Below are 54687 nucleotides of genomic sequence, written 5' to 3'. Positions count from 1 at the left end.
GCAGGGCCAGGGAACAGATGTGCTAGTTTGAAAGGAGGACTTTGTATTCTCCCTTACGGCTGCAGAAAGCAACGAATAAAACCTTGATATGTTGCTGGGCTAGGCCTGGCTACCCCAATATCCCCCAGCTACTCCATGGTATAGAGTGAACTCTCCCCTCCCACACAGGCGCCTACTGGCCTGGCATCCTGGGCATTTGCCCAGGCTTCTTGGAGGAGGTTGGCCAACCTTGGCTGGACAGTAGTATCCTGTGACATTCACAGATACTGGCAAGAAGCCCCAAGACTCCAGGCAAGAATGGATCAGTAGTTTCCAGTAAAGAGGCTTCTGTGGGAAGTAGAGCTACGGTGGCATTTCTGTGCCTCGGGAATCAGCCCTAAGGGAAGTAAGCCCTCTGGGAGCCAGAGAAGCTCACAATTGCTTTAGCAACACATCCCATCAGACCTGCCTTGCCTCCCCATCCTCAAAAGCAAATACTTAACCATCCGCAGTCTCCAGTAGACTGCCTGCTAAGCTCTTTTTCCCCCTTATTTGATGCAAAAATGTGTGGTCAGTGAACTGTCCTAAGGACAGGACAACACCTCCACCCGCTGGCACCACCAATGGACGTGGCCAAGGACACAGCGGGGTGATGCTTATGGGATGGGAGGCCTTGGGCAGAGTTGAAGGCAGAAAGGTCCTGTTAGTCACCCAGGGACTGGGAGTGCAAGACAGAGAAAGGGAAGGAGTGACATCCAGAAAAGGATGACTTGAGGCAAGCGTTCTGGAGATTCTTTGTAGGTGCTCTGTTATTGCTTCCAGTGACCTCCCTGGGACTTTGATAAATAAATGAAAACTTGTATGACCATAATGAGTTTTTAAACAAAGCACAGTGTTACAACACTCCAATGACTTTAGCCGCCATACCCTGTTGTGGCCACTGCCCTGTGGGCATCTCAGACAGGGGCTGTTGCTGCCTGCTATGGTTCGAATGTCCCCTCCAAAACTCATGTTGAAACTTAATCCCCAATGTGGCAGTATTGAGAGGAGGGGCTTTTAAAAGGTGATTGGATCATGAGAGCTCTGCCCTCATGAATGGGTTAATCCATTCATAGATTAATGGGTTAATGGACTAACGGGCTATCATGGGAGTGGAGCTGGTAGCTTTATAAGAAGAGGAAAAGGCTGGGCGTGATGGCTCAGGCTTGTAATCCCAGCACTTTGGGATGCTGAGGCAGGTGGATCACCTGAGGTCAGGAGTTTGAGACCAGCCTGGCCAACTTGGTGAAACCCCATCTCTACTAAAAATACAAAAATTAGCCAGGCATGGTGGCGGGTGCCTATAATCCCAGCTACTTAGGAGGCTGAGGCAGAAGAATTGCTTGAACCCAGGAGGAGGAGGCTGCAGTGAGTCGAAATGGCACTATTGCACTCCAGCCTGGGTGACAGAGTGAGACTCCATCTCAAAAAAAAAGAAAAAAAAAAAAGAGAGAGAGAAGAGGAAGAGAGACCTGAGCTAGCACATTAGCATGCTCACCCCCTCAGCATGTGATGCCCTGCACCACCTCAGGACTCTGCAGAGAGTTCCCACCAGCAAGAAGGCCCTCACCAGATGCACCCCCTGGACCTTGGACTTCTCAACTCAATAACAGTACAAAATAAATCCCTTTTCTTTATAAATTACCCAGTTTCAGATATTCTGTTATAAGCCACAAAACACGGACCAAGACACTGCCTGTAGGGTTTGGTGTTCTCTCTGCTGTCATCATTATTCCTTCTTCCCACCTCTATGCATGAACAGGTCTGTTACCTGAAACATTCTTTAGTCCTCCAAATGTTCTCATGGTCTGTGGTTTGCTTAGAGTCTAGTGGCTCTCGAACTTTAGTGTGGTTTCATAAACTGACCTTCTTGATAAAATGAATACTCCCAGGCTCCCATCAGCGATTCTTCTCTGATATAGACAGTCCTTCAGCCCCATTTTAAGAAACACTGATTTAGAAATCACTGTGCAAGTGGTTAGTTTCTGTTTTTTCTATTTGAATAATACTGCAACAAACACTTTGTAGAAATGACTTTGTTCTAACTGTTTTATTTAGCTACTTCCTTAGAATTAGGATTATGGAATCAAAGGATAGGAACTGTTTTGTAGGTTTTGCCAAATTAGTATCCAGGGAATTTGAACAATCAAACATTGTTTTATCATTTATATTAATTTTTATAACATTATAAAATTCACTGAAATTGCAAATTCAAGATACATGGTGGGGCTGCCTATTTTTCTATGTAAAGTATTGTGTGTAAACTCTCTGCTCATTTCCTTCGAGTACTTATCAAAAAGGAGCAGGATACTGGCCTTTTATAGTTAGATCTGTTCTTTAGCTATTTTGGATAGAAAGCTTAATTTGCCACATATATTTCTCCCCCATCTGTGGCTTTCATTTTTGTGTTTGCTTTATTACATTCTGTGGCACAAAAGACTTTTAAAAACACATTTAGATCCGTCCATCCTGTCTCTGATATCTAATTTCGTCAATAGTCAAAATGTTTTCTTCTCATCACAGTGGAAACACATTTGCTTTCCCATTTTCTCTGGCTTTTTATGACCCACTTAGACGATATTTGTTAAACAGTGATTCTTTCTTGTAGCATTGTGTTGATGCTTATTCATCTTATATCAAGTCTTTAAATAGCTTGAATTTGTTTCTGTAGAGTATGTCTCTTCTATTACCCTGGCCAACTTTTCTTGTCTTTACCCCAATGAAATATAGTGATGACTGCTTTTTTAAGTTTACCCTCCTCCTTCTTTTTCCCCCACAAAAATTTTTTTTGATATTTTGTCCATTCATACTCCCGATGAGTTTTAATGGGTTTGTTGTTGTTGTTGTTGTTGAATTATAGGATGCGTCTCATTTGTCTTTATATTCCATTTTAGTTTTAACTATTTAGACTTCACAATTAGGATCAAAGTACATCTCTGTATTCTTTCACGTTTTCCTCTATACCTCCAACTTTAAAATTTTCTTTGAAAAAAAAATCATTTATTCCAAGTTAAATTAATTCTGAACCACTAACTTTTTGTGTGTGAATAAGCCATCTTTCTCCCTCCCTTTTCTCTTCTCTCTGTCCCACTCTTACTCTCATTCTCATGCTCACTAAAATACAAGAATTTTGACACCAAACCATGTAGCTACCATGGTATATACTTCCACCCTCCAGGTCCAGCACCTGTTTCTGGGCATCTGCCAGCAGCCATCCATCAGCTCTGAGGATACCTCTGTGTGCCTTGTTCCCTTTTTCTGGCCCTCCTTGTAAGATGGGCATCAACTTCCTGAGTTGGGACATGGCTGGTTAAGGAAGAGTCAGAATGTTCTAAAAGTGCCCTCCCTATTTATTGAACAAAACAGAAAAACAGAGAGGACTACGTTGAATGGTGTCTCCTTAACATTCAAGCTCACCAAGAAGCTCAGAATGTGACCTTATGTGGAAACAGGGTCTCTGCAGACATAATTACTTAAAATGAGGTCATACCTAGATGAGGGTGGGCCCTAAATCAAATGACTGGGAACTTTATAAAAGAGAAAACAAAGACACACAGACAGGGAAAACACCACATGCGACCACCAAAACAGAGATTGGAGTGATGCCCCTACAAACCCAGGACCACCCAGGTTGCCGGCAACCACCATAAGGCAGCAGAGAAGCCCGAGATTCCCCCTCAAAGCTTCCAGAAAGAACCAACTCTGCCAACACCTTGGTTTCGGACTTCTGTCCTCCTGAACGTGAGAGAATACATTTCTGTTTATTTCAGCCCCACAGTTTGTGGCAATTTGTCATGGCAGCCCTAGAACACCAGGCTCTTCACATAGTCTGTCCTGAGAGCTTGCCCGCTGCTGACTTTTAAAGGTACGATGCTCTAAAACACAGAAGAGAGGTGTCCTTGTAAACGTGTCTCAGAGCAGAGAATGAACAGTCCATTCCGGAATGTAAATACTCAAGAAAGGAGATATTTTTCTGTTTCCTGACCAACCGCAAGTCTCTCTTTGTAGAAGGCGAACTATTTATGGCACATTCCAGGTTCTAAGAACCAGGGCTTGTTCGCCAAGGAAGGCAGTGTGGTGTAATTCAAAGTCTTCAGAAGTTGGGCTCTGACCACCAGGGTCTAAATCTTGGTCCTGCCATTCTTTAGATGCCTAACTCTGGGCAGATCATTTAACCTCTTGGAGCTGGATTTCCCATCTGTAAATGGAGACAATAATGATTTAGGGCCAACATATCTTAGGGAGTTGTTGCTGGGATCCGATGAGATAATTTATGAGCACACATTCTTTAAGCTGGAAAGCACTGGGCAGATGTTACCAATTCATAGTGGCTGCCTGTGGGGCAGGAGAGACACACTTCTCACTATATTCCATTTTGTTCTATGTGACATTTTCATGTACGTATTGAAAAGAATATGTTAAAAAATTTAAGGGTAATCACTGTGAGCGCAACATGAACACATTAAATAAAGATGTTTGCTTTTTATCCTATTAAAAAATTTTAATATGCAAAATGAAGAAGAAAAAGTAGATAAAATTGTGCTCCAGTTCCAAGCTCACCCAAAGATGACATCTAGAGTATGGGCACTGATTGCCCCCTGCGGAAACCTCTGTTCCCTTCCCCCACCCCAGTTTCCATGTGGGAGCTTCTGGGACACAACCCAGCTCACATTTCCCCAACCTTTTTTGCCGCTGTTTTGGTCTGCTGCTGCTGCTGCTGCTGCTGTTGCTGCTGCTGTTGTTGAGTTGGGGTCTCACTCTGTCACCCCAGCTGGAGTGCAATGGTGGCATCTCAGCTCACTGCAGCCTGGACCTCCTGGGCTCAAGCGATCCTCCCACCTCAGCCTCCAGAGTAGCTGGGACCACAGATGTGTGCCACAACACTGGGCTAATTTTTAAAATGTTTTGGGTAGGGATGGGGTCTCATAATGTTGCCCAGGCTGGTCTCAAACTCCTGGGCTCAAGCGATTCTCCTACTTTGGCCTCCCAAAATGCTGGGATTACACTAAACCGTTTTTTTTTGTTTTTTTTTTTGAGACGGAGTCTCACTCTGTCACCCAGGCTGGAGTGCAGTGGCGCGATCTCGGCTCACTGCAACCTCCGCCTCCCGGGTTCAAGCAATTCTCCTGCCTCAGCCTGCCGAGTAGCTGGGATCACAGGCAAGCGCCACCATGCCCAGCTAATTTTTGTATTTTTAGTAGAGATGGGGTTTCACTATGTTGGTCAGGCTGGTCTCGAACTCCTGACCTCGTGATCCACCCGCCTCGGCCTCCCAAAGTGCTGGGATTACAGGCGTGAGCCACCACGCCCAGCCTATGCTGAACCCTTTTTATCTGCTCTTGTTAGCCCAGATTTGGTGAACTAGAATTAGCTGTTCATGCCTGCCATGGATTTCCCATGGTTTGATTTGTCTTTCTGAAATCTAGAGAGAATAGGGACTCTCTTGCCAGGTTGTTGGGGCACCTATAGGATTGTATGTAAACACAAAGGCGTATTTGGGAAGCTGGTGCCCCGACACCCAGCCCTGCACACTTTGAGGCTTTATGCTCATACCAAAAGCACAGCAGGAAGGGACTGCTTTGATCACAGAATCCTCAGGGGATCAGAATGGGACGTTAAGCTTTGTGGTCCACTTAATGAGGAGCTCTCTGCCCCTTACTGATGAGCAGGCCCTCCAAAGTCCTGAGGTCTCTGGGCCTTTCATCAAGTCAATGTCCTGGGGCAGCGCCTGATATTGCACCGGTCACTCACTGCCCAGCCCCTCCACCAAGACTCCACTCCACAGGCCCCGTTGCCACCTGCCTCCTCCAGATCTTATCCCCGTGATGCCATTGACACCAGTTGATGTGACACTCCACTCGGTCACCACTCTGCCAGTTGAGAAAGCCCTCCTGCTTCTTCTTTCCTTAGGATGGAGGGCTTATAGCAGAGTCACGTGAGCCCACGTGGGAAGGCTCTTTCTGCTTTACCATACAGCCCTCCCCTTGAGAGCACCCAGGCATTCCAGGGGACCAGGCATGGGTCCGGCACAGGCTTGCACAGGAACAAGAGCCACCTTGTCCCCTAGGCCTGGATCCTTCCTCACTTACAGTGGGTATTTTTCCTCCCTGGGCCCGTATGTTATTCCCTATAATCTACCCTTCCCAGCCTGACTCTGTATAGATGAACCTGAGTATACAGGGTTCAAGCTCTGTCCCAGGGAAATCTGGGTCCATGTCATCCAAGCTCTGTGGTTTTGTGGAGGGGACTGGAATGTGTGATTGTGGCCTGTCTCCATGTCCCATCGTACCCGTGCCTCAGCTCCAACCAAGGCATAGCCAGGTTCGGGCTCCTCTCGCAGGAGTTTTATCAGAGTGCTTGTGATTCCCTTGTGTGCCTTAATCATTAAGAGCAGCGACTTTGGAGTCAAAGACAAACCTGGGTACCATCTGCTCCACAGTTTATGAGCCACATGATCTTGAGGAAGTTACTTAATCTCTTGGAATCTGTTTCTTCATTTGTAAAATGAGGAAGGTAACAGAGCTCTTAAAGCTGTTACTTGTAGCGCTGTTGAAAGAATTAACTGAGATAATGTATCTAAGTACCAGCTTGGTGCTGGTACTGTATCTGGCATGCGGTAAAACCTTAAGGAATGTTAGTTTTCATCATTTTTGTTGTTGTTGCTGTTTATTTGTTTGTTTTGAAACGCAGTCTTGCTCTGTCACCCAGGCTGGAGTGCAATGGCGCAATCTCAACTCACTGCAAACTTTGCCTCTCAGGTTCAAGCAATTCTCCTGCCTCAGCCTCCTGAGTAGCTGGGATTACAGGTGCCTGCTATCACACCTTGCCAATTTTTGTATTTTTAGTAGAGATGGGGTTTCACTATGTTGGCCAGGCTGGTCTCAAACTCCTGACCTCAAAAGATCCACCTGTGGCCATGAGCCACTTTAGGAGGCCGAGGTGGGCGAATCATGAGGTCAGGAGTTTGAGACCAGCCTGACCAACATGGTGAAACCCCATCTCTACTAAAAATACAAAAATTGGCTGGGCGTGGTGGTGGGTGCCTGTAATCCTAGCTACTCAGGAGGCTGAGACAGGAGAATCGCTTGAACCCGGGAGCTGGATGTTGCAGTGAGCCAAGATCACACCACTGAACGCCAGCCTGGGCGACAGTGTGAGACTCTGTCTCAAAAAAAAAAAAAAAAAAAAAAAAATTGTCCACTTGCCTCAGCCTCCCAAAGTGCTGGGATTACAGGCATGAGCCACCACACTGGGCCTCATCATTGTTATTGTTATTAACACAATGATCCCATTTTAGTCATGGCTTCAGCCCAGCTGAGCTTTGTGAACTTGAGCAAGTTATTTAATCTCTGTGGGCTCTTATTTTGTATAAAACAAGAGAATACGGGTCTTGAGCCTTCACATTCCTTCTAACTCTGTGATCCTGCTCTCATTTGACTCTAATGGGAAAATTCCATCTTTAAAGGAGACCAACACCAGCTAATCAGATGAGGTGGCTGGCTGCTTACAGAGCGTGATAAGAGAGGCTGCACAAAGTTCACCTGGCTCCTCCAAACCAACGCCTGCTTCTCTCTCCAGCAGGCCCCCTACAGCCCAGGGCAGCAGTGGCGAGAGCTTCAGGAGCAGCCGGCAGATGATAACTAATACTAAAGGAAGGAGGCCAGGCCCTCAAGCCTGAGGTTGGAAGGAAGGGGCAGCGTTGAGTAGGGTGAGGGTCTGGCCTTGAGTTCTGGTGAGGGAATAGCTGGTGAGGACAGACCAACAATGGAATTTCACCCGCTCTCTGCAGAGGCGGTGTGTGTGCTGGTGAGAAACCTGGCCGATGAGTCAGATGGCCTGAGTTGGAATCTTGGCTCTTCCACGTACCAGCTGTGTGACTTGGACAAAGTACTTAACTTCTCTGGGCCTCAAATTCCTCCTTTGTGAAACAAGGTAATGCAATAGTAAGAGTTCTCCCCTACTGTGTAGTGAAGATTAAATATGTACAAGCACTTGGAAAAGTGCTAGGCACATAAGTGCTCTAAGTGTTAGCTGTGAATATTATTCCAATCTTGGGGAGCAGGATAGAGCTTTGGGCTAGTGGACCGAGGGCGTCCTTGCATGTGGGTGTGGGTGGGTCCTCTGCTGCTGCACTGGAAGCAGTCAGAGGTGTGCCCAGCTGACCATGGGGGTCTGGGGCATAGGTGGAGGCTAAAAAGGCATTGTCAGCTGGGCACGGTAGCTCATGCTCGTAATTCCAGCACTTTGGGAGGCTGAGGCGGGTGGATCGCTTGAGGTCAGGTGTTTGACACCAGCCTGGCTAACATGGCAAAACCCCGTCTCTACTAAAATACAAAAATTAGCTGGGTGTGGTGGCGGGTGCCTAATCCCAGCTACTCAGGAGGCTGAGGCAGGAGAATCGCTTGAACCCGGGAAGCAGAGGTTGCAGTGAGCCAGAATCGTGCCACTGTACTCCAGCCTGGGCAGCAGAGTGAGACTTTGTCTCAAAAAAAAAAAAAAAAAAGGGCATTGTCGAGCTCCTGTAAAATATCCTGGGTGTCTCAGAAATGTGTGCGAGAGGCTTTTGGGGATGGTCTCATGACAGTGCCAGAACATGCTAGAAAAGCACGGTGCCTTACAGTTACTATCACCCCCAGTGCAGGGGGGCCTGAGGAGACTAAGCTTACACACCCTTAAAAGAAACCAAATCTCCTAAGTATGAGTGTCCCCGAAAGGGCTAAAAACTAAATCGTTGTCTGCCATTATTAGCTCCTTAGCGTAAATGAGTTTCTCAGAGTAGGTGGTATTTAGTAGAGCCCTGGGAATAAGAACTGAAAATGAATGGCGACGGTAAGTCTTAAGACGGAGCTCTCGTGGGAAGCCGGTGGGTAGAGCCCTGGGCCGCCGACCTGGGGTTCCACCTGAGTGTGTTCGCGGCAGGGTGTTGGGATTCCAGAGAACAACGACGGAAGCCCCTGACAAAGGTGGCCTGCTTCAACTTCGCGTTGGAACCCAGGGCCCGCCGAAGGCCGCATTTCCACGGCCACAGCCAGCCAGAGCTGCCCTCTCATACCCTCTCCGTTTGTAGACCAAGGGCCCTTCCCTGCCCGAGACCTTCTCAACTATGCGGGACTCGGCCGCCCTCTAGTGGCAACTGGGCAGAAGTTTTTCTCTTAAAATTGTCGACAACAGGATGATTTTATAATGGCATTTGGATAGTGCTTTACAGTTAACGGGACTGTCACAAATATTACAGTGTAGCTTTTCTACTGGAGTACGCCACCCACATCCCCATAGTCATCAGCCGCCTGAAGCATCCCTCCCTCCCCCGCGTGACACAATACACTCTGGCTACCTCCAATCCCTCCCTCCCCCGTGCGACACAATACACTCTAGCTACCTCCAACACTCCAGCTTTCCCATTGCTTTGGCTCATCTAGTTTTTCCCAGTGGGCAGAGGGAAGGGTCCTGGAGCCTGCGGAAGCCTGGGGAGGACTAGGTGACTTCTGACTCCTCTGCCCCCGAGCTATAAGCCCTAGGAATCTGCAGACGTTGTCTCTTAAAACTGGACATTAGGCCAGGCACCGTGGCTCATACCTGTAATCCCAGCACTTTGCAAGGCCGAGCTGAGTGGATCACCTGAGGTCAGGAGTTCGAAACCAGCCTGCCCAACATGGAGAAACCCCGTCTGCACTGAAAATACAAAATTAGCCGAGCATGGTGGCACATGCCTGTAGTCCCAGCTACTTGGAAGGCTAAGGCAGGAGAATCGCTTGAATCCAGGAGGCAGAGGTTGCGGTGAGCCAAGATCACGCCATTACACTCCAGCCTGGGCAACAAGAGTGAAACTCTGTCTCAAAAAAAACAAAACAAACCCAAAAAAATAGACATTATCCACACTGTCCCCCGAACCCGGCAGCCTACCGTTTCACAGTCTGCTGCTGCTGAAGGCAATCGCACCGGCCACTTGTGTTTTAAGGGGCACACACTGACTGTGCCAACAGCGAAGAGGCAGCAGATAGTGAAACTCCCACAGGGCACATGACAGCTGTTCTCCTACTTTCAAAGGTTTCACAGCCATGGTCCCAGGGCTTTGATTCTTAACTCCCTTGCTGAGATCACCATTGAAAACCCGAAGGGTGAAGCTCAAACCCTCTACCCTCCTCAGCAACTACCCAACTCAGCCCAGAGATCCTGTCGGACCACACAATAGTCTCCTTTGTGTGGGGAATCTTTTCGAGAGTGTTGTTCTGCTTGTCTCTCCGCAGGAAAAGGTAATCTGAGAGTCATACTGAATATTTTAAATGTTAGATACTGGGTGTGTTTTGGGTTTTGATGTGTTTAGTAAACCACTCAGAGATGTTTTGTTTCAGGCAGGATAAGCCGGTTATTAAATTTTATCATTGGCCAGGCATGGTGGCTCATGCCTGTAATCCCAGCACTTTGGGAGGCTGAGGCAGGAGGATCACTTGAGCCCAGGAGTTCCAGACCAATCAGCAACATAGCAAGACACTGTCTCCACCAAAAAAAAAAATTTTTTTTTTGAGACAAGATGTGGGGTGTGGGGCAGGGAGGGAGCCCACAGGATCAGGCTGGCTCTCAGGACACTATCAGATCAGCAGAGACACGCCCACTGCTGTGGTTCTACCCTGTGTCTGGAAGTGGGTTCTCCTGTGGTCCTATTCCAGCTCCTGTCCATCAGAGCAGGTCCAGTTCCCCTCTGTTGTTGCTCCCTGAGGCTGGTCCCTGGGAGGCAGGGCTCCCCTCTCATTGCCTTAATTCTTCCCAGTCCCCTTTCGAAAGGAAGGACATCATCCCAACTGGTTCACCTGCTTTGTCTTGCCGGGAGAAACAGTTTAGCTCATACTAAGAATTAAAACTTTTTGTTTGTTTGCTTTGTTTTTTGGTTTGGTTTTAGAGACTCTGTTGCCCAGGCTGGAATGCAGTGCTGGTATCTCAGCCCACTGCAACCTCCACCTTCTGGGCTCAAGCAATCCTCACACCTCAGCCTCTGGAGTAGCTGGGACTATAGGCGTGTGCCACCACACCGGGCTAATTTTTTGTAGAGATGGAGTTTCATCATGTTGCCCAGACTGGTCTTGAACTCCTGACCTCAAGCGATTCTCCCGCCTTGGCCTCCCAAAGTGTTGGGATTATAGGCATGAGCCACTGTACCTGGCCTACAAAAATTTTTAAAAATTAGGCAGGCATGGTGGTGTGTGCCTGTAGTCCTAGCTGCTCAGGAAGCTGAGGCAGGAGGATCACTTGAGCCCAGAGTTTGAGGCTATAGTGAGCTGTGATCACAGCACTGCATTCCAGCCTGGGCAACAGAGTAAGACCCTGTCTCTAAAACCAAACCAAAACAAAGCAAACAAACAAAAAATTTTCGTTCCTAGTATGAGCTAAACTTTGTTTCTCCCGGAAAGATAAAGCAGGTGAACCAGTTGGAATGATGTCCTTCCTATCCAAAGGGGACTGAGAAGAATTAAGACAATGAGAAGGGAGCCCTGCCTCCCAGGGACCAGCCTTGGGGAGGAAGGAACTGAGGGAAACTGGGTCTGCTCTGGTTGACAAGAGCTAGAATAGGACCACAAGAGAACCCACTTCCAGACACAGGGTAGAAGCATAGCCGTGGGCATGTCTGTGCTGATCTGAAGGGGCTCTGGGGACAGCCCAATCCTGTGGGCTTCCTCCCCACCCCACACCCAGTGGAAGTCTCAGCAGGACCCTGCTCAGACAGGTCATGACCCAAGACCAGGGAGAATGCCGGATGCTGAGACTGGGACCATAGGAAGGAAGACTAGGGGTGGGCAGGGGCTTGGATCTGCTTCCTTTTTTTTTTTTTTAAAACAGCGTCTTTTTCTGTCATCCAACCTGGAGTGCAGTGGCACAATCTTGGCTCACTGCAGCTTCAACTTTCCAGGCTCAAGCACTCCCCCAACCTCAGCCTCCCAAGTAGCTGGGACTACAAGCACACACCTGTATTTTTCATAGAGATGGGGTTTCATCATGTTGTCCAGGCTGGTCTTGAACTCTTGAGTTTAAGTGATCTGCGTGCCTCAGCTTCCCAGAGTGCTAGGACTGTAGGCTTGAATCACTGTGCCTGGCACACTTCATTCTTTCTTAATCACCCCCAATATTTTAGCTTCTCCTCTCCCCTTTTTATTTTTTATTTTATTTTATTTATTTATTTATTTTTGAGACAGAGTTTTTTGCTCTTGTTGCCCAGGCTGGAGTGCAATGGCATGATCTCAGCTCACCACAAACTCCGTCTCCCGGGTTCAAGTGATTCTCCTGCCTCAGCCTCCTGAGTAGCTGGGATTACAGGCAACTGCCACCAGGCTTGGCTAATTTTTTTGTATTTTTAGTAGAAATGGGGTTTCTCCATGTTGGTCAGGCTGGTCTTGAACTCCCGACCTCAGGTGATCTGCCTGCCTTGGCCTCCCAAAGTGCTGGGATTACAGGCATGAGCCACTGCACCCAGCCTCCTCCCTACTTTTTAAAAAAGTGCCTGGTGTTAAGCATTCAATTCCATTAGACCATATGGGTGGGAAAAAGGAAGTGGATTTAAAAGTCTTTCGTTCCTCCAACTATTCCAGGAGCCATCAGTAACACCCACCCCAGGGCTCACTTGCACTTGGACACTTCTGGATATTGTGACAGCCACACACTCACCTTGCTGGGAGGAAACAATGCCCAGTGAGATGGAAGAAATATTATGAAGCCTAAAGGAAGAAGCTGTGTTGGCATAAACCTCAGGCTCTACACCCTTCCTTTCCTCTCTGCAGTTCTCTCCAGACTGTGCCAAGTTTTGCCGCAACCCTCTCCCACCTTTTCTCAGACTTACCACTTCCCCTTTCCTATGCTATGAGCACCCTGATGCCCACTTTCCCTTTGAGTTCCCTGGTTCTAGCAAAGGACCCCTCCCCTCCCTCACCTGTGGTCCCTCCCCACCTTTCACTCTTGGCCCCCTTCAGAGCCCCCTCTTCTGTCAACACTGTGGGTGCCTAGACTGTGCCAGGGACTGGGGAAGCAGAGTCCTAAAATACAGTTTCTGTTCATGAAGAAGCTGGCTGTGGAGGGTGGAGGGGAGGCATGTTCACAGGTAAAAAATAATTACAAAATTATGTCATGAGTACTCTCTTAGAGGTCACTACAGACAGTCACTTAATTTTAAAAATTCAATCTTGCAAACAAATGCCCTCCCCCAACCCCTTTTTGGCCCTTTCTGCTGGAAACAGTTTTGAGAGAATGTTTGTTGCTGTAGCAGAAGACACTGATGATGACAGGGCAGAAAGGGGGAAAACCGGCTGGGAGCGGTGGCTCACCCCTGTAATCCCAGCACTTTGGGAGGCTGAGGCAGGTGGATCACCTAAGGATGGGAGTTTGAGACCAGCCTGAACAACATGAAGAAACCCATCTCTACTAAAAAAAATACAAAATTAGCCAGGCATGGTGGCGCATGCCTGTAATCCCAGCTACTCGGGAGGCTGAGGCAGGATAATCGCTTGAACCTGGGAGGCGGAGGTTGCAGTGAGCCAAGATCGCACCATTGTATTCCAGCCTGGGCAAAAAGAGCAAAACTCCATCTCAAAAAAAAAAAAAAAAAAGATGGGGAAAGCCTAGGTTTTGATGGCAGCACTGAGCCATTGAATCTACTCTGGAATCACCTACTCATTAAGTAACTAACAACATCTGTGTTGGGTTTAAGCCACTGCTGGTTGACTTTTCAGTTACTTGCAGCCCGAAGCATTCTAACTGATACACATTTTCTTCCATGTATGAGAGAAGAAGTTAGGGGTGAACTGGGATGCACAAATTACAGTTCTGCTGATCAGTCTGGGCAGGCCCAACTTCTTTGTGGAAAGGAATAGAAAGATCTGTGGTGGATAGGCCTCCTCTACCTTTATTCATTTAACTTATTCAGCCCATGTTTATGGCATAGCACCCATGTGCCAGGCATCACGGTGAGTTGCATGGCTAAAATCAAGAGCAAATTCACACAGAGTGTATTACACTCACAGGTCCTCGGCCATATGCTAGCTGTGTAAGACATGGCATACCACACGGGGGAAGACACCAGGGTGGTCAGGGGGCAGAAGACAGGAGCCAGGGGAGAGCGTTAGGTCAGAGCCTTTATTGGGGCTTTCAAGGGGAAGGCAAGGCAGGACAAGGTGAACAGTTTTGGATTGGCTAGTTTGAATGTTATGGAGGGTGCTCTAAGCTATAGGGGTGGTCCCTAGTTGCCTGATACCTTGCCCTGGGATGATTAAGACGAGGAATATTGTCTCCCTGGGTGTATAGGCCAGATAGTGAAGGATTGGTTAGTTTGTACATCAAAAGCATGCTCTCAGCTGAGCCCTTGCTATTTCTAGGAATTGGCTAGGCCCTGAGAGAGGCAGTCTCTCCCCAGCTAGAGGGTATTCTAAGATGTCAAAACATTACAACATTCATGACTGACCGGATACCAGTCAGATGCCATTTATCCTTATTTTAAGCACCATCCTAATAACTCAGGTTATTTGTCTATCAGACTGCCAGCAATTTATGGAGTAGCTGCGGGAGATGGACAGCCTAACAGCAATGAGAAGTGGCAGTGGAGATAAGGGCAGAGATAGCAAAACTAGGGAAAGCAGACTGAGAACCCGCAAAGCACAATAGCCTAGGTCCATTTCAGAGGCAAAGTGTTGGAGGGCCCCTCTGCAGTTTCCACGTAATTCCATGCTCTTACCAATGGCTCCGAATGCACATCTCTAGAAGCCCAACAGGTGAGTTAACGGCTAGGATCGTTCCTACAGGCCCGCCTTCATTCGTCCATCCAGACAGGCTCACACTCTCTTTGGTATTTCTGAGCGATGGTGGTAATGTTATCTTGCTGCCATCATCACTTTTTCTTTTTGTCCATTGAGGAGACGGCCCAGAAGGAGGAGCCCTGGCCTGGGTGTCTGGTGGCCTGAGCTTGGCCTCCACAAGTCACCCCATTCACCCAACCTTTATTCTTCAAACTCCTGCTGTGGGGCTCAACTTCCTCCCCTGTAAAGTGGAGGTCGGTCCACATAAGCTCAGTCTGACAATCCCGATGTTCAAGGAGAGGCTGTTCCGGGCTAGGCAATCATGATCAGGGACATTTTCATGGATTTACCATGCCCAGGTGCTTTCTAAGTGCTTTACTTGGTTAACTTTGTTGAGTCTTCCAACCCTCTGAGGCTTAGGCAGTTGCATAGGGTCCCCTGCAATTTGAAAGGCCCTGTGCCTGTTTTCATTCTCTACTGTCGAGGTCTTAAAATTCATACTAATTTTGAACCAGGGGATTGGCATTTTCATTTTGCACCAGGACTAAAAAATTATGTGATCAGTCCTGGGTTCAGTTCCTTTTAGAGGAACTGAGTAACTTGCCCAAGGTCAACGAACTCCCTGCCACTCAAGATGTGGTCCCTGACCAACTGCATCCTCATCTCAGAGCTTGATAGAAATGCAGATTCCCAGGCCTGACAGACTCAGATCTGTACTTTACCAAGATCAGATCCAGAGCCTGCTCTGTCAATCATTGTTTGCTATTTTCTTCCATTTCTGCATTTATTGGAAACATATTCTCAATTGCACAGGAAAAGACCTCAATTTCGGATCTTTAATTAGAGATGATTTGCCTTCACCCTACTGTGGAAGGTGAGTTTCTAAGGGCCCCAAATTGCAGGACAGTGTGGGTGGGTGCCCCACAGGTGGTCAGAAGTGCCAGCTAATTGAGACATCCTACCCTCCTGAAATGTTGCACACTAGGTTCCTCACTTGAGAGTCTCGGTGCTGGTGAGGGTGGGATGCCTCAATTAGCTGGCTCTTCTGACTGCCTATGGAGTGTCTGTCCACGCTGTCCTGAGATTTAAGGCCTTTAGAAGTGCCAGGCTTCCAGTCATGGGAATTTCTGATTAGGGCAGTTTCTCTACAGGGAACTCCAGAAAGGAGCGTGATTGGTCAAAATCAGAATTCAATCCTTCCACCATCTCTTCCCATCATTAACCTCAGGAAGTCTGCAGTCACCTGCTACCGGTCACACGTCCGTTCGTTCACAGCTCTGCCTTGGATATTGTTAGGGCTGGCGTCACCCCTCTTTTAATCTCCCTAGCAAACTGCTCCACCTAGCGGCGGGCAGCATCACCCAGAGGCGGAGTTGGGTGTATGGAGACAGGGGGTCTCTTCAATGCCAGCCTCAGAGGACAGGTGGGAGGCCAGGATGGAGCCTGGCCAGTCACATCACCTGGGAGTGGCAGAGACTTTCTGGGCAGTGCCTGCCTGGCACCTGGCTTCAGCTGGGACTTTCAGCGGGCATGCCATGGTTGTTGCACTGAGAGGGCCCTTCCCTAAGGAGGGCTGAGAGGTTCAGGGATTTTCCAGGGTCCTGGTTCCCAGAGCCAACTCACCTTCAGAACCACCTGGAAGTGAGAGATTTCTTAAAATGAAGATTTCCCAACCCAAGAATCAGAGTCTCCTGGGTATGGACATGATTCCTGCTACTTTTCCATGGAATAGAAAAAAGCACCCGCTCTGGGGAGATGCAGACCCACTGCCATGTGGCTTAGCGAATGGATGCAGCCTTTTTTTTTTTTTTTTTTTTTTTTTTTGAGGCGGAGGCCGGCTCTGTCTCCCAGGCTGGAGTGCCGTGGCGCGATCTCGGCTTACTGTAAGCTCCGCCTCCCAGGTTCACGCCATTCTCCTGCCTCAGCCTCCCGAGTAGCTGGGACTACAGGAGCCCGCCACCACGCCCGGCTAATTTTTGTATCTTTAGTAGAGACGGGGTTTCACCGTGGTCACGATCTCCTGACCTCATGATCCGCCCGCCTCGGCCTCCCAAAGTGCTGGGATTATAGGCGTGAGCCACCGCCCCCGGCCTGGATGCAGCCTTTATGAGATGAGAACCCCCCTGCTTTCTTTGGGGAAGGCAGCCCTGCGTGGAGGCATGCCTTTGGTAGTTGAACGCAGACTGCACCTCCGGCCCCCATTTGCCTTCTTAGCCAGGTCCCTTTTGTGCAGTAAATACCCTGCATTGTTGTAAACGGTGCTCTTAGGTAGGGCTGGGAAAAACCGTGCAGGTGATTTTGATGACCAGCCAGGTGGGAGCTCCTGAGGCCTGGAGAGCAGCTGTAACTACAGGGGCTCCGCAGGGGTGAACATAACACCATGGCTACTCCCTTCCTGTGCTGGGGGGTCCTCAGACATCCCTAGGCCAAGGTTCTGCCCCTCTCTTGTTTACCCACTCAAAATAAGCAAAAACAAAAGCCTAGCCTCCAGGAATAACATTTAGGGAAGGCAGTGAGGAAAGCAGAATGGAAGGAGGGGAGGGGAGGGGCTCTTATCTATATCCAGCAGGTCCAGCCCTGCCCGTGCACACAGCTGAGTCACACCTCACATCCTGCTCCACCCCAGCCCTGATGGTCCTGAGACATCTGCCAAGGGGCATTTCTCCTTCCAGGCTGAGTTCTGGGGGGTGGCAAGGTGGATGGCACTGGTGGGGAAGCAGTGGGTCTGGGCTCTCATCCCCAGCAAAGCCTTGCAGAGCGCCCTGGGGAGAGTGACTGACCTCTCAAGGCGTTCCAGCTTTTTCAGTGGAACAGGGAGGTAGGTTTCAGGGTGTTAATGACAGGGAGAGGGCACCCACCCCTCCATGGCAGGGAGAGGCTCCAAGTCACGTAATCCCTCTGGCATTGCTTTGTAGCATCACAGTGTGACAAGTGTGTTGATCAGCTTTGACTAACTTCCATGGTGGTGACAGTATCCTCTACCCCCTCACTCCACCCCAGATCTCAGTGTTTACAACAGAGGCTGACTTCGCACTCACATTGGCTGCAGCTCTCTCTCCAAGTCACCTTCATTCCTGGACCCAGAGTAGGAGCAGCCCCTATCTGGGCCGCGCGGGGCTTGTGGCACCAAGCAATGGTGCTCAAAGCTTCTGCTGAGATATGCATCTGAGGTTGCATTGTCCAAATCGAGTCACAAGACCAAACCTGAGTCAATGGGACAGGGATGTGTAATTCTATCACAGGGGATAGGGGAATGAATAACTGGGAATAGTAATGCAATCTACTGCCATGGACCCCTGACTTAGGCTGAAAGGATTTCATCACAGGAAGAGAGAACATAATTTAGCCAAAGAAGACTGTGTGGAGTAGTGGAAAGAGCAAGGCTTGGACCTGGACAGGCCTGGATTTTAACCTGGACTCGACCATATGCTAGCTGTGTAATGTTGGCCAAGTTATTTAACTTCTCCAAATTTTCATTTCCATCTACAGAATGGGAATAATACCTAATTCAAAGGGCGATTTTGAGAATCAATTACATAGTAGATGTTAAGTCTTTGGCACATAGTAGGAACACAGTAAATATGACCATGCTACTCTACCCACTCCCCAGCTTTAACATTTTATCCAGGCCGGGCATGGTGGCTCACTCCTATACACCCAGCACTTTGGGAAACCAAGACAGGAGGATCACTTGCGCCCAGGAGTTCAAATCCAGCCTGGGAAACACAGGGAGACCTCTGTCTCTACAAAAACATTAAATAATTAGCCAGGCATGGTGGTGCATGCCTGTAGTCCCAGCTACTTGAGAATCTGAAGTGGGAAGATTGCTTAAGCCTGGGAGGCTGAGGCTGCAGTGAGCTGTGATTGCGGCACTGCATTCCAGCCTGGGCAACAGAGTGAAACCCCATCTCAAAAAACAAAGCAACAACAAAAAATCCAAACAAAACAAAAATGTGGCTCATGCCTATAATCCCAACACTTTGGGAGGCCAAGGCAGGAGGCTCACTTGAGCCCATGAGTTCAAGACCAGCCTGAGCAACATAGGCCATCTCTACAAAAAATATATTTTTTAATTAACCAAGTGTGTTGGTGCATGCATATAGTCTCAGCTACTCAGGAGGCTGAGGTAGGAGGATTGCTTATACCTGGGAGGTGGAGGCTGCAGTGAGCTATGATGGCACCATTGCATTCCAGCCTGGGCAACAGAGTAAGAACCTGTCTCAAAAATAAAAATATTATATCCATAACTCTGGAGGTGTTGATTACCAATGCTCACTCCTTCTACCAACCTCACAATGTGGGATCGAGTGGAAATGAAAAAACCTATTGTGTGTTTACTGTGTCCCAGGCACTGCACTACACAATTTATTGTCATAATCTCATTTATTTTCCCCAAACAACTCTTTGTATGCTATTAGCCCATATTAGAGATGAGGAACTTGAGGATCAGAGAGGATAAGTAACTTGCCATCAGTAACATGGGTGGCATAGGAAGGGTTTGAACCCATGCTATAGATTCCAGAACCCATACTCAAGAGCAGTGCTGTTCAAGAGTGATCTGGTACTGCTCTATGATGAAAGAATGGGAACTGAGAGTCAATGCTTGGAAACTTTTATAGCAGCTGGGCATTACCACAACATTCAAGCACACAGTCCGTGGTCTTGATTCACTGAACAGAATATAGACCAGTTTGGGTGACGTAGAAGTCTCCAATAAGTCACTTGTGGCAGAGGCTGTTTTCTGGTCATGCACAGTAGGACCACTCAATGTTCACAGCTCAGAAGTCCAGTCTTCACCACAGATAGTGTGAGAAGCCTCACCTTTATGGTGGAGCATCTGCCCTGTGAACTGCAGTGTCCCTGGAATTAGTACAAAAGATGCTGTTAATCAACAATGCTGCTGTTAATGGAAAAGATACCTTGTTTACACTGACATATGAGGCCCCAGGGCAGGTCTGTGTGTCGCCCATGGCACTGTCTATGCTTTGTACACAGGACATACTCAGTATCTGTCTCCCTACTTCAGTGAATGAATGAATGAATTGACAGATGAATGAATATACATTTCTGTTGTAGCAGAGCAACTAGCTGGATGGCCTTGGGCATAGCCATGAATTAGGCAAAATTTCTCTTTAGTCTTTTCCTGCCTGTACTTCTAGCTCCTGTCTCCTCTGGCTTTTTGCCTCTGCCCAATCTTTTCAGTGCCTTCAGGGTGCTCTCCTGGCTGCCCGGGACCCCACACGCCCTCCTTTTCCTACAAGTGATGCCCTACTCTGGGACTTCACCGCCCAGTTCTCTAGCAGTTTTCCAGCAACTTCTCAGTTCTGAGTCTCTTCCAGGGGACGTCCCTCTAGCTGGCCATCCCCCAGGTAGCAGGGCTCAGCCTTGACTGAGATAACACACAGCTTACGCAAGTGGGGGTTGTCCCTGCTGGTTCTGAGAAAATCAGCAAAGCTTTCTACTCAAAGCATGATGTGGGCTGATAAAAAATAAATAAGCAAATACATTTTTAAAATCAGCAAAGCTTCTTAATTGTCTTAAGTTTCAAGGTACATGTGCGGGATGTGCAGGTTTGTTACACAGGTAAATGTGTGCCATGGTGGTTTGCTGCACCTATCAACCCATCACCTAGGTATTAAGCCCAGCATGCACTAGCTATTTTTCCTGATGCTCTCCCTCCCGCCACATCCCCTGACAGGCCGCAGTGTGTGTTGTTCCCCTCCCTGTGTCCATGTGATCTCAATGTCCAGCTCCCACATACAAGTGAGACCATGCGATGTTTGGTTTTCTGTTCCTGTGTTAGTTTGCTGAGGATAATGGCTTCCAGCTTCATCCAAGTCCCTGCAACGGACATGATCTTATTCCTGTTTTTGGCTGCATAGTATTCCATGGTGTATACGTACCACATTTTCTTTATCCAGTCTAACATTGATGGGCATTTGGGTTGATTCCATGTCTTTGCTATTGTGAATAGTGCTGCAATGAACATACACATGCATGTATCTTTATAATAGAATGATGTATATTCCTGAAAATACTATACTGAATGCTGGCGTAGACGCAGTGAGACTGGCATTGTCATACGCTGCTGGTGAGGATAGCATGTGATACATTTCTAGAAAGCAGTTTTGTGATATGCTTCAAGAATTTTAAAAATTTACACCCTTTAACCTAAAATTATACCTTAGATGTTTATCTGAAATAATCAGAGATCTGGCAAAATGTGTATGTACAGAGATATTTATCATAATACTATTTACACAGTGAAAAAGGAAATTCAACCTACATGGGAATGATTAAATTCAGTCACCATGAAATTTTATGCAGTTATTTAAATTACGTTTTTGAATTACTTTTAATGACCTGGTAAGATACTTATTAGCTATTATAAGTTAAAAAAAAAAGGCAGGGTTCAAAAATTTTAAATAAAATTTAATTTAAAAGTATGTGCATATAAACATACTGATCATCTGTCTGAGTGATAGATTCAGGGTGGTTTTATCCCTTTTGGTATTTTCTAAATATTCTATAATATGCACAAATGTATTTTTATGTTCAGAAAAAAATGTAGAAGGATTTTTTGAAGTCTTTTCCAGTTCTGCAGACAGAGCCCTTCCAGGCCTGCAGCCCCCCTCTCACTGCAGGATGCTCTGATGCAGGTCGCTGCTGGGGGCATTACCCTGTATTTGCCAGGAGCCAGCCTTGAGCTCTCTTAGCCTGTATTCTGGCCCTGGTTTTACCACTAACTGGCTGCAAGACCTTGGACAAGTCATTTTATTTCCCTGGGCTTTGAGGGTCCTCATTTATAAAATGAAGCATCCGGATTTGGTGATCTTTAGGGATTAGATTCTGATTCTGTGATTCCGATAAACTCAAGAAGTCCAGGCATTTATTGTGAATAAGTTTCCATGATTTATCCTTTTCCACTCTATGTATCTTAAACAGGGGATTCTTATCTGAAGCTAAAGGAATGAATCTCTAATGATAGATTCTCACATCAGGCTGTGAGTCACCTATACTTAAACACAGACCTAATAGTTTTCTGCAACTCAGCACCCTAGGCATTATCTGTCCCTGTCCCTTCGGGACAAAAAGGGGAGGAGCTGAGAGGGCCAGGGACCCTTCCACATCAGCCTCCAGGCCTGAGAGGGAGAGGAGGGGTGTCTCTCTGAAAGCTTCTTGCTCGTCCCTGCCCCCTCCCCCAGCTGTTTACTGCTGTCTGCTTCCTTCTGTCTCCATCCTCTTCCCTATGGGTGAGTTGGGCTTATGTCATCATGGTTCCCTGGTGGGCTGGTGGCTCAGCCACCACAGCCTGGGGAAGGAAGGGGTATGACTCATGCCCCAGATCCAGTGAGTCAGGCAGGGTGGGCTGGACCAGGGGTTTCCTAGGACAGGAAGCAGGTTCTAGGTGTGCCTTAACTTCTTCCTGGCAGGAGCCCTGCCAGGAGAAGGTATCCATCTCTCTCCCATTCCCATTTCTGTGAATTCATTCAAGAACCCCTCCTGCCAAAGAAAATGCCACTTCTTCTAAGCCTCAGAAGATTGTGTCTGGGTGGGGCCAAGACAGCCCCTTTGAGGAAGGAGATGGATAGACCACAGTTAGAGCCGAAGAGGATGAGAACTTCCCAGCTCAACCTCTCAAGTCCTGGCTTTCAGCCCAGCTAGGTTTCAGAGCTGGGACAATTCCTTAGGAGGCAAGAGTATTTGCAATGCCCTGGAGCTGCATAACCTTGGGCAAATTATTTAACTACTTGGATTCAGTTTCCTTGACTGGAAAATGACATAATAAACACCTCATGGGGTTGTTGTGCATTAGATAAACCCTAGCACCTACTACTACAGGCCTGGCTTCAGAAGGTGACCAGCCGATGTTCATTCTGAATTGGAATGGAAGCCCCACTGCTTTGGGGCTTCCTGGGAAGTCTGAAGGCCAGTTAGTGCAGAAGGCTAGAGTGGGCCATTGGGCTGGCACGCAGTGACCCAGACCCTGCGAGTTTTCCTTGGGGCTGGCAGGTGGGAGTGGGGTTGGGGGGATGTAATATGTCTACTACAGACATGTAGAAGCAACACTGTGTCCAGAGCTCCAGGGCAGGGACTGGCCTGGGAGCTGGCTTCAGTCTGGTTCTGAAAGGCACCCCCCGCCTTCCACAAGCTGCTTCACCTTCTTCCTCTCTAGAGCCTTCTCTTCCCTTACAGGCATCTGAGGGCCTTTCCCATGCCTGGTGAAGAGTCCTGACAGGGCCCTTCAAACTGGAGCACAAATAATATGGGCCGGCCCCATGACTCTTGCCCACAATCCCAGCACTTTGGGAGGCTGAGGCAGGAGGACTGCTTGAGCCCAGGAGTTCGAGACCAGTCTGGACAATATAGTGAGACCCTGTCTCTATAAATAAAAATAAATTTTAAAAAAATGTGTGACTGTGTTCTAAGGATTGTTAGACAGAATCAGTACTACTTGACTGAGTTTCCTTCTGTTCCAGGCTCCAATATGGCCTGATAGAACATTGTTGTTGATCCTGTCTATTTAAAATGTTAGCATTTTGTTCATCGTGGATTTTTTGACATTAATTTTGATTTTAAAAAATGCATTAAAATATTATTTTTCTAGGTCTTACACGGTGGCTCTTGCCTGTAATCCCAGCACTTTGGGAAGCCCAGGCCGGAGGATTGCTTGAGGCCAGGAATCAAGACCAGCCTGGGCAACATAGCAACACCCTATCTCTACAAAAAATAAAAATAAACCAGCCAGGCATGGTGGTGCACTCCTGTAGTCCTAGCTACTTGGGGAGCTGAGGCAGGAGGATCTTAAGCCCAGAGTTTAAGGCTGCAGTGAGCTATGATCACACCACTGCACTCCAGCCTGGGTGACAGAGAAAGACCCTGTCTCAAAAAACAAACAAAAAACCCCAAAAAACCAATCATCTCTCTCTCTATATAATTTGTCTAGGTTACTGGACTCCTTGGTGCCCCCTTAAATTTTGTCCTTAATGATGGAATTTTCGGCTTCATCTTTTTTGAGGGAGCGGGGTATATCTTGGGGACAGGGGGCCCTGCAAACTGTGTCTGCCGCCTTAAAACTGTGACCTTCCTGTTACTGAGAGGTCTTCTCTGCCCCCATCAGAGGCCAGGATAAAATTCCCATACCAGTTTCGGCTCACCCACTGTCCCATCTCCTACTTGCAATGAGCTCAGGAATGGCTCCAAATCCTGGAGTCCTGTCGGTTATGTTCAATTCGATAAGCGTTCCTCGAGGGCAATGCGCTAAGTGCCCGGGAAGCACCTGGCGAAGGACGCTGAGCAGAGAGACTGGAACAGTGAGGGGCGCGGGGCGCACCTGGATGGGGCGGGGCTGGCCGCTCTGTACCTGGAGGACCAACCACCGACGCTGGAGCACCTTTGGGTGGAAACGTCACGTCAGAAATCCCGACTTGGTCTGACTTCCTGCCCCGGGGCCTCAGGCTCTGGACACGAGCCAGGGAGGCGTCGCCCTGCCGCGTCGGAGCTGCTTCCTGGGCGCCGCGGGCGCGGACTGCGCGGGCTGCGCGGGTGCCGAGGAGCGCGAGGCGCGGGGAAGGCGCACCTGGGGTGGCCCTGGCGTGCGGGCGGCGACATGGAGGACGGCGTGCTCAAGGAGGGCTTCCTGGTCAAGAGGGTGAGTGCGCGTCGAGCCTCGGGACATTGCCCGGGTGGGGCCCCGCCGACGCGGCTCCCTAGAGCGGGGCCAGACGCGCGCCTCGGAACGGGCATGCTCTGGTTCCCATCCCCAACCCCCATGGTGGGACCGGGCCGCCTGTGGCCCTGATGGGCAGAGCTGCATGTTCGAGAGGACGCGGGGTAAGCGGTGGCTCAGCGCACAGGCAAGGAGGAGAATCCCACTTGGTTAGTGCAGTATGGAGTCGGGGCAGGGGTACTGAAGCGTGTGTCTTAATTAAAACTTGTTAAAATATTATGAATGGTATGATATTTAAATAATATTTACTAAGATAATATAGGCGTGCTCTGTAATTTACAACCTGTGAAGGAGGAATGCTACTATGTGTCTTAAGCACTTACTGTTGGCCAGCCCTGGATATTGTCTCATGTCATCCTCCCAGCAGCCCTGCTTTCATCAAGGGGGAAAACGAAGCCCAGAGGAGTTAGGGAACTTGCTCGGGGCGGTGAAGGCAGTGGGTGGTGGAGCCAGGATCGGGATCAGACCCACTCAGGTTGACCCAAACCTTTACTGCCTCCCCAGTGCCATACACGGTGGGTACTGACATCACTCTATTACAGATGGGGAAACTGAGGACCAGAAAGATGAAGTAGCTTGCCCAGAGCTCCAGAGCCAGTAATAGCTGGGACAGGAACTGCATGTTCTGACCTTCCCTCCTCAGTCCTTCCCCACCACCCCAGGTGGCCCAGGGCAAACGAGTGCAAACAAAAACTCAGTGCCTGGGATTATGGTAGAAGATGAACAAAAGAGCAGCTGCAAAAGGAAGTTTGTTATTTCAAAAATTTTTCCTGATTTGACCTTTTTTTTTTTTTTTTTTTTTTTTTTTGAGACAGGGTCACCCAGGCTGGAGTGCAGTGGCACAATCCTGGCTCACCACAGCCTCAACTTCCCAGGCTCAGGTGATCCTCTCACCTCAGCTTCCCGAGTAGCTGGGACTACAGGTATCCACTACTACGCCCAGCTAATTTTTGTATTTTTTTGTGGAGACAGGGTTTCGCCATGTTTCCCAGGCAGGTCTTGAGGCTAAGGTGATCTGCCCACCTTAGCCTCCCAAGGTGCTGGGATAACAGGCGTGAGCCACCACACAGAGCATAATTTGAACAATGACATTAACACTAACCATTTATACTGCTATGATGGCATAGCAAAGAGACATATAAATCCAGGGCTGAGCTTTCTGGTTCTTCTACTGAGTTTTCAGCTTTGGGAGGGGAATGAAGAGGGATGAGGGGCCCTTCCTTTCATTGCCTCCCGGGGTGGCTGGATCAGCCCTAAAGTCTCAGATCACTTTCATTTTCCCCACAAAATGTGTCCACATGATGTTGCACGTTATTTGGTACAGCAGAGCGGTGGCTGTTTGCTGTAAGCAAGGAGGGTAGAAGCTGATGCCAGATCAAGGGTCAGACTGGATAGAGCAGTACAAAGCGCCACGCCCACTTGCCACTGTGGCTGAACTGATAGGCCGGTTTCTCGCAGCATGTGGAGGTGGCTGCACCTCAGACTACACATGGGGAGTTCCTAATCTCACATTTAACTGCGGCTTGGGAGGTGGGAGGGAGAGTGAGAGCTGGGCACGGGGCTTTTTGTTGGCACTGTTGATATAGCTGGGCCCTGGTAGGGCCTGTGGAGGGATGAAGTTAACATGGAGACAGATCCTTCTGATAGAGCTTTGGGAGTTTTGGAGGCCTTCTCCTGTTCCTGGGGGTTACCTTCCATCATTCCCTATCACCCCCACCACGCTGAGAGTCAGAGGAGGGCTAAGGGCAGAGCCACAGAGCTCCCAGGATATCGCCAGGAGGATGGGACTTCTCTTCTGGGTGGCCTGGTTAGGGAATCCAGGGTGCAGAAAATGAGGAGAGTCAACAGATCTGGTCCCCGTAAACCCTTGGAAAAGACAGGGCTTGGCTGAAATACCTAGAGCTCATTCCAGCCAAACCCAAAGACTGGGATGGAGCCTGACCCTGAGGCAAGCGGAAGTCACACCCCTCCCTGCAGGGTGAAGGATAGGGCCCCAGAACCCTGTTGTGGTCCCAGTCTGCTGAGTAATCCCAACTTTTTCAACCCTCCATATCCCCTCTCCTCTTAGATGGCAATAGCATTCCCTATGTCCACTGGAGAAGTTGCAGGCTGTGGCAGGGGGATTCCATAGTCTTAGGAGAGTTAAGAGCTCAGAGGTGGGGCAGGGCCTGCGTTGGAAGCCGGAGTGCAGAGCAGTCATCACCGGTGAAAGCGAAGTCAGAGGCAGGCAGGGACATGATAGAGTTGGCTCTTAATCCCGCCCAGACGAGAAAGAAGCAGAGTTCCAGGCAAAATGCAAGGAGCTCACTGGGCCTGGCTGTCAGGGGAGTGGGGAGAGGGAAGTGGGAGATGAGCCGTTGAGCAGGAGTGCTTTTCCTGGGAGAAGAGGCAGAAGCACTGCCAGGCGTTCCTGCTGGGCTCATATTGTGAATAACATTGCAATGTGAACATGCTCTGGCCTAGAGATTTTATGTGTAGGGCTCTATCCTTTTTTGTAAAGCTTTGTAAAAGCTTTATAACAAAGAGTTATTTTTATTTTATTTTGTATTTTTGTAGAGATGAGGTCTCACTCTGTTGCCCAGGCTGGAGTACAGTGGCATCAGCAAGGCTCACTGCAGCCTCGACTTCCCAGGCTCAAGCAATCTTCCTGCCTCAGCCTCCCTAGTAGCTGGGACTACAGGTACATGTTACCACACCCAGCTAATGTTTTGTTTTTTGCTTTTTTTTTATTTCTTTTTTTTTTATAGCGACAATGTCTCACCATGTTGCCCAGGCTGGTCTTGAACTCCTGGGCTCAAGCAATCCTCCCACCTTGGCCTAAGTGCTGGGATTATAGGTGCCTGGCCAATAAAGGATCATTTATGTGATGAAAAAACTGAAAACCACCTGTCTGTCCCCACCAAATGACTAATTAAATTATGGTTATGCAGATGTTGAATATGTTTATAGTATTAAAATCCGAAGAGTAAAGTGATAAAATGTATGAGTAAAGAAAAAATATGCGTAGAAGAAAAAGACCAGAAGGAGTTCTGGAGGCTAGAGGTGCAAAATCAAGGTGTTGCCAGGGCCGTGCTGCCTCTGAAACTTGTAGAGGAGGATCCTTCCTAGCTTCTGGTGTTTGCAGGCAACCCTTGGCATTCCCTGGCTTCTAAATACTTCAGTGCAACCACTGTCTCTGTTGTCACGTGACCATCCTCTCCCTATGTGTCTCTTAGTGTCCAAATTTTCGTCTTCCTATAAGGACACCAGTCAATTGGATTAGTGCCCATTCTAGTCTAGGGTGACTTCATTCTAACTTCATTACATCTGCAAAGACCCTATTTCCAAATAACATCACACTTACAGGTCCAGAGGTTAGGACTTCAATGTATCTTTTTTGGGGAAATACAATTCAACCCATAGCAAGTATCATCCCATCTTTGTTTTTCTTTTTTTATTTTATTTATTTATTTTGAGACCGAGTTTTGCTCTTGTTGCCCAGGCTGGAGTGCAATGGTGCAATCTCGGCTCACTGCAACCTCTGCCTCCCAGGTTCAAGCGATTCTCATGCCTCAGCCTCCTGAGTAGCTGGGATTACAGGCATGCGCCACCACGCCCGGTTAATTTTGTATTTTTAGTAGAGACGGGGTTTTCCGTGTTGGTCAGGCTGGTCTTGAACTCCCAACCTCAGGTGATCCACCCACCTGGCCTCCCAAAGTGCTGGGATTACAGGTGTGAGCCACCATGCCCGGCCCTCTATTTTATTTTATTTTCAAGAGACAGTGTCTCACTATGTTACCGAGGCTGGAGCACAGGGACTATTCACAGGTGTGATCATAGTGCATTGCAATGTTGAGCTCTTGCGCTCAAGCGAACTTCCTGGCTCAGCCTCCCAAGTAGCTGGGACTACAAGTACACACCACTGGGCCCAGCTGGCATCTCTGCTTTTCTCAGGGTTATAGAGCCTTGGGCAAGACCTTTCTGTGCTTCTGTTTCCTTATCTTTAAAGTTAGGGGTCTGCCGGGTGTGGTGGCTCACACCTGTAATCCCAACAATGTGGGAGGCCAAAGTGGGAGGATTGCTTGAGGCCAGGAGTTCGAGAGCAGCCTAGGCAACAAAATGAGAACTCATCTCTACAAAAAATAAAATAATTAGCCAGTCATGGTGGTACTCGCTTGTAGTCCCAGCTGCTTGGGAGGCTGAGATGGGAGAATCGCTTGAGCCCAGGGGTTTGAGGCTGCAGTGAGCTATGATCATGCCACTGCACTCCAGCCTCGGCAACCAAATGAGACCCTGCCTCAAAAACATTTTTTTTTTAAATTAAAAACAATAAGGTTAGGGGCTGGGTGTGGTGGCTCATGCCTGTAATCCCAGCATTTTAGGAGGCCGAGGCGGGCAGATCACGAGGTCAGGAGTTCGAGACCAGCCTAGCCAACATAGTGAAACCCCATCTCTACTAAAAATACAAAAAATTAGCCAGGTGTGGTGATGGGTGCCTCTAATCCCAGCTACTCGGGAGGCTGAGGCAGGAGAATTGCTTGAATCCAGGAGGTGGAGGTGCCACAGCACTGTAGCCCGGGCAACAGTGCAAGACTCTGTCTCAAAAAAAGTAATAGTAATAAGGTTAACGAATAAAGGAGGCTTTTTCCTGGGGTCTCTCCAGCTGTGACATTCTGTGTCTCGTAAGCCCATCCCTGAGGTGCCATTCCAGCTTATGGGCCCCTCGTCCTTCTCTCCAAAAGGGATCCAGGGAACTCCAAGCACCCCCTGCTTCAGCTGGCCTCTGGTTCCAGCCAGCAGATTACAGACAAGAAACCTAAAAGAGAAGCTACTCTCTGCCCAGAGACAAGTGTCCAGGTGGAGGGAGGCCTGGGTTCTTCTTCAGCATACCATTGTGTTATTGGCCTGTGACTCACTTTGCCTGGTGATTTTAGACCAGTCACTATGCCCTCTGTGCATGGTGTGGTTTATCTGTAGAGCAGAACCGGTGGTGCTTTCCTGCCAGGTTCATGGACTATTCCAGCAGCCTCCAGCTGAGCTCCCCACTCCAGTCTCACCTGCTTCCTTTGGCTATTCTGTTCTGCTGCTGTGTTCGGAGTGATAGGTTTAACATGAGAACGTAAGCTTGCTGTCTTTCTGCTTAAAATCCTTCAAGGACTCCCCTTGAAGATCAAACTTTGTGGCACAGAACCTGAAGCCCTTGCCACCTTGGTCCCCATCACCTCCCCTATGGAGCCCAAGCCATATAGAACCACGGGGAGTTTCCCCAAAGTGGCAGGGGTCCTATGCTCACCCCTCCTTGACTTCCTGACCTGCCTAACTCCACACAACCAGAAAGACTGAGCCCCAGTATCACTCCTGGGAATGTACCTAACCCCACCTCAGCCTCTCCTGAGCTCCTCCTTGGGGTTTGTATCATGCCCTATATTAATTATTGATTGTTGTATAACAAATTATCCCAAAAGTTAGCTTTTTTTTTTTTTTTTTTTGAGATGGAATCTTGCTCTTTCACCAAGGCTGGAGTGCAGTGGTGCCATCTTGGCTCACTGCAACCTCCTCCTCCTGGGTTCAAGTGATTCTTGTGTCTCAGCCTCCTGAGTAGCTGGGACTACAGGCACCCACCACCACGCCCAGCTAATTTTTGAATTTTTAGTAGAGACGGGGTTTAACCTTTTTGGCCAGGCTGGTCTCAAACTCTTGACTTTAAGTGATCTATCTGCCCTCAGCCTACCAAAGCGCTGGGATTACAGGTGTGAGCCACCATGCCTGGCCAAGCATCTTAAAACAACAAGATTTGTCATCTCACTGTTTCTGAGGGTCAGATATCCAGTAACAGCGTAGCTGCAAGACTGGCTCAGGGTCTCTCGTGAGGCTGCAGCCAAGAGTGACAGTCACCTGAAGGCTTGACTGGCTGTAGGGTCCAATTCTGAGCTCACCTACATGGCTGTTGGCTGGAGGCCTCAGCTCCTCACCTCTCAATTGGGCTGCTTAGGATATGGCAGCTAGCTTTTCCCACAGCAAATAATCAGAAAGAGAGAGAGGGAGAGAGAGGCAGAGGGAGAAAGAGAGAGAATGCCAATAAGAAGCCTCAGAAGACCTTTATAACCTAATGTCAGAATTGGGATACCATCACTCTGCCATATTGCCATACAGACCAACCCTAGTAAAATGTGGAAAGAGACTATGCAAGGCTGTGAACACCAGAAGGAGGGGATCACTGAGGCCATGCCAGTCATCTGTCCTGGAACTTTTCATACTGGGTGGGGTAGGTGTCTGTCTTCCCCACTGGATTAGGACAGAGTCTTGTTCATCTTTGCCTTGGTGCCATATTATTAATCATTGATTATTAAATGAATGAATGAATGATTTCCCTAATCATCTCATCAGGATTTTTGTGTATTTAAATTTAAATTCATTTTTCATGATAAAAATAATACATTCATATAAGTAAACAAACTAAAACAGTACTCAAGGAAATGAAAATGAAAATAAGTTTCTATTCTTTTTTTTTTTTTTTTTGAGATGGACTCTCGCTCTGTCGCCCAGGCTGGAGCTCAATCTTGGCTCACTGCAACCTCCACTTCCAGGATTCAAACAATTCTCCTGCCTCAGCCTCCTGAGTAGCTGGGATTACAGGCGCCTGCCACCACACCTGGCTAATATTGTATTTTTAGTAGAGATGGGGTTTCGCCATGTTGGCCACGGTGGTCTTGAACTTCTGACCTCAGGTGACCCGCCTACTTTGGCCTCCCAAAGTTCTGGGATTACAGGTGTGAGCCACCGCACCTGGCCACCATTCTTATTACTCTGTATCCACTCTTACTCCTTAGAGGTGACCATTGTTTACATTTCTGGGGTATCCCTCCAGAAATTTTCTAAACTACAAGAAATACTTAAGTATTAGAAATACTTATGTACTATATATATTTTTTTCTGAGATGGGGTCTCACTCTGTTGCCTAGGATGGAGTTCATTGGTGTGATCATAGCTTACTGCAGCCTCGACCTCCCAGGCTCAAATGATCCTCCCACCTCAGCCTCCTGAGTGGCTGGGACCACAGGTGCATGTCACCACACCTGACTAATTTTTTTATTATTTGTAGAGACTAGGTATTGCTGTGTTGTCCAAGCTGGTTTTGAAGTCCTAGGCTCAAGTGATCCTCCCATCTTAGCATCCCAAAGTGCTGGGATTACAGGTGTGAATCACCACACCCAACTCAAAATTTTAAATATTTAGAAGTATTTTCTAAAATACTACTACTAGAGGTTTGTTGTTTAGTTTTGTTTTTGAGACAGGGTCTCACCATGTTGCCCAGGCTGGACTTGAACTTTTAGGCGTGGGCAATCCTCCTGCCTCAGCCTCCTGAGTAGCTGAGACTGAAGCTGCATGTGGCTACTAGAGTTTTTTTAGGTATCATACGAAGTAATATGAGTAAAAGTGCTTTGCTCATGTCAAAGACATTGCCACCTATTCTTGTTGCTTTAGACTGTGGAGTCTGACCTTGAAGGCTGTGCCAGTGGCCTACCATCTCTTAGGATTGGAATTCTTGCACTGCAGCTACACCAAGCACTATGTTGTTACCATATATATTTAGATTATTTTTCATTTTTTTCATTATTATAAGCAGTGTTCCTATAAGTGTCAATACATGAAACCTTTTCTATAATCTATATTATTTTCTTTCAAAAATTTTTTTGGCAGTCTCACTGTGTTGCCCAGGCTAGAGTGTGGTAGCGCAATCACAGCTTGTTGCAGCCTTGACCTCCCAGGCTCACGTGGTCCTCCCACCTCAGCCTCTTGAGTTGGCTGAGACTACAGGAGTGTGCCACCACACCCAGCTAATTTTTAATTTTTTTGTAGAAATGACTTCTCACTATAGTGCCCAGACTGGTCTTGAACTCCTGGGCTCAGGCGATCCTCTCTCCTTGGCCTCCCAAAGTACTGGGATTATAGGCGTGAGCCACTGCACCCAGCCTCATATTCTAGATTATTTACTTAACAGAGATCCCTAAAGTGGTATTATTGGGTCAAAGGATTTGAACATTTTCATGAGGGCCACCAGCTTATTTGAATTTCTTGTCTATGTAGTACATCTTTTGTCATCAGTTTTTCTCCTCAGACTTCTCTCCTTTGTATCAGTTAGGATTCTCAGTTGCTTGTAACACATTCCACTTTAGTGACTTTGAACAGAAGGGGTTTCTTGGAGGACATATACAAACTTGAGAATATTTGACAGGACAGAGAATATTTGGCTGGGATGCCATAGAGCTGGGGACCATACAGTCAGACAAAAACACCCACAGTACTAGGTTGGTGTCATTTCTGTTTGAAGATGTTTCTATTAGAAGCATCACTGCTGACTCTGTTTGCCACCTGTCCCTGATGACTCTGAGTCTGGGTATCAGAACAATCTGCTCTTTTGCTACTGCCCTTGCCAAAATTTCTTGTTTTCCCATGTTTGACTACCACCAAACATGCATCAATGCAAAATGGGCAAAAGATTTGAATAGACATTTCTCGAAAGAAGACATACAAATGGCAAAAAGGTCTACGAAAAAGTGCTCAACACCATTGATTATCAGGGAAATGCAAATCAAAACTACAATGGGATATCATCTCACCCCAGTTAAAATAGCTTTTATCCAAAAGACAGGCAAATACAAATTCTGGTGAGGATATGGAGAAAAGGGAACCCTCCTACACTGTTGGTGAGAATGTAAATTAGTACAACCATTATGCAGAACAATTTAGAGGCTCCTCAAAAAAATATAAATAGAGCTACCATGTGATCCAGCAATTCCGCTGCTGGGTATATACCCAAAAGAAAGGAAATCAATATATTGAAGAGATATCTGCACACCCATGTTTGTTGCAGCACTGTTTACAATAGCCAAGATTGGAAGCAACCTGTGTCCTCCAACACATGAATGAATAAAGAAAATGTGGTACATATATACAATGGAATACTATTCAGCCATAAAAAAGAATGAGATCCTGTCATTTGCAACAATGTGGATGGAACTGGAGGTCATTATGTTAAATGAAATAAGCCAGGCACAGAAAGACAAATATCACATGTTCTCACTTATTCGCCAGCTCTAAAAATCAAAACAACTCATGGACTTAGAGAGTAGAAGGATGGTTACCAGAGGCTGGGAAGGGTGGGTGAGGGGCTGCCGGGGAGATGGGAATGGTTAATGGGTACAAAAAAATTAATTAGAAAGAATGAGAAAGACTTACTATTTAATAGCACAACAGGGTGACTATAGTCAATAATAACTTAATTGTACGTTTTAAAATAACCAAAAGAGTATAATCGGATTGTTTGTAACACAAAGGATAAATGCTTGAGGGGATGGATACCCCATTCTCCATAATGTGATTATTATGCAATGTATGCCTGTATCAAAATAGCTCATGTACCCCATGTATATATACTTATTATGTACCCACAAAAATTAAAAATAAAAAAATTTAAAGTAAAAATTACATCAATGCCCCATGCATGGAATTGACAGAAACTTCCTTAAGTGGAAGAAACTCTGGGAAATTTAACATTTCGTCCAGGAAAGTATAACATCTCTGTATTTTTGTTGTTGTTGTTGTTGTTGTTTGAGATGGACTCTTCCTCTGTCACCCAGGCTGGAGTGCAGTGGCACTGTCATCTTGGCTCACTGCAAACTCCGCCTCCTGAGTTCAAGTGATTCTTCTGCCTCAGCCTCCTGAGTAGCTGGGATTACAGGCATGTGCCACCATGCCTAGCTAATTTTTATATTTTTAGCAGAGACAGGGTTTCACCATGTTGGCCAGACTGCTCTCGAACTCCTGACCTCAGGAGTTGGGTGATCCGCCCACCTCGGCCTCCCAAAATGTTGGAATTACAGGCGTGAGCCACCGCGCCGGCCTGTATTTGTATTTTCTGCCCGATATCTGTTGGTTGCATTTTTCTCCTCTTATATCACTAGTCTCCTTCCTTTCCCTATCATATTAGTTTATGAGGGCTGCTATAACTAAATATCACAGAATAGGTGGTTGAAACAACTCAGATTTATTTCTCATGGTTCTGCATGATAGAAGTCCAATATCAAGGTACCAGCAGTTTGGTTTCTTCTAAGACCTCTCTCTCCTTGGCTTGCAGATGGCACCTCCTCACTGTGTCCTGAGTGGTCTTTCCTCTGTGTGAGCTGTGTGTCCAAATCTCCTCTTCTTTTTAAAATTATTATTATTGTTGTTTTAGAGACAGGGACTCACTCTGTTGCCCAGGCTGCAGTGTAGTGGCATGATCTTGGTTCACTGTAGCATTAACCTCCTGGGCCCCAGCAATCCTCCCACCTCAGCCTCCCAAGTAGCTCGGACTACAGGCACGTGCCACCACGCCTGGCTAATTTTTATTTATTTGTTTATTTATTTATTTATTTTTATTAATAGAGATGGGGTCTCCCTATGTTGCTGAGGCTGGCCTCAAACTCCTGGGCTCAAGCAATCCTTCTGCCTCAGCCTCCCAAATTCCTGGGATTACAGGCCTGAGCCACCGCAGCCAACCTAAATCTCCTTTTCTTATAAAGACTCTAGTCAGATTGGATTAAGGCCCATCCTAATGACCCCATTTTAATTTAATTCCCTCCTTAAAGGGGATCTCCAAATACATTCCCAGTCTCAGGCACTGGGGCTAGGCATGCAACGTACGAATTTTGGAGGCACACAGACACACAGTGCATCCCATACTATTTTTTTTTTTTTTAAGAGGCAGAATCTTGCTCTGTCACCCAGGTTGGAGTGCTGTGGTGTGATCATAGCTCACTATAGCCTCAAACTCCTGGGTTTAAATGATTGTCCCTCCTCAGCCTCCCAAGTAGCTGGGACTGCAGATGTGTGCCACCATGCCCAGCTAATTTTTAATTTTTTCTTGTAGAGATGGCATTTCACTATGTTGCCCAGGCTAGTCTCAAACTCCTGGTCTCAAGTGATCCTCCTACCTTGGCCTCCCGAAGTGCTGGGATTACAGGCGTGAACCACCGAGCTCAGCCCTAAGATTCTTTTGCCCTCTCCTCTACTCCACCTCCCACCTCCCTCCTACCATTAACTTAATTGCCTTCTCCACTCCCTTCCAGCTACAGCCTTGGGTGCCAGCAGTTAACTGCCTTGGATTCCGAAGCACCCAGATGTCCCAGACGAGTCCTGCTAGTGCTGCCCCAGGACCCCTGCAGTTGGGGCGGGGGGTGGTCATAGGAAATGGGGACCTGAGGCTGGGCTATCTGCAGAGCAGTAGAGAACCCCAATAGCTGCGAAGTCAAAGACAAATCTTTTTTGTTTCTTTAAACATGTCTGCTTGTGTCAGGTAAAACTGTCAATGCCCATACTACATGTGGATGTAAGTAAGGAACAAAGTGAAGAGAGCAAAAATGTGCAATTCCACTGGACTGCACGAACCCTCTCATGGAAACAGAGTGATCATCACGTAGCATAGTAACACTGGGACATGTTAATAAACTCTTGTCAGATTAGCTGTGTTATAAGTGTTATTTAGTTGTCACAGTAAATTCTGTTTGGGCTCAAGTCAGTGTTCACAAAGCTCAGTTATATGCACAAATAACTTTGGTGCAGACGATTCCTTCTACAACTTTTGGCTCTCTAACAGCTCTTAGTACGTGCTGAGTGTGGAATAGAATCATAGCACCAGAGATTGAGAACTAAAAGGGCCTTTGATATGAATCCATGCTAGGCAAGGAAATGAGTGAGTTGGGGCAACGGACTTTGATTCAGGTAAAGCACCTCTGTCGGTTAGAACCTAGCCCTAAGCTCGGCTTTGGAAATATCCCAGGAAGGTGCTTTTGTGACTGTGTACTAAACTCATTCCTTTCTGATCCCTCAGCAGACATTTCCCCATCCACTGATCTTTCTAGAAATAGGCTCTCCATGTTCACCTGACTATTCTGCCCATTGGCTCTACCACCCAGTTGAGAGCCACCTAAACGACCCTTCTCTTTATTCCTGCCACCTGAGACCCACCTAAACCACCCTTCTCTTTATTCCTGCCACCTGAGAACCACCTAAACTACCCTTCTCTTTATTCCTGCCACCTGAGAACCACCTAAACTACCCTTCTCTTTATTCCTGCCACCTGACAGCCACCTAAACTACCCTTCTCTTTATTCCTGCCACCTGAGAACCACCTAAACTACCCTTCTCTTTATTCCTGCCACCTGAGACCCACCTAAACTACCCTTCTCTTTATTCCTGCCACCTGAGACCCACCTAAACTACCCTTCTCTTTATTCCTGCCACCTGACAGCCACCTAAACTACCCTTCTCTTTATTCCTGCCACCTGAGACCCACCTAAACTACCCTTCTCTTTATTCCTGCCACCTGAGACCCACCTAAACTACCCTTCTCTTTATTCCTGCCACCTGAGACCCACCTAAACTACCCTTCTCTTTATTCCTGCCACCTGAGAACCACCTAAACTACTTCCCGAGTGGCTGGGACTACAAGCGTGTGCCACCACACCCGGCTAATTTTTAAATTTTTTTGTAAAGACGAGGTCTCACTATACTCCCTAGGCTGGTCTTGAAGAACTCCTGGGCTTCTGTGATCCTCTCACCTTGGCCTCCCAAAGTGCTAGGATTACATGCATGAGCCACCATGCCCGGTCCCTGTTTTGTTTGGCCTTGCTGAACATCTTCTCATACCATTAAATTTCTGTAAAACATATTTTTAATGACGATTATGTGGATACATAGTTTACTCGCCAACTTCTATTGTTTGTAACTGAGGTTGTTCCATTTTTTCCACTGTTCTGTAATGAATATCCTTGCATGTAAATTTTGACCTGCATCTGTTTTTTTTCCTTTGGATATATTCCTAGAAAGAATATTACTAGTCAAAGGATGTGGGCAATATGAGGCCACTTACAGTCTCCCAGTGCTAAGGACTCTGACAGTCTTACCTAGCCAGGTGTGGCAGGCATAAAGAGAAGGTGAACATGGAGAGCCTATTTCTAGAAAGATCAGTGGATGGGGAAATGTCTGCCGAGGGATCAGAAAGGATCCCTTTCTGAGGTGGGAGGATCACTTGAGTCCAGGAAAGGGAGGCTGCGGTGAGCTGAGGTCATGCCACTGTACTCCAGCCTGTCTCTTTTGAGACCTTGTCTATAAAACAAGAACAAAAACAAAAAAACTAGAAAATAAAACTATATGTAAAATAATCTTAATTTTTTTAAAAAACCAGAAGGCAAAAACTAAAAGGAAAAAAGACTGGAAGGAAATACAATATGTTAGCAATGGCTGTCTCCTAGCAGTAGGATTACAGGGAGTGATTTTTCTCTTCTTTTTACTTTGTAGTTTCTTTCAAGGTTTATAACCAGAGAAATGGCCAAATAGGAACTAGAAGGTCAGTGCCAAAGGTCTTTGCTACGTACTCAGAAGAGATCCAGACACAAATCCTGCTGTCTTCCTTGGAGACTGATTTCCACAGCACAGTCTGGTTACTTGTGCCACCAGACACCCCCTCCCTGAACACCATACCCTCCCATTGACCGCCTCACCTCAGGGCTTTCTTGTCTGTCCATAGGGCCACATTGTCCACAATTGGAAGGTGCGATGGTTCATCCTTCGGCAGAACACGCTGGTGTACTACAAGCTTGAGGGGGGTCGGAGAGTGACCCCTCCCAAGGGCCGGATCCTCCTGGATGGCTGCACCATCACCTGCCCCTGCCTGGAGTATGAAAATCGACCGGTAAGTGATGGCCCCTGCTGTCCAGCTCCTCTCTGTTCCACAGCCTTCCCACCTCTGGCCTCTTTGGGAAAGTGGTGTGGGTAGGAGGAAGAGCTCAGAGTTAGAATTGAAAAACTTGGATTCAAATCCTGGCTCCGCCGCATACCAGGTATGTGAGCTTGGACAAGTAGCTAAACCTCTCTGAGCCTTCGTTCCTCATCTGTAAAATGGGATGAAATAATTACCCCTGAGTGTCTCACATGGTTGTGGTGAGGACCATGAAGGTCACGGTGTATTAGAGCACTGTATGGGCTGGGAGGCAGGCACCACACAAATGTGAGTAATTACTGCTATCTTGGGGTTCACTATGATGGCTTTCATCCCCTGAGGCGTCTGTGTTCCAGAAGTAAGGGGTGGCTTCAACCCTACCATTAAAAAAGTCTAGGCTGGGCGTGGTGGCTCACGCCTGTAATCCCAACACTTTGGGAGGCCGAGATGGGCAGATTGCTTGAGGTGAGGAGTTTGAGACCAGCCTGGCCAACATGGTGAAACCCCATCTCTACTAAAAATACAAAAATTAGCTGAGCGTGGTCGCAGCGGCCTGTAATCCCAGCTACTTGGGAGGCTGAGGTAGGAGAATCGCTTGACCCTGGGAGGCAGAGTTTGCAGTGAGCCGAGATCACGCCACTGCACTCCAGCCTGTGTGACAGAATGAGACTCCTCAAAAAAAAAAAAAAAGTCTCCCAATAAATTATTTATCAAGGGCCCATCATGTGCCAAGACATTTGCAAGGCATGGAGGAATCAAGGAAGAAAATGGTAAGATTGTTTCTTCATAGAGTTGCTCATTTTATTGGGAAAGCAAGTGGTTAATTGAAAAATATTTGGCATTCCAATGATGCCACAGCTATCAGGAGCTGCAGAAAACCCTTTATCCCTGAAGAGGAAAAAGATATTTCAGGCTGGGTCAGGCAAAGCTTCAGGAATAGAGATGTGGGCAAAGATGGAACAAGGAGAGAGGCAGTCATTCTGGAGAGGTAGAATGTCTTGAGTAAAAGTAAGAAGAGAATGCATGCAGAGAGGTGGGTGTGGCTTCTGGGGAGAAGGGCCTCCAGTGTGGTCAAAGGGGAATGTTCACCAAAGGAGTGATAGGAGTTTGGTTTGGGCCAGATGGAGGTAATGGAGAGCCATTGAAGATTTTGAGTGAGAGCATGGTCTGATGAAAACTCTCTTAGAGGCCAGGCGCATTGGCTCATGCCTGTAATCTCAGCACTTTGGGAGGCCAAGGCTGGCAGATCACCTGAGGTCAGGAGTTCAAGACCAGCCTGGCCAACATGGTGAAACCCCGTCTCTACTAAAAATACAAAAATTAGCCAGGCGGGGTGGTGGGCGTCTGTAGTCCCATCTACTCAAGAGGCTGAGGCAGGAGAATTGCTTGAACCCAGGAGGTGGAGGTCGCAGTGAGCCAAGATCATGCCATTACACTCCAGCCTGGGCGACAGAGCAAGACCCTGTCTCAAAAGAAAAAAAAAAGAAAAGAAAACTCTCTTAGAAAGACCAAAATGAAGGCTGGTTGTGGTGGTACACACCTGTGATTCTAGCTGCTCAGGAGGCTGAGGTGGGAGGATCACTCAAGCCCAGGAGTTTGAGACCAGCCTGGGCAACATAGCGAGACTACATCTCAGAAAAACAAAAAGGTAGGCCTGGCACAGTGGCTCACGCCTGTAATGCCAGCATTTCAGAAGGCCAAGATGGAAAGATAGCTTGAGCCCAGGAGTTCAAGACCTGCCTGGGCAACATAGTGAGACCCCCATCTCTAAAAAAAAAAAAAAAAAATACTGGATGGGCGTGTTGGCAGGTGTTGGTAGTCCCAGCAAGTTTGGAGGCTGAGGCAGGAGGATCACTTGTACCCAGGAGTCCAAGACTACAGTGAGCTATGATTGTGCCACTGCACTGTAGCCTGGGTGACAGAGTGAGACTCTGTCTCTGAAAAAAAAAGTGTAGAAAGAATAAAAGGAAGAACCAGTTTTAGTTCAGTTACTAATAAGATTTCTAGGTCCATAAAAAGGAATCTCACCATTTTCTTTCTTATCATGTTTTTCTTCTTTGACTCTCCTATGCTTGCCGTGTTCAGGAGAGAAAAAGACTGAAAACAAATGAGGTCAATTAAGGAATCTTCTAAGTATAAGAAAATATTAATGATGGTTCATTCTGGGTGGTGGGTTTACTGGCATTTGTTATGTTTACCTCTGTACTCTTCTGTAATTTCAAATTTTTCTCAAATAGAAAACAAAAGGAGCTATTAAAATAATGTAGGCATGAAATAAGGCAAAAAGAAGGGATGAACAGGAGAAAGCATTATGAAAGAAATGTCAACAGGACTTGGTGGCTGACTGCCTGTTGAGGGCAAGGGAAAAGGAGGCATCGAGCATCATTCCAGCCTAGGAGCCTGCACAAATGAAATGTCATTCCATTATTTCCATTGCAAGCTTGGAGGTGTCACTGATTAAAAGTGGGAAGTCAGGCAGGGGTAGCTTTCTGCTGGGGTAGCTGTAGGACCACTGGAGGATGCTGAGCCTGGGAAAAGATGGGCTCTGCATCCTCCTCCTTTTAGCATCTTAAGACCAGACATGGTCAGGTGCAGTGGCTCACGCCTGTTATCTCAACACTTTGGGAGCCTGAGGCAAGTGGATTGCTTGAGCCCAGGAGCTCAAGGCTGCAGTGAGCTATGACCATGCCACTTCACTCTAGCCTGCGAGGCAGAGCAAGACCCTAACTCAAAAAAAAAAAAAAAAATCTACATAAAATTCTCTAATTGTCACCTGCCTGGTTCATGAGTACTTGGGCTAGATCAAGAGGAGCCAATAGACTCCCTAAGAACAAATCATGAAATATATACACACATACTTTTTAAAATTTGAGAATGTGTAAAAAGAGTACCAGAATTTTATGTGGAATTTTATAGTGTGTCCTAAAATTCTGTTCATTGAAATGGTGAACTGCAGGCTGACAGCATGGGTTCAGGAAGCTGGCTGAACTCTGTTCTTCCACAGTGGTGATGAGCTCACTGCCAAGCTACTACTACTGGAGGAGCAGCTCCGTGGTGTGTGTGTGTGTGTTTTTATTTAGATGGAGTCTCACTCTGTCACCCAGGCTGGAGTTCAGTGGCACAATTTTGCACCATGCCCAGCTAATTGTATTTTTAGTAGAGATGAGGTTTGACCATGTTGGCCAGGCTCGTCTTGAACTCCTGACCTCAAGTGATCTTGACCCTGGGAGGCGGAGTTTGCAGTAAGCCGAAATCACCCACTGCACTCCAGCCTGGGCGACAGAATGAGACTCCTCAAAAAAAAAAAAAAAAAAAGTCTCCCAATAAATTATTTATCAAGGGCCCATTATGTGCCAAGACATTTGCAAGGCATGGAGGAATCAAGGAAGAAAATGGTAAGATTGTTTCTTCATAGAGTTGCTCATTTTATTGGGAAAGCAAGTGGTTAATTGAAAAACATTTGTCATTCCAGTGATGCCACAGCTATCAGGAGCTGCAGAGAACCCTTTATCGCTGAAGAGGAAAAAGATATTTCAGGCTGGGTCAGGCAAAGCTTCAGGAATAGAGATGTGGGCAAAGATGGAACAAGGAGAGAGGCAGTCATTCTGGACAGGTAGAATGTCTTGAGTAAAAGTAAGAAGAGTATACATGGAGAAAGGTGGGTGTGGCTTCTGCCTCCCAAAGTGTTGGGATTATAGGCGTGAGCCACTGAGCCCGGCCTGTGGTGTTCTTTAGGACCATGAGCCAGTCATGTCTTTTTTTTGAAACAGAGTCTCTCTCTGTCACCCAGGTTAGAGTGCAGTGGTGCAATCTCGGCTCACTGTAACCTCTGCCTCCTGGGTTCAAGTGATTCTTCTGCCTCAGCCTCCTGAATAGCTGGGACTACAGGTGCCCACCACCACGCACGGCTAGTTTTTGTATTTTTAATAGAGGCGGGGTTTCACCATATTGGCCAGGCTGGTCTCGAACTCCTGACCTCGTGATCCGCCCACCTCAGCCTCCCAAAGTGTTGGGATTACAGGCATGAGCCACCGCGCCCAGACCAGCCATGTCTTATTCACCATTTAGTTTAGATGAGGGACGTTGACTAAGTTTGTAAGCAAAATAATAAGCCGAGAGAATCCTTTGGAAAATAGATTCAGAATGAAATAAAATGCTTCTGTTTTCCAACAGAAGTGATGGATCCAGCCTACCACCCGATTGATAGTCTCCTATCAATCCCACAATTGATAAAAAACAAAAAACAAAAAACCATAAGTGTACACTTAAAAGATAGAGAAGTGGCCTAAATGAAAAAGATTCTCTTCTGACAGCACTGAATGAGTCTACAGTTCCCTGCAGCTGCCCACAGTGGGCTCAGGCTTCCCCTGGAGCTGCGTGTTCCATTCCATGCACCGTATTTATGAGAATGCTGACCAAGTGTAGAACACTTAGCACAAAGTGACCTGGATGGGGTCGGGCGTGGTGGCTCACGCCTGTAATCCCAGCACTTTGGGAGGCCAAGGCAGGCCGATCACCTGAGGTCAGTAGTTCAAGACCAGCCTGGCCAACATGGTGAAACCTCGTCTCTACTAAAAATACAACAATTAGCCAGGTGTGGTGGTGGGCGCCTGTAATCCCAGCTGCTCCGGAGGCTGAGGTGGGAGAATCGCTTGAACCTGGGAGCCGGAGTTTGCAGTGAGCTGAGATCGCGCCATTGTACTCCAGCCTGGGCGACAGAGCAAGACTCCGTCTCAAGAAAAAAACAAAAAACAAAACAAAACAAAACAAAAAAACAAAGCGACCTGGATGGGAAGGAGCTGAAACTATATCCTATGAGAAATGTGTGAAAGACTTGATGCTTAGACACAGGAAAGAGGACAGAAGGGAGCATGACTAACAGTCCATTTGAGGTAGGCATTAATATCCTGTCATTTCCTAATGTGCCCGGGAGTCCACAGCCAAGTGGCAGAGCTGGGGTTTGTGTTCAGATGGGTCTGACTTTAAAGCCTGGGCATTTCCCTCTTCAGTGTAGGGGCTGTCATAGGAGGTGAGTCTTCATCTGTGTGGTTCTAGAAGAGAGAACAGAACTAGTGTGTCCAGGAAGCAGGCCCTACAGTAACTACCTTGTCCACAAGGGAAAGGCTGCAGTGTGAGGCCGCAAGCTTCCTGTCACTGGAGGTGTCCAAGTGAATCTTTAAAGACTACCTGCTATGTGGCCGAGGGCTCAGGGCATTTGGCAGTCACTGTCACCTAGATTCTCCCGGGGCCCCGTCATTTTTGCTGCCCGGCGTCCTCTTGCTCTGCCTGAGTGCTGGCCTGACTGGCTCTCTCTTCCCACAGCTCCTCATTAAGCTGAAGACTCAAACATCCACAGAGTACTTCCTGGAGGCCTGTTCTCGAGAGGAGCGGGATGCCTGGGCCTTTGAGATCACTGGGGCTATTCATGCAGGGCAGCCGGGGAAGGTCCAGCAGCTGCACAGCCTGAGAAACTCCTTCAAGCTGCCCCCGCACATCAGCCTACAGTGAGTGCCCCACTTGCCAGGCTCTGTGGCAGCCTCTCCTGCCTGTGTTGGGTGGGCAGGGGACCCTGCCCCTTGGGGGGGCTCTGTGCTTGCTGCACAGCCTGGCTGGTGCCACCACGGTGCTTCAGGGCCTTCAGCTGTTCCTGTCCTGTGTATATTATTTTCTCTGCTTGGGAGTGGCCCTACCTACCTGCCCCATTCCTATGGGATCTCTCGTGGCTCTTGCCACCTCTGCACACCTCCATGACACAAGACCCCCATTCCATTTCAGCCAGGGTGCTCAGGGCTGTGTCACAGCTCCCCCAAAATCTCATCTTAGTCTGTTTTCTGTTACTTATAACAGAATACCTGAAATTGGGTAACTCATAAGGAGGGATTTATTTCTTATCATTATAGAGGCTGGGAAGTCCAAGGTTGAGGGGCTGCATCTGGTGAGGGCCTTCTTGCTGGTGGGAGTTCTCTGCAGAGTCCTGAGGCAGTGCAGGGCATCATACAGTGAGGGGGCTGAGCATGCTAACATGCTTGCTCCGATCTCTCTTCCTCTTATAAAGCCACCAGTCCCATTCCCATGATAATTCATTAACTCATTTAACCCATTAATCCATGAATGGATTAATCCATTCACAAGGGCAGAGCCCCCATGACCCAATCACCTCTTAAAGGCATCACTTCTCAATATTGCCACATTGGGGATTTTCAACATGAGTTTTGGGATAAACATTCAAACCACAGTAAATCTCCACCAACCTCCCAGGCAACAGAACTGTTAACACCCATCAAAGATGTATGAATCCATTCCTGGGCTCACAAAAACTCCCCACCAGGCACTGAAATCTTGACTGTACACCTCCTATGGGTCTAGGTGGGTGCAGGGAGGATCAGCTGCAGATAAGGGTGGGTAGGCAGGTGGGTTTAAAGATAGTTGGAAAAGTAGCTGAGGGGGTTTGGACTTAATGCAGGGGATCACAGAGAACCATGTGGGCTACTGTGCACTCTTGGGGCTTTTTTGTTTTTCTTTTTTGGGGACAGGGTCTCACTCAGTTGCCCGGGCTGGAGTGCAGTGGCTCAATCATAGCTCACTGCAGCCTTGACCTCCTGGGCTCAAGTGATCCTCCCACCTCAGTATCCCAAAGCACTGGGATGACAGGTATGAGCCACTGTGCCCAGCATACACTCTTGTTTGTAAGTTAAAAGTCACACCTCTTTGGTTTTACTACAAAAGCAGTGTGTGTCTGGCATAGAAATATAAGAACATTTAGATAAGAAGAAAAGAAATGTCTGAAAATCCTGCCTCTCAAATTTGGAGGCATAACTGAACACCCCGTTCTGTGGTGAGGAGGTATAAACAAACCTACCTGCAAGGGGAGCTGAGAGGCAGGAGAAAGAGGCTGACAAATCCAGTTTCTCACAAAGAGGCATTTAATAGGGACTTACAAACAGAAGTGATGTCCCTGCTGGCCTAGAGACAGCGAATCACCACACTTGTCTTCCAGAAAATATCCTTTATATAGCAAGCTTTTTTGGGAAAATGTGCAGCTAGTCGTGCCTCAGACTTTCTTGTGAAATCTGTGACCACTGGGGAGGTTAGATAAACATCTTTATGAGGGGTGAGCCGTGCTATGGGAACACTGTGGTATGCAGGAGTCAAACATCCATCATCAGGCCAGGCACGGTGGCTCACACCTGTAATCCCAGTACTTTCGGAGGCTGAGGCAGGCGGATCACTTGAGGTCAGGAGTTCGAGACCAGCCTGGTCAACATGGTGAAACCCCATCTCTACTAAAACTACAAAAATTAGCCAGGTGTGGTGGCAAATGTCTGTAATCCCAGCTGCTCCGGAGGTTGAGGCAGGAGAATCACTTGAACCTGGGAGGCGGAGGTCACAGTTAGCCGAGATCTTGCCACTGCACTCCAGCCTGGGTGACGGAGCGAGACTCTGTCTCAAAAAACAAACAAGAAACAACAACAACAAAAATCAATCATCATGGCGGCTTCACTTCAAGATGGCATCACTCTTGCCATTCAAAAGGCTGCTTTCCTACACCCCCTTTCTTTGTGATGTGTGTCACACCATTTGCCACTTGCTTTATACCCTTAGCAGTGACTCAGGACCCTCCCTTATACCTGCCCGCGTGATGAGGGTTCCCTCTCCTTTGCCTTCCCTTCCATGTAGTCGCATTGTGGACAAGATGCACGATAGCAACACCGGAATCCGTTCAAGCCCCAACATGGAGCAGGGAAGCACCTATAAAAAGACCTTCCTCGGTGAGCCTGTCCCCCAGGGCCGGGCTGGGCAGTCAAGCTGGGACATGGTGATGCAGGGCTCAGCTGTGTGCTTGACCGCCCTGTATTGAGGTCAGAGCTGCCTGCTGGGCAACAGGCTGGCCTGAGATGGCCATGTGTGGGTGTGCAGCCACGGCTCTATGCAGCAGGTGTGGCCTTCAGTCTGCTCTTGGGTAGAGCCCTGAGGCTGCCCAGAGGGCCAAGGTCAGTGAGGTCATTGGCCACACACCCCAAGGACGCTGGTCCATCACCCATCGCCTGACTGGTGCTGCCCTTGGCCAGGCTCCTCCCTGGTGGACTGGCTCATCTCCAACAGCTTCACAGCCAGCCGTCTGGAGGCGGTGACCCTGGCCTCCATGCTCATGGAGGAGAACTTCCTCAGGCCTGTGGGTGTCCGAAGCATGGGAGCCATTCGCTCTGGGGATCTGGCCGAGCAGTTCCTGGATGACTCCACAGCCCTGTACACTTTTGTAAGTTGGGGAGTGGGTTCTTCTTGCCACCAGGGCAAAAGTTAAGGAAGACACAACAGAATGGGGGCCTGGGGGGCCACAGTCATGGGAGGAGACCTTGGGCTTGGGGGACGACTTCATTCTGATGCAGAATGAGGTTCCTGTCCTGAGGAATTTCCTTTCCCCTCTGACAGCCGCCATAGCCTGGGCCTGGGTCTTTTCTGTAGCAGAGTCCTTGCTCCCTCCTTCCCCCTAGGCTGAGAGCTACAAAAAGAAGATAAGCCCCAAGGAAGAAATTAGCCTGAGCACTGTGGAGTTAAGTGGCACGGTGGTGAAACAAGGCTACCTGGCCAAGCAGGTATGGCTGCTATGAGCAGGGAAGAGAGATGGACAGTTCTCAAGCTTAGGGGAGGGAGCAGTGAGCCCAGAAGAAGGGAAGGGCTGAGGCTGCTGGAGGGCACCAATTACAGCAAAATCTACGAAAGCAAGAGCCCAGCACCAGCCACCAGGAGCAAGTCAAAGAACAGGCATATACCCACACTCACACACACATGTGTACCAGACACAAGGGCTGTTCGGGAAAAATGTACTACACACACACACAATTATCACAACATCAAAAAACAACTTCTACACAATTGCCCAGCTTCACATATTTGTCTTGGAAGCTTTGGCTGACTGGCTTGAGGTTTTGCATTTGCTGGCCTTCTGTTCCTTTGGGGCGTCCTGGGGTCTCTGCCTTCCCTTGTGAGATTCTGCACGCCTCCTTGATACACTTTCTGAGCTAAAAACAATTTTCTCCACCATGTCGGTAGGTTGAAGATCAGATTCTCCACTGTAAGGCTCACTGTTCAAAGCCTGGCCATGGCCACTACTCCTAAACCGTGTTTGGGAGAGCAGCTGTGTTGAACCAGAGGCAAGCCGTGTCCTGCGGCATTCCTACCTGTGCCTAACAAAAAGGGTATTCTGTGAACAAAATCACCTGTCCTTGGCCCAGGAAGTGTAGCAGACATTTTGCACAGCCTTCGTGTTTGTGCACATATTGTATACCATGTGAATGTGTGTGTCTGCACAGAGGGCACGTACACGGCTCGGCACCACTCCCATCGTTACTCGGAGCATGTGCTGTTGCTGTCACCTGCTTCCTGCATATCAGGATCCTCATCTGCTCTTAGATTCTTATCATCCCCACTGCTGCCTGTCTACACCAAGGCCCTGCATCTGCTGGGCCTAATAGGAGTCCTTCCCGAGGGGAGGAAGAGAGGCCCCTAGGGGAGTTTGAGGAGGGTGTGGGAGGGACTCTGAGGGTGTTCCTGACTAGGAGGGCTAAGGTTTGTGATCTAACCTTAGCCCTCCTGGTCAGTGAGGCCAAAGAAAGTCACACACACACACACACACACACATCAGCTGCTTACACATTTAGATTTTATCATATAATTGACCGTTTCTTGCTTTTTTCCTAATGCACAATGTGAAAGTGGTTTTACTGCACATGTGGGCACACGTGTAGACTGACAAATATACATGTAGCTGTAGGTTTGTTTTTGGACTGACTTGGCCCTTAGCTGGTGCCCTTGGGTTCAAGTTTGCCTGTGTGCTCCCAGCCCAGCTGACACCTGCTGCCTCCCTGTCCTCCTTTATGCCCTGAGTATTGTGTGTCCCCTTTCCTTCTGCATGGACTCTCTTTGGCTCTGCTGACTTGACTTAAGGTGATGGCATTTTTGCTACAGTGTCATTGAGTGGGGGTGTTGGCAGGGAGGTCTGTGACATGTCATTGCTATCCTCAGGTTTCCTGTGGACTGGTTTTAGAATGTAGTCCCATTGGAGCGGGCTGGCTTGTTGGGGGTTTGGCATTACATGCATAGATACAGGAGAGACGGACATGCAGCTGTCACCAATGAGCTTTGAACCATTTCTTTGCCTCAGGGACACAAGAGGAAAAACTGGAAGGTGCGTCGCTTTGTTCTAAGGAAGGATCCAGCTTTCCTGCATTACTATGACCCTTCCAAAGTGAGTGCGCATGCTGCCTCCGTGTTGGTCCCATGTTGTGATGCCCCCAGACACTCCTCTCCTGGCATGGCGGGCAGCTGGCTGGACATCCTGCCTTCCCCTGGCACCCGCCGTAAAGTCTGCTGCACCATGCCTTTCCTTCCACAGTCCAAGCTGCTCTGACCTGTCATCACATAGGTGCCTGCTTCTTGAGCGGTTTCTTCCATGCCTAATCCCCCACTTTCCCATGGGAGGGCATCTTTATCATTTTCAGAGGAAAAGCATCTTTTGGTCTTCCCCAAAGCCTGCTTTGTGAGTAGGGAGGATGAGGTAGGCTGACAGAGACTCCTACTGGCACTTCCCAGCCTCTCCACACTTTCCATTCAAAGATCCCATTAATTCTGCCTCCCTCCACTTTTCCCCACCTATGTTTTGAAAAGTTTCTGTCACCATATAATATTTAAGCCATAATTTACTAATTTGCTTTTTAAAAAACTTTGATGGCAAATTAAAAAAAATCATTTTTATATTTCTGATACTAGGTATTACCACATGCTAAGTGGATCTAATTCCAGTCAAAAGCAAAGAAAAAGGGCCCTTTAGTTAGCTGTTCAGCCTTGTCTTGGGCGATGTATGACTTTCATTAGTTTTTGTTGAAACAGTGAAGAGTGGGCAGTTCCTTCCTCACTGAGCTTCAGTCAGGAACCCCCGCCTGGACCCAGCTAGGCCACAGGAGGGCCCAGGGCCAGGGAGGGATGTGGCTGGAGGAGCCTCCAAAAAGCTCTAGTTGACCTCTCTGTGGGGCATGGTGGCCTGGCTACAGGATGGAGTTCAAACTTCTTCCTTCCTGGCTACCTCAAATCCTGTTTGAAGCAAGGAAAAAATAAACAAATGAAAAAACACTTACAAAAAAAAAAGAAAAAAAAACACTTTAGTTTTGTATTTAACTCTCACCATGGTCTAGCCTAACCTACTTTCTTTGTGCCCCTGATGAGTCTGCTGTCTCAGCTTTTAAAATAGGAAACTGAGAAAATATATACACACACATACGTGCCTATACACACCTATCTATAAATACATATACATGTAAATATACATATATACATATATATGTACACATGCACAAATGCTCATATACATACATAGATGGAAACAGTGCAGAAGAGATTACTCAAAGCAAGTGTGCAAAGGAAATAAAAGAATTGCCAAATCTCTGGGCTGCAGGTACAAGATAAGGAACCATCTCAAAAGCATTCTGCAATTAATTTGTTCTGCATTTTACTCCTACTCTTCCTCCTGTTTAGGCTGAATGCCCCTCTCCTGTCCTGGGGACCTACTCTCCTATCCAGGACAGGACTCTCCTGTCCTCCCTGAGACTGCCCTTGAACCCTCCAGGCTGGGGCAGATCCCTTCCTTCTCTGAACTTTCCTCCTGTTGGCATTTAGTAGTACAAATATTTCCAGTATTTTATTTAACCATTTTATTTTTTGCCCTACCTCTTGCTGGGCCCAACATGCAGTATGAAGTTGATTATTGATTAATTGAAGAGCTCCTAGGGCCTGAGGCACGTGGTGTGTAAAGTTGCCCTGAATCGTCCAGGGATACCACCAATCGCAGTTTTGTATCACACGAAGTTTCTTGCTAGGCACATACTAGACTTGTGTAACGATGTCCTATGTGCAGGAATCTATCAACTTTGCAGAAATGATTACTATAGCTGGGTGCAGTGGCTCATGTCTGTAATCCCAGCACTTTGGGAGGCTGAGGAGGGCAGATCACTTGAGGTCAGGAGTTTGAGACCAGCCTGGCCAACGTGATGAACCCCTGCCTGTACTAAAAATACAAAATTAGCCAGGTGTGGTGGCGTGTGCTTGTAATCCCAGTTCCTCGGGAGACTGAGGCAGGAGAATCGCTTGAACCTGGGAGGCAGAGGTTGCAGTGAGCCGAGATCGTGCCTCTGCACTCCAGCCTGAAAGACAGAGTGAGACTCCGTCTCAAAAAAAAGAAATGATTACTATAAATATATATTTCTGATTGCTTTGTAAGATGCACACAAGGGTTAAGGAAGCCAGTGAATGTTTTTCCAGGTAGCATATTGGATCAGAGGCTCTGTTTGAGACATCTCCAGGAATGAAAAGCAGATTTGCAAGTCTGTGAGACTTGGTAACTGCAACATTGATGGGCACTACTGCTGCTGGCTGTGAAATGAAGAGGCCCAAGCTTCCTTACTGATGCATGCAGCTTTGGCCATGTGATGTCCAAGTTCAGCTTCATCTTCTATTACAAATGATTTGCACTCACTTCTTTAGCTGGCCTGAGTTGTAAGGGGAGTGCAACTCTTCCCTTTTGTTCATTCACAAATTCCTAATTGGGTCTCCTTTCCTCTACAGGAAGAGAACAGGCCAGTGGGTGGGTTTTCTCTTCGTGGTTCACTCGTGTCTGCTCTGGAAGATAATGGCGTTCCCACTGGTAAGGTACAACTTCAGCCCTGGCCTGAAGATCTCAGGGGCCTCCTTCCTGCACCTCAGTAATGTCCCACTAATGAAACGACAGCTTTGGGAGCCGAGCAGGGCTTTCTCCATGAGACAGAGTGGTGTGAGTTTTGAAGCGAATTTCAGAATTGAACAAAGGGTATGTTCTTGGCATTTTAAGAATACAACTAAGTAATCCTTATGTTAATAATCTTTCCCCTCAGTTTCTGTGCTGATGGCCCATAAGCTTCCGCCTAAAAATAATAGGTGAGACTTACACAATGCTTTAGGGTTAACAACATACCTTAATATGTATCATAATACTAATTTCACAATAGCCAGCCATAGTAAGAAGATATTATTCCCATCTTGTGTCTGTGGAAACTGGGGTTCCAATAAGTTAAACAATTTGAGATCAAACTCCAAATTCTATGCTTGCTTTTAACATAAACATACTGGATTCTTTGACGTAAATGAAATGGTAGATCTATGGCATGCTACCATCTTGAGCATAGGGAGCAGGCAAGAGGGCTTCCAGGAATATCCAGACATAACCATTGGCAGGCCTTAGGGCACTGGTGAGGGACAGGGAATGGGAGGAAAAGGGGGCCTCATCTGATAGGATTCTCTAACTGTAAACCTTTTATTTAATAAATACAGCATTGTATGTTTTTGTCCATGTCTCAGTTGACTTTCTGCTGGTTCAAGATGAAAGCAGACATGGCTATTCAATCACTGATTTTTTTCCCCCTTTTTTCTGCCTAGGGGTTAAAGGGAATGTCCAGGGAAACCTCTTCAAAGTGATTACTAAGGATGACACACACTATTACATTCAGGCCAGCAGCAAGGCTGAGCGAGCCGAGTGGATTGAAGCTATCAAAAAGCTAACATGACAAGGACCTGAGGGAACCAGGATTCCTCCCTCCTACCAGATGACACAGACAAGAGTTCCTGGAGAATGGGAGTGTTAAGACTTTTGACTTCTTTGTAAGTTTTGTACTGCTTTGGAGAGTGAATGCTGAAGAGTTCCTCAGATTACAAACAGCAGTGGTGCCATTTCCTTCCCCATCTTCATGTTACAAACCTGGAAAGGCTAGAACAGCCATTAGGCATCTTGACTTTTCCCCAGCATCACAAACAGCCATTTCCTCGGGCACCAAAGTAGGTTCCCTTTGTTGGAACAATTACACTGGCCATGCCATAATGTTGAATAAAACTCTCTTATGAGGTTCTCTCTTAACTTCTTTGGAATTAGTAAAAGCTGACAATTTGTTTCTAGCTATTAGAATCCCATACACAGTTTATAGTTTTCGAGCAACGTTTCAAGTATCTCTGTTATTAAGACATAGTTCATCTTAAAGTGGGGATGGTGGCCAAACTTTGTACATTGAGAATATTGTTTTGCTTTAGAAAACAAGCCTGCATAAATATTATACATTACAGAAGTCATGGACTCTGTTGGAGAACATAATCACGTATACGAAAAATACATTACATAGCTTTTCTATGAAAAATGGGCATTTAGCAATGCAGAGTAAGAGCGCTCTAAAGGACAGAAAAAGATGTAAATGGGGAAGATTTATATCAAGGCATTAAATTTTGGTTTTAAAATGAACATAAGCTGAGACAAATAGGTACCAAGAAACTTCACCAGTTGGAAGGTTAATCTGTAGTGAAAAGTCTGTATCATACAATACTTTTAAAGAACATTTTTATTACTTTCAAGTTTATACAGTAATCTGGCACAAGCTATTGCCAGCATTCTTGCCAAGTACAAATGCTTGGACCTCCCCTTAATCAACAGATAAAATACATAACTTACATTTAAGGGGAGTGGATACTTCAAAGTGCTTAAGTAAAAATTTGTTCTCTTAAATAGTTTGAACTGTCCCTTGTTAGTCGTGTCTAAAACATTGACCTGAATAATGAGAAATCACAAGCTAATGTTTTACTTACTCCTTATATGGTAAGAGACTACCTTTTAAAGCACCATTTTCCATTTGGCATTTCACCAAGGTCTAATGTCCCTGGAATTAGTTTTTTTGTTTTGCCTTTTGAATATCGATAGGTGTTCATCTGAATTAAACTACGTTTAGTTTGATGGCTTCCTGCCTCCAAATTGGCAACAGTGTACCTCACTTTGTATGGGAGCTATCAGGATCTCCATAGGTTGCAAAGTAGATGACCATTACCTTGGGGTTGGGGCAAATCAGTGAACAAGTCTCGGCAAGGTACTGGCATTTGTATTTTAAAAAAAATCTCTAGCCATTTTGTTCTTGGTGTAAAAGTAGAATGGCTGGAGTATGGCAGCTGAGTAATAACTGTTCTGCTTAGCATGATGTAGTGCTTAGCATGTCTCTATGGGTCCAACTTTGAACATTATTAAGAACTGGTTTGTCTTGTTTTGCTATAACTGATATGAAAAATGGTTTGGGTGGGGCATGGTGGCTCACACTCTTACAGAGGCAGAGGCAGGAGGATAGCTTGAGCCCAGGATTTCGAGACCTGCCCAGGCAATATAACACCATTTGCCAAAGAAAAAAAGTGGTTTGAATATTCATATTTCTTCCTGGCCATTACTGATTTTCAATTAATTTATGCATAAATGAGACCCAAACTATCACTAATTTTCAGCTATATGAATTGATAGCCACTTGACATCAATGAAAGGTACAGTAGGGAGTAGATGAAATTGTATTTTTAATGAAAAGGCTTTGATGGGAGATTCAAGATTTTTGGTTTTTTTTTTTTGAGACAGGGTCTTGCCCTGTCACCCAGGCTCGAGTGCACTGGAGTGATCACAGCTCACTGGCCTCAAGTGATCCTCCTGCCTTGGCCCCTTAAGTGCCAGGGTTACAGGCATGAGCTACCATGCCTGGCAGAAATTCAAGATTTGGATAAACTTACTTCTTTGCCAAGCCTGTTCTTCAAGTTATTCAGAACTGGGTGTATAACTTGTCCTCATATCTATCTTGTCCCTGCTGTCTTTTAGGTTAGCAAGGTGTATGAATACTTTTAAGTTTTGTTTGTTCTTTTCCTCATGGTATCAGTGAAATACTGATCTATTCTCTGGCTAGGGTCAATTTACAAAATTGCCATGGAACTGAGCAAAAGGCCCACGTGGGATAAAAATCACTCACCATCGACGCCACCAGTATTTTTCAAGTTATGGCTTTTGAAGTATAACAAATTTCAGTAAACAAAATCAAAAGAAAAAATTCCTCTGCGTACAACAAAGAAGCACCTGTTGTATTTTGAATGCATTCTTGATGCCTCAACAGACAGAAGTGAAAATTATATGCCACTCTTAAGTACATCCAGGTTCTCCTCTACATATTCCCAATATGGAATGCTGGCTAGCAATCATGGCACTCTCTCAGAAACCAGCCACTGGAAGTTAAAACTTCTGGATTTCAAAAGCTAGTACAGGCTGCTAAATTTAACAAAGGAACAAACCTTCATAAATGGTACAAACTACCTGCCCAACACACTCTTCTATTTTCCAGACCCTTTAATATTGAGTAGTCTAGTCTTGGATTGACTATGGTGGGTTAGGTCTAATCTAAGTATCTTAATAGCTATCTAGGGATAATGAATAAAATTAAATACAACTGGTACCTCAAGTAGCATAAGAGAATAAATTTATGAAGACAAGCAGACCAAAGCAACTCAAGATTTTCTACACCTGACTACTGTAGCTGTAACTTCAAATAATGTGTTACCTATGAAAC

The 54687-nt window shown here is 47.1% G+C and overlaps 1 protein-coding gene across 1 annotated transcript; it reads left to right on the top strand.

The window, feature by feature from the left end:
* Positions 1-24031: 24031 nt before the first annotated feature.
* On the top strand, positions 24032-52196 carry PLEK2 (pleckstrin 2). Its single transcript, XM_003824068.6, has 9 exons — positions 24032-24441; positions 38069-38233; positions 43583-43764; positions 45938-46029; positions 46330-46517; positions 46753-46854; positions 48423-48506; positions 50876-50954; positions 51722-52196. The coding sequence occupies exons 1-9, from the start codon at positions 24400-24402 to the stop codon at positions 51847-51849; spliced, it is 1062 nt and encodes a 353-aa protein (XP_003824116.1). The 5' UTR covers positions 24032-24399; the 3' UTR covers positions 51850-52196.
* The last annotated feature ends 2491 nt before the right edge of the window (positions 52197-54687 follow it).

The sequence above is a fragment of the Pan paniscus genome, chromosome 15 (assembly GCF_029289425.2).
Source record: "Pan paniscus chromosome 15, NHGRI_mPanPan1-v2.0_pri, whole genome shotgun sequence".
NCBI classification, from domain to species: Eukaryota; Metazoa; Chordata; class Mammalia; order Primates; family Hominidae; genus Pan; species Pan paniscus.
The sequence above is the reverse complement of the archived record's forward strand: the minus strand, read 5'-3'. Positions and strand labels throughout refer to the sequence as shown.

Coding starts and splice junctions, on each gene's coding strand:
- PLEK2 (XM_003824068.6), top strand. CDS start 24,400: ATGGAGGACGGCGTGCTCAAGGAGGGCTTCCTGGTCAAGAGG. Junction 43,765..45,937: donor CCCCCGCACATCAGCCTACA/GTGAGTGCCCCA, acceptor CCTTCCATGTAG/TCGCATTGTGGACAAGATGC. Junction 46,030..46,329: donor CTATAAAAAGACCTTCCTCG/GTGAGCCTGTCC, acceptor GCCCTTGGCCAG/GCTCCTCCCTGGTGGACTGG.